Raw genomic sequence first — 72,089 nt, 5'->3', positions numbered from 1 at the left:
TTAATTAAAAGAATGCAATATACATAGACACTCCTATACATCTGCAACAGTACGCAGTATGGACTAATGTGCAAAAATCCGTATTAAGCAACTCTAAAAATCTTCTATTAAGTAGAACTGTTCCTTCTGTTAAATAGTATCAGTTCAGAATAGTCCTATTTAGACTCCTAGTTGATTATATAATCCATGATCCAGAGTATTGGACGTAAATTCTTTCAGTGAGTCCACTCTCCGGTACAGAACTTTTTAAAAACACTGCTTAAGCTGTAAGATGGCATCCGCTCTATCCCTCAATCAGCATAAGTTTTTATTATTTAAATGCGGTCCACCTGCAATCTTTAGACAGACCGCTCTCCAGTGCAAGATTTTAAATGCTACTTGTGCTATAAACTGACATTCACTTTGGTCAGCATAGATTTTAATTGTAGGTAAGGTGAATACAAATGTCCCACACGAGTACTCCAAAACGTATGGAGATTTGAACAGGGCAGACGCCGATATTCTCTCACCCAATGTAGATCGTGCACGGTGACAGGTCCCCACACTCCACTGGTAGCCACTCGTTCCTGGGATCACACTATGCTGCAAATAACAAACCTCCAGAAGAACCTCTTAACGCGTTTCTCCGCTTAGCAAGTACTCAGCGGCTTCATCAGAAGAATGATGAAGCCGCTGAGTACTTGCTAAGCGGAGAAATGCGTTAAGAGGTACTTCCAGAGGTTTGGTATCTGCAGCATAGTGTGATCCCAGGAACGAGTGGCCACCAGTGGAGTGTGGGGACCCGTCACCGTGCACGATCTACATTGGGTGAGAGAATATCAGCATCTGCCCTGTTCAAATCTCCATACGTTTTGGAGTACTCGTGTGGGACATTCGTATGCACCTTACCGACAATTAAATTCTATGCTGACCAAAGTGAGTGTCAGTTTTCAACACAAGTAGCATTTAAAATCTTGCACTGGAGAGTAGTCTGTCTAAAGATTGCAGGTGGACCGCATTGAAATAATAAAAACCTATGCTGATTGAGGGATAGAACGGATGCCAGTTTACAGCTTAAGCAGTGTTTTTAAAAAGTTCTGTACCTGAGAGTGGACTCACTGAAAGAATTTACGTCCAATACTCTGGATCATGGATTATATAATCAACTAGGAGTCTAAATGGGACTATTCTGAACTGATACTATTTAACAGAAGGAACAGTTCTACTTAATAGAAGATTTTTAGAGTTGCTTAATACATATTTTTGCACATTAGTCCATACTGCGTACTGTTGCAGATGTATAGGAGTGTCTATGTATATTGCATTCTTTTAATTAATTGAAACACCGGCCATGTGTAATATGTATGTTTAATAAATGTTTTTTAAGAAAGGACATTCTTAGTGTTGTGATAAATACTTTCACCTTGATACAGCAGCGCCATATATTTGTTTCTTTTTTGCTCCTTGGTTTTGGGGATTAAGTGGTCTCCTCATATGGCAGCAGCTGTTACAGGGTGAAAATTGTATGATTACGGTGTCTCTTGTTAATTAGCGGCCAGCGCCTGGTGGCTTGTCCATCTGGATCAGTCACGAATATATTGTTGTTTTTTGCTTGCAATTTGTTAAGTTTGCACACTCAAAAGAGACTGAAGGGACTCCTTAGCTATTTAGAGTAGCTACGAAATGAGTACTCACTTTATTTTCAAAGTAGAGACTGAGAAAGAGCAGAGAAAAGAGGATATTTCAGGTGACCAGTGCAGTTACCGAGTATAAGGAAGTAATATACTGTACCAATAGAAAACAGTAAATGGAGGAAAGATCAAAGGCGCTACTTTACAAAAGCTTGTATATAAAGAAAAAAGTATACATCACTTGAATTCTTCGCAGTCCTTTGTTAGTTTCTTTATATTGTTCCAGTAATTGCCGGGTATTTACATGCAAAAACAAGAAATGAATACAGAATGTGTAGTACTGTTTGTTATATAACCAATTTCTGTGAATTCTCTGGCGAAAGGAGCCCTATATTGTGTGGGTTTCTTGATAGTAGATAGGGATAGTTCCTCACCACCACTTCATAAGCACAAGTAAACGTACCAAAACTCACTTAGAATTTTATATCACCATACATGTAAAGGTATCCATTACACTTCTGATCATGACACGTGAGACAAGCTCTGTTCAATAAAACGTACCACACTCACTTTTCAGCAGATGGTATTCCACATATAGCGGTTTCTTTAGACAGATGAAGCACTCTTCTCTCCAAAAAAATGATTTATTTTCACATGATAAAATTGTAAACAATTTAAATAAAATCTCCACATTCAATTCCAAAAATGGTTTAAATAGAAAAAATGTGTGTCAGATGGAATAAGACAATCACAAGTAAATTCCGGACTTATACTCGTGAACACAAGTGCTATTTTACCTTGGAATGATGCGAGTGGAGAAGAATAAAAAAACACTGGCTGGTAGCACCATTTTTGGAATTGAATGTGGAGATTTTATTTGATTGTTTACAATTTTATCATGTGAAAATAAATCATTTTTTGGAGAGAAGAGTGCTTCATCTGTCTAAAGAAACCGCTATATGTGGAATACCATCTGCTGAAAAGTGAGTGTGGTACGTTTTATTGAACAGAGCTTGTCTCACGTGTCATGATCACAAGTGTAAAAGATACCGTTACATGTATGGTGATATAAAATTCTAAGTGAGTTTTGGTACGTTTACTTGTGCTTATGAAGTGGTGGTGAGGAACTATCCCTATCTACTATCAAGAAACCCACACAATATAGGGCTCCTTTCGCCGGAGAATTCACAGAAATTGGTTATATAACAAACAGTACTACACATTCTGTGTTCATTTCTTGTTTTTGCATGTAAATACCCGGCAATTACTGGAACGATATAAAGAAACTAACAAAGGACTGCGAAGAATTAAAGTGATGTATACTTTTTTCTTTATATACAAGTTTTTGTAAAGTAGCGCCTTTGATCTTTCCTCCATTTACTGTTTTCTATTTGTTCTTTGTGTGATCTGGATTTGGGCAGATCATAGGAGGGTTAGGATTGGGCTGATAACTGTATTGCGCCAGAATCCACACATTCTTTATTTTTATTGCAATATACTGTACCAATATATTGTGATTGTACATTTAGGTTTTGCCATTTTATTATACATTCTTGTTTGCACTGTTTTTGCATGGGTGAAATTGTGTTTGTCTTTTAACTCATTGACTCCATATCGGTGACCTGCTGTTCTTAGATAATAAATCTTTCTGTCACCATCCTAACGTGTGATGGTAATTGTGTTGCTCACCATTCTCTCTCCAGAATAGATTACATCCTATTATCTCAGTCTCTATTACCGCAGATATCAGATGCCCAAATTGAAGCAATAACACTCTTTAAACATGCTTTAGTCTCAGTGACCCTTCACTTTCCAGACACCTCCTCCTCCACTATGTTGTGGAGATTCCCCTCATATCTTGCAAAATCATTGAAATTCCAACAACGATTGGAGTCTTCTTGGGAGACTTTTAAGATTAATAATGCATCCCACCTGGAGGATAATCCAATTTTATGCTGGATGACTGCAAAGTTGGTTCTCCGAGGTGACATTATTTCCTATGTTTCTGCTGCTAATAAGAAATATACCTCCCAGTACCTGGAATCCCAGAGATCCTTATATGAAACCTATCAGCAGTAAAAAGCCCATCCAAATCCCCATAACAGTCTTTTATATACTGACGCAAAAACACACTTTGATGAATTTATGTCCTCAATGGGCACTAGATATTTTTTCTCAGTGAATTACAGATACTATAAATTTGGTAATAGAACTGGGAAATTGTTGAAAAACCTGCTTTATGGTTCACTCCCTCCCATGGTCACTCGTCCACTGCGCACCCCTTTAGACTCATTAACTACCAGTAATTTAGAGATTTCCAATTTAATTAAGTCATTTTACTAAGATCTGTATTCAGCTGCTCCGCACTCATCTTCTACCTCTAGACCCAGTGACTCAATTTGGCTCGCATCTTTCTGGGATAACCGTCCCACTCCTCAGCTCCAGCCCTCTATAGTCCAGGTGCTCCTTAGCCCTGTCTCACAGGAAGAAGTTCAACATGTTATCAGTCAATTGGGTAGAGATAAAGTGCCTGGTCCGGATGGCTTTAGTGCTGATTTTTATAAGATTCCTCTCCCTCGCCTGGGTGACACTCTTGTACAAGTCTTGAACACAATATTAACTCCCGATGCTCTCCCTCTCCAATTTAACACAGCTATACTTAAAGTCCTCCCCAAGCCCGGTATAGATCTCTCCCTCCCGGGATCTTACCGCCCGATTTCCCTTTTAAAGCTTGACTATAAATTTCTCAAATTATTGTTTCCCCATATTATACACAAATATCAGACTGGCTTCATATGGGGGTGACACCCTGAAATTAATGTGTGACAGGTACTGTTTGCTACAGTATATATACTTTCAACTCCCTGCCCTCCTCCGACCTCCTTGTCATCCTTTCTCTAGATGCTAAAAAAGCATTCAACATGGTTGAACGGGATCATCTGTTTCATTCCCTTTCACAATTCAGTTTCCCTTATACCTTCATTATTTCTTGAAGCTCCTATACTCCGGCCCACAGACTCAAATATCCTGTGACGGGATTCTTTCGGCTCCCTTCACGATTCATTGAGGCTGCCCATTATCGCCTTTGCTCTTCACAATTGCCTTAGAGCACTTAGCAATAGCATTGAGAAAGTCAGAAAAATTTAAGGGGATCAGGGTCGGTGGTGTTGATCTGCATCTTACCCTCTTCGCTGATGATATGTTATTATTTGTTTCTGACCCAGATTCCTCCATCCCTGAAACTCTTAGTTTGATTGGAGCATTTGGAGATAGGGCAGGATACAAGATCATCATCACCAAGTCAGAACTTCTCCCTTTAGGGTCCTCTTCTAGCACTCTCCCCCAACTCCTCTCGTCTCTCTGATTCAAAATTGCCCACACAAAAATTACCTACTTAGCGATTCAGATTCCCGCTAATCTCACTAGATTATATGAGGAAAATTTAACTCCAATGCTGGCACACATAACCACGTTACTGGATACTTGGAAATTATTACCCCTATCTCTTTTAGGAAGAGAGGCAGTCATACAAAGTATTGTGTTTCCAAAATTATTCTATTTAATGCAGATGCTCCCCATTAGTCTTACTAAATGTGATATTAACTATTTATGTAACATCATGTCCAAGTTTTTGTGGAAGGGGAAGAAATCGTTCATAGCTGTAGACAAACTTATGGCCCCTATATCGGTGGGGGATAGGTGTTCCGGACTATGCATCCTATTTACTGGCCACTTTATTCAGGTGTGTTGCTGACTGGTTGTTTGATAGGGAACTTTTTACTGACTCTGCATTGGTTGAGGCCCTCTTTTATCCTTGTTCTCCGGGGGCATTCTTATTATCCAAACCTTCCTCTATTCCAGCTCACATACTACATAACCCCCTTTCTCATGATATTCATTATGCCTGGCTTTCCTTAAACAAAAACATTTAAATGCAGCTCTATGGTTTCCCCATGTTTTCCACTGTGGGGTAAACCCTGCTTTTCCACCATCACTCATTAACTCCAATTACCTGGTCTGGAAAGAGAAGGGCCTGACGAATTCCTCCAAAGTGTTTGACGCGGGGGGTTCGTTGCTTCTATTTTCAGTTTTACAAGAGAAATTTGGCCTTTCACACTCTCATTTTTTCATGTACTTGCAGGCCCGACATTAAGTAGAATCAGCCAATCGATCTCAAAGTACATCACAAGTAGCCTCACTCTCCCCTAATCCATTGATGGGGTCACTCAATGTTCATAGGTCTGGTCTGACATGCATTAGACAGATTTATTCAATCCTGACGTCTGCATTGACGGATGTCAGATGGGATAGACTTCTCACTCAATGGCACAAAGATTTATCCCATTTCGTAAGGCACCAACAACTTAGTGATCACTATGTCTCCACAATGAAACTCTTGGCCTCCCCATACCTGCAGGAGGTCCACCTCCATACCCTACAGAGAGCTTACGTCTCCCGAACACAACATGCTAGATTTAAAACCGCAGAATCTGGGGAATGCCCCAAATGTCATGTATGTATAGCTTCTTTTTATCATATGTTTTGGGAGTGTGGTCTCATCCGGCGATTCTGGCATAAAGTTGATAATGTCGATTATCTTACAGGAAAGAAAGCTATACCTTAAACACACCTTAAATACACTTTAAACCTTTAGCCGTTGCGGCCGCTATACTTAATACACACGCTACGTACTTTATACACTGTTTGCGTACGGAGTCCCGTATCACTGTACGGACTTAGCGTACAAACGCCGCGCTGGGGGTACAAAGTACACACAGCGCGCACACACCCAGAGATACACTTTAAACCTTATAAAGCAATGCGATGCGTTACTAATACACTCTTAAACCTTAGCAGGAAAAGGAAGACACCACACCGATTTGTAGTTAAACCACTGGGTTCCGACACCACAGTGTAATATTTGCTGAAAGGGGGTTTACAATACAAATCATACACTACAATACAAGACAATATAACAGAATAATGGCTACAGTCAATGTACATACGTGATTGGAATCACTTGCGCAACCCGGCCGGTCCCCGGTCATCTGATAGATAACTTTGTGAGTCTTGTGCCAGGCCAGGCTGCAGCAGGCTTTATTTATACAATTCTTCCAAAAGCAATACAATGGATACTGTAATCCCTTTGTCCATTGGACACAGGAATGCACTTTTACAGTACAGGAGAGGTCATAGGTCGATTTGAAAAGGTAGGCGATGTCTTTCCCAAATGCTCTTGTGGGTGGTCTCCTCTGGATTCCCGCCGCATACATAATATACAGTAAATACAGTTTATATCTATATTCTGCTTCTGTACATAACTATCCGCAGGAACATGCGATCTTCCGCAGACCAACACCGGAATGTTACCCTTAAAATACCCTACAGCTGGATACCAAACACCACCTTATAACCTTAGTCTGTCCCCTCTTATCCTGTAAAGGTGAATCCCTTTGTTCTGGAATCATTTAAACTGTTGTTACTTTCTGATGTGGTGCAGGGGGACTATGTGTACAATGTGCACTATTTGGATTAAATATGTAATGTGTTTTGATAGCTCTCCATGCGATCACAAACTCTACCATAAATACCCATACCATGCGCTTATGTGCACGACCGCGGGAGCGACCATACGCAAATTGCGAATATGTGCACGCACAGCAGAACAAGTACATGCGCGGAGGCCATCTGTGTGTTGTTTGTACGTGATGTGTGTACTGCAATATTTTTCGACTTTGACAGTCCACCCTTTGGCAGTCACCAATAACTGCCACTATCTAATCACTAAACAGAAAAATATCAATACAATATCTACAGACGATTGGATGGTCGGAGGAGAGGTGTAGGTAGGAAAGGTATGACCTAGTGGGATAGTAAAAAGCATGTATGTATGAATCCATGTCTGAGGGGCATTTATCATCGTGCCGTTTATGTTCTAAATAAGCTTCGAGGTATTGCGAAGTATACATTAAATCCTTCTCATCCCGTATTAAGGGTCTGTAAGTGGGCCAACAAACACTACCGAGCTCTTTTCGGCTTCTTGTTCCAACAAATGGGGTGCACATTTAGTTGATGATACATGGAGGGGGAACATATGTGAGTGCTAGTATATGTGGATATCACCTGCCGTCTATGTGTGTCATTAACTGAAGGTTGTAGAGATGAAGATAAGACACATATCTAAAATACATTCACATAACATTTTCATAAACATTCTTGGGTAGGGCTGATGTCTTTTATGGATGGGTGTATCTGGGCAGAGGGGGAGACAAAGGAAAAACGGGTGAAATAAATAGGCCATGGAATTCATTTGCAATCCTTATCATAACACTGTCTCTATGGATGGTTCGTAAATTAAATCTGCTGCTATAACAATGCCCTCGCTCCTTAGACTCATCAAATTTGTGCCGTGCTTGCGCCTCGTCAGAATTCAAACACACCTAAATATCAGGCCAATAATTATGACAACTCCCAGGATACAAAGGAGAAACTTCCCTACACTCATAATAACATTTTGAGCCCACTCTCCTAATCCTGAGAACCAATTTCGTGGGTTCAACCATGAGACCCAGCCGGTCAGCTCATTACCCACAGCCGTCAGGGTAAGGTTGTGTCTCCTTCGGAACTCCCACTTCAACTGCAAGATATCGTCCATCTTTTGATTGATGATCTCCGTGGGGTCGTCAGTGCTGTTCGTGATATATGTACAGCACTTCACACCATATTGAGTTGCCAGAGTAACACAGTACCCACCCATCACGGCTGTGATATAATTTAGGACCATCCTGTGCTGAATTAGTTCCTTCTTGTAAGCTTGTAACTCCCTTCCCGTATATCTGAAGGTGTCGTCATACATCTCAGTGATATTATCTATCAAGTGCGCTAGCGCATGGATATACCTATAATTTATAATTCCTCTGGCAGTACGGGAGATGTCTACTGCGAGAAGGAATTGAATCCCAGTGGATTCGTGGATCAAATCAGAGGCTACGTGCTCTGTCCTCTCTATGAGGTGTCTCTTGACGATGTGTTCATAGTGAGTATGAGTGTAAGGAGCCTGAGCACTGCAGTGAACATCTTTCATCTTATCATGGGTTATGGTCATGACCTCTGGCAACACTCTTCCAATATAACACAATCCCTCTGAGCTCGGGGCAAGCCACTTTTACGCCTTCCTCCCACATATGAAATAGGCATCATCGGGGAGAACATAGGGGACAGAATATGACATTACCATATTACAAACTTTCCAAGTGAAAAACCCAATCCTTTGTTCTCCCATCTGCTCAGTACAAGTATCGGGCTGGATGATATGAGCACAGTACCCTGGTGATACTTTTCCAACCCACACGGTCTTGCTTCCTCGAGTATACCTATACCGGAAATACCTCCCACTGTTGGCTATTTGGCGTACAAGTTCAGAGTCTATGGGTATCCTATCAGCTCTGTGCAAAAAGGTCATTGTCTGGTTATTCCACATCACTTCCCAATTTCCCGGTTTTCGGTAATTGGAAATATTGAAACATAATAAGGATCTATCTACATGATACTGGTGGAGCTTCAAGCTAGTGGGCCTAGAAATATTGAATTTCTTGTCCACCGGTCTCCCACCCCGTAATTCGAGTACCTCATCTATTGCTAAAGGGTACGGTACTAATCCTGACTTGCTCTGACCTTGAGGTACTTGTGAGCACACCCAGCATTCTGTCTGGTTTAAGACCTTACTCACTAGTGAGTGGTAATCACTCAATGGATGACGGCCCATGTCGATATTAAGGCTGGACTGACATCTCTGGATGCACCCATCCTCGACTATGTTCTCACAATTCCTACAAATGCAATTTTCCTCAGACAATAACCCTTCACAGTGCCTCCGAGCTCCCTGACTACCAGAGCGCTTTCTGATACTCGCCTTTGCTCGAGTGATGTGTTGCTCTTGAGATTCTACAAATCCATCCTCGCCATCAGAACCCATTCCAGATCCTTTCTCGACCTCTCTGGGACCCTCACTGAAACAGACTTTCCTGGTCAACAACAGGATTAACAGGAAAACCCGGAACGCAGTCTCTTGGGGTAAGTCCATCTTGTTAAGGGAAGAGAAGGGAAACAAGAAGGGGGAGAAAGAGAAGGAGAGGAGGGTAGTGGGAGATGGAGAAAATAAAAAAAACTAGTGCGACAACCGCCTCTGGTCTTGTTGTTCTCCGCGCTCAGGTGCCGTCTCAACAGTCCTGCCTCTCAACCTTCCCGGAACAGACACTCCAGTGATACGATGTTCTCTGCACTCTGATCTTTGTCACGGGTTCTCTCCGGGTCAGCGACTTTCTTACAGTGGGATGAGTGGACCCAAGTCTCTCTTTCGGCATCCTTTAATGCTGTCGTGCTGGTTAGCAAGACTTGGTATGGTCCTTCCCACCTGTCAATGAGGCAACCTGAGCGTAGAAAATTTCGAATCATTACATAATCCCCAGGTTCAATGTCATGACAATTACTGTTCGGTAGGTCAGGAATCACCAGCTTTAGATTTCTATTTTGATTCCTCAGCTGCTGGCTCATCCTAATCAAATATTTTACAGTCACTTCGTTATTGCATTTCAAATCATCCTGGGGGTCTATCATTACATGAGGTTGTCGGCCAAAAAGAATCTCAAAGGGTGATAGGTTAAGGGGGGACCTGGGAGTGGTTCTGATGCTGTACAATACTAGTGGCAAAGCTTCTGGCCACAACAATCCAGTCTCAGCCATCACTTTGCTCAGCTTGTTCTTAATAGTGCTGTTCATTCTCTCCACCTTCGCACTCGCCTGTGGTCGGTACGGAGTATGCAGCTTGCTATTAATTCCCATCAGTTTGCACATTACCTGAAAGACTTCACCTGTAAAATGGGTACCCCTATCGCTTTCAATTATTCTAGGGATACCATATCTACACACAAATTCCTGCACAATTTTCTTTGCAGTGAACGTAGCAGTATTTGTGGCAGCAGGGAACGCTTCTACCCAATTGGAAAATACATCAATACAGACTAACACATTTTAAATTCCTACAGGGTGGTAACTGTATGAAATCAATTTGTATTACCTGAAAAGGGTCGTCTGTCAGAGGGATATGGGATGGCTCTGTTGGTATTGACTTTCCAATATTCTTCCTCAAGCAAGTAAAATATGTCACTGCTCTCTTACCTGCATGAGAAGAGAATCCTGGTGCACACCAGTAGGCTCTCACCAGCTTACACATACCCTCTTTACCCAGATGAGTCAGACCGTGTGCCGCCTCAGCTAAGCTTGGAAGATATGCTCTGGGGGACTCCTTGAAAAAGACCCAAGAACAGGGGTAGAAACGCGTCGGTGGATCAGCTAAAACTGCCCAGGACGGACGTATGACTGTGACACCGGGAGATTTATTACAGCCTATTTGACATCAAGGGTGCCCGGGACTCACCTGTATTGTGCTGTCTTTGAACTGTTCACGCAGTTTATAGAATTCCGGTAATTGCATTCATTAGATCTGTGCTGGACGTTTTGCTGTTTTTATGTTCCATGTGGAGCTAAACATTTCATGTATATTTCATGTGTACTATGTAATTAAAGGTGTTCTTACTGTACTTCACCATATGAACCCTTTCTTTTATATGCATATATTACCTGGGTGCAACTGCCAATTGCCCTAAGAGGGAGCCAGATCAGAATTATCTCTGTAGACCATCCTGTAAACAACAGCGCCGGATAAGTGATACCTATTTTCTTCTTTTGCACACTGGCTTACCGTGTCCACCTGTCCAGAGTCCTGAGGACTCCTGGTCATACCCCTTTGACCTCCAGACCTCCTTTTCCTGTGGAGAACACAAATTTTGCATTTCAATTAATTTTTGTGTGTTGATTGTGTTGAATGTCATCAGTGATGTGATGTTCGTTTGTATGGGGGTGCTGGCTGCTGATTTAGCAGCTTCGTCTGCCCGGCTGTTACCAAGTGAAATTGGGTCTTGGTTGTAAGTGTGTGCTTTGCACTTGATAACAGCAACTCTGTCTGGTTCTTGTATCGCTGTTAGAAGCCTTTTTATGTGGGACGCATGTGCTACAGGTGTGCCAGCTGCCGTCATGAAATTTCTGAGGTGCCATAGGGTCCCGAAATCATGCACCACTCCAAAGGCATACCTAGAATCTGTGTATATATTAGCTGACTTACCCTTGGCCAATTCACACGCTCTGTTAGGGCGACCAGCTCAGCAACTTGTGCTGAGTGTGGTGGGCCCAGGGGTTCAGCTTCTATGATACCTCTGTCATCTACAACTGCGTATCCAGTACACAAGTCTCCCGAGTCCGTCTGTCTGTGGCAACTACCGTCAGTGTAAAAGGTAAAGTCTACGCCTTCCAGTGGGTTGTCACTGATGTCAGGTCTCGCAGTGAAAGTCTGATACAGGTATTCCTTACAATCATGCGTATCAGTATCTACACTAAATCCTCCATTTACCAACATTCTCATCTTCCACCCTTTGTGCCTGTCCAGGCACACTTGGCAGATAAGTTGCAGGATTTAGTGCGCTGCATCTCTTTATGGTGATGTTTACAGGGGCCATTAGTGCTAATTCCCACTTTGTAAACTGAGCAGATGAGACATGTCTGGTTTGGGCAGAGTTTAGTAAGGCTGATACAGCATGAGGTGTATGGATGGTCAGGTTGTGTCCTAACACTACATCTTCACTTTTACTTACTAGCAAAGCTATCGCAACACTTCGCAAGCATGTGGGGAGAGACCACGCTACAGTGTCCAACTGTGCACTGTAGTAAGCTACCGGCCTGCTGGCATCACCATGTCTCTGGGTTAAAACTCCTGCTGCGCATCCTGCACTTTCTGTACCGTATAATTCAAAGGGCTTCCCATAATCTGGCATAACTAATGCAGGTGCCTGTGATAGGCACTGTTTGAGTCTCTCAAAGGCCTGTTCGGTCTCATCTGTGTGCGAGATCCGATCTGGTTTGTTCGAGGAGACCATTTCTTGCAAAGGTAAAGCCAGTATGGAGAATGCTGGGATCCAGTTTCAGCAGTACCCACACATTCCAAGGAAAGTGCGGATCTGTTGCTGGATTTGTGGCAGAGTCATGTCGCGAATCGCCTGTATTCTATCAGCGGTGAGATGTCTAAGTCCTTGAGTCAAGCAATGTCCCAAATATTTTACCCTGGTCTGGCACAGCTGTAACTTATCCTTTGAAACCTTGTGTCCCGTATGGGAAAGATGAAACAGAAGCTGTTTCGCGTCTTTCAAGGACGATTCGAGTGAATCAGAACACAGCAATAAGTCATCGACATACTGTATTAATACTGATCCGCTCTCAGGTTGAAAGGATTGTAAACAGTCATGCAAAGCCTGGGAAAAAATACTTGGGCTGTCAATGAAACCTTGGGGGAGACGAGCCCAGGTGTACTGTACTCCCCTGTATGTAAATGCAAAGAGGTATTGGCTGTCAGGGTGCAGAGGGACAGAAAAGAAGGCAGAACAGAGGTCAATGACAGTAAAAGATTTTGCTGTAGGGGGAATTTGCATGAGGATGACAGCTGGATTGGGCACTACGGGGAATTGGCTCTCAACTATATTGTTTATCCCCCTTAGATCCTGCACTAGTCTGTAACCCCTCCCCCCACTCTTTTTCACAGGGAAGATGGGACTATTGGCAGTGCTGGACGTCCTCACTAGTATGCCCTGTTGTAGCAACCGCTCTATGACGGGGTACACTCCTAATTCTACCTCTGGCTTCAGAGGATACTGAGGGATTTTTGGAGCTATCCTACCGTCTTTTACTTGCACTACTACTGGAGCTACATTCGCCATCAATCCAGTGTCTTGTCCATCTTTGGTCCAAAGGGAACCTGGTATTTGTGAGATCATTTCCTCTACCTTTGCTGGACACTTGTCTATAACAGCAGAATGCGACATTAGCCTTTGAGGGGTGTCTAATATATCTTGTACTTCCTGAACGTGATTCTCAGGTATATCCAAGAAGGCACCCTCAGGAGAACAGTATATGACACACCACATTTTACACAATAAATCTCTTCCAAGCAGGTTAGTCGGAGCCGCTGCAGCCAGTAAAAAAGAATGCTTGGTTTGCAAGGGCCCTATCGTAATCTCTGCAGGTCTACTCAAAGGGTAGTGTTGCACTGTTCCTCTTAGTCCCATTGCTGCAATTGTTTTACCCGTGGTTTTTATACCTACAGTCGAATTTAACACTGACCTGGCCGCCCCTGTGTCTTCAAGAAAAGGTAATGGTATACCAGCTACATCAACCGTGACCTCAGGTTCACTACCAAGGCTAGCAATCAACTTCACTGGCTGCAGACTACAGGTGTGGCCCAACCCCTATAGTGTGGTGAGACCATCCCGCAGCGCGCTGGCAGCTACAATATGTGAGGGGGGTAGCTGAGAATTTTCAGAGGTCTGCCAGTCGCTCCTAGGTGGGTACCTCCTTGTTTCCCCTGCGTGTGGCTCGTAGCTTCTCCTATGCAGTCCCTGATCCCAATTATGTGTATTGTAGTGTGGTTCATATCCTGATCTAGGGGGTCGGTATACATTATGTGAACCTTTATTTCTACATTCCCTTGCGTAATGTCCTACCTTGTGACAATTATAGCATGTTGCTTCACGTGACTTACCATCAGGGGTCTGGGGTTTCGGCTGATGTCGCTTTGTGGTAAGGGCACCTATACTTTCAGTCATCAGTTTCTCCCACTGTGACTCCCTGTGATTAACGATGTTCCTATCATGCTCGATAGTGGACTCTCTAAATGCAGCCACTGAGATACCTCTCCAGTTTGGTAGAGAGGTCTGTACCCTTGTCCTCAGTGTGTCCTTCAACCCGTCCATTAATACAGAAATGGCTACCTGCCTGTGGTGTGCGTTTTCCCTAATGTCCTCGATCCCAGTATATCTATCCATTTCCTGCAGTGCTCGATGGAAATATTCAGATGCCGTTTCACCTTCATTTTGTCTTATGGAAAAGATTTTATTCCATTTGACAACAGTAGGGAAATATACTCCTAATTGCAGATTTATTTGCCGCACATTCTCCTGAGTGTACTCCTCAGTGAGAGGTACCTCTGCGTCTAACTTACAATCAGTTATGAACTTTGTGGGGTCAATATTGGAGGGTAAACATACTCGTAGCACTGTTCGCCAATCTTTGTTGGTGGGTTCAGTGGCGTTACCTAACTCTTTAATGAACCTCTGGCATGCGACTAGATCTTTCCTGGGATCAGGAAATTCTGACATAATTGACCTTAATTCTGTCCGGGACCAGGGACAATGCATGGCAATGTTCCTGATGGGAGTGACTCCCTGGGCATCAGTCTTCCCATTGGGGACTGCAATCACCCTGACAGGATTTAATTCAATTACATCATTCTGGTTTGATTCTACAATGTGAGGTGCTATGGTTTCTGCATAATGTACGATACCATACTTTCCTGTGGACATGACCTCACTTATCCCTCCGCTAGGGGGCCTGACTACTGCTCTTGTTGGTTGGGCCGTGCCCACCTGAGTGTCTTGTATGGTGGCTGCTAGAGAGAGTGCCGATATCGTACTGGGCTCATCTTCCTGCTCGCAGTCCTGGGGAAAATTTTAAATGGGATACAACTGGCAAGGGTTAGCATTAGTACATTTATCAATTACACTCTTATCTTGTACCAATGTGCCATTGTCTGTAGCCACTTTCTCCCCCACAATATACGGTGGTGGTGGTGCTGTCGCCATTATTTTCCCGCTAGGTTTGGAACCTGCTGCGCGAGCTAATTCTCTTTGTATATCCCCCTCTTGTTGCCATAAATGTAAACAATCTGTATGTCTAATCCTTTGTTTTCTGGATTTTATTAAACATATCCTTATCCTTAAATTCTGCAATACCCCTTGTTCAAAACTGCCCACTTTAGGGAATGGTACCCTATCTTTGTCAGTCATACGTACCCATTCACACAAAAAGTCTTCAGTGTGTGATCCATATTAACCACACATAACAAACCTCGCTGACCCCTTGGGCTGCGGCACCTCAACCTGAACCCTGGCTAAACGTCCACCGCTTGTGCAATTGGATCCCATTGCGGACTTTTTCCTTATTACGCAATCCCCAATGCACACCGAATAGACGGTGAAAGTTCTTAGAGCGCTTTCACCCACTCCTTCTCTGCCGGGTACCACGACTCACTCCAAGAATGACCACCGCGTACCCAGTGAGATCCCTATCTGATTTCTATTCACTGGAAGTGTTTAGGAGTGACTTACCTATTCCAGTGAATATACACCGCTGGAGATTTTCCTGAGAGAGACCAGTGAAAACACCCTATAACCTTATACACAAATCACAATTGCTTATGCTCTATACAGTGCTAATGGTACCGCGATTTTACGCAATGCACGTAAAGGGGTATCCAGTTGCGCTATATATATCGCATCCACAAATGCGCGGTCCAATCGCACAGCGTATAGGTACTTGTTACCTATCTGCCGTACGATCACGGGTCATTGTACAAACTGGGACCCTCAGTCCGGAGCGTAATACCAAAAAAACCTTTTTATTTCAAATACTTCGCAATACAATGCACTATCACGCTGCGCTACAAATCACCTCACGATTTGCGTTTTAAACCTTATACTAACGTGAGTCAGCCGCCTCACGCCACCAAGTCTCCACTCACATGATGTACCACACGACAAGATTCTGAATTCCGGGGTTCAAATTTCCACTCGCTCCTACGTTCGCTCACTCAAATACACTTCGGTTTTTCTGTACAGAAAATTATCATTCATTCAGACAAGCAGTTTTACTCCCAGAGTTAATACAGTAAATAAGAGTTTTATACTAAACTTTGGAAACTGGGCAAACTTGTGCTATTGTAGCGTGGCTACTGTCCCACCTTTAAACTAAACAAACTATCGTGTGGTTTTATTATGCGCACACAACGCTACGCAAGCTTGCGTAATTACGCAACCGTGCGTACCTCTATGCCACGTGTGCAGCCTTGCCCCACGTGCATGTTTTGTGTACGCTGTCCTCACGTTCCGTACCACTTGTACTTATGTGCGGACGCAATAAAACAACTCACACAATTTCTATAAATGTGAGCAATATTAACTATAATCGCTCACTTAACACGCCACACAGTTTCTTTTCTGTATAAACCCTTATAACTAGGCCAGACTGTGTTTGTGTTTTACACTTACTTCCTTAATATTTATATTATGAATCTAGCAATCAATCCTATGGCAACAATGTGAGCGGGTGTACAAAGAGTATGGGTGTACGCTTTTGTTGTGTACGCATTTGGTGCCAAAAAATAAATTCACAGATTTTAAATAGCTTTTTTTTCTGTTTATCTTACGAGTTCTACCAGCATCCCTACAAACCATACAGAGCAGATGTCGTCTAATCAGCAAATAAATAGGTTTTCTCAGTGCATCCTCCGACCAAGAAAAGGATACGTAGGATACCTGTCTACCCTTTTGCTGATAGGTTAAGTCTGCTGTGACCTGTTAGGCTGTGGATATGTGGAAAACCGGACGATGCCCCCAATTGATAATGTCGATTATCTTACAGGAAAGAAAGCTATACCTTAAACACACCTTAAATACACTTTAAACCTTTAGCCGCTGCGGCGCTATACTTAATACACACACTACATACTTTATACACTGTTTGCGTACGGAGTCCCGTATCACTGTACGGACTTAGCGTACAAACGCCGCGCTGGGGGTACAAAGTACACACAGCGCGCACACACCCAGAGATACACTTTAAACCTTATACAGCAATGTGATGCGTTACTAATACACTCTTAAACCTTAGCAGGAAAAGGAAGACACAACACCGATTTGTAGTTAAACCACTGGGTTCCGACACCACAGCGTAATATTTGCTGAAAGGGGGTTTACAATACAAATCATACACTACAATACAAGACAATATAATAGAATAATGGCTACAGTCAATGTACATACGTGATTGGAATCGCTTGCGCAACCCGGCCGGTCCCCGGTCATCTGATAGATAACTTTGTGAGTCTTGTGCCAGGCCAGGCTGCAGCAGGCTTTATTTATACAATTCTTCCAAAAGCAATACAATGGATACTGTAATCCCTTTGTCCATTGGACACAGGAATGCACTTTTACAGTACAGGAGAGGTCATAGGTCGATTTGAAAAGGTAGGCGATGTCTTTCCCAACTGCTCTTGTGGGTGGTCTCCTCTGGATTCCTGCCGCATACATAATATACAGTAAATACAGTTTATATCTATATTCTGCTTCTGCACATAACTATCCGCAGGAACATGCGATCTTCCGCAGACCAACACCGGAATGTTACCCTTAAAATACCCTACAGCTGGATACCAAACACCACCTTATAACCTTAGTCTGTCCCCTCTTATCCTGTAAAGGTGAATCCCTTTGTTCTGGAATCATTTAAACTGTTGTTACTTTCTGATGTGGTGCAGGGGGACTATGTGTACAATGTGCACTATTTGGATTAAATATGTAATGTGTTTTGATAGCTCTCCATGCGTTCACAAACTCTATCGTAAATACCCATACCATGCGCTGATGGGCACGACCGCGGGAGCGACCATACGCAAATTGCGAATATGTGCACGCACAGCAGAACAAGTACACGCGCGGAGGCCATCTGTGTGTTGTTTGTACATGATGTGTGTACTGCAATATTTTTTGACTTTGACAAAGTGGTGGCATATATTAACCAATTATTACATATTCAGGTCATAGCGACACCCTTGTCTTGTCTCTGTGCTAATTTTTCTGAATGGGACTTTGGTCCTGAAAGAAAATGATACCTAACATTTCTAACAGTTCTAGGGTGTTGCCTTATAGGTAATTGTCTGCACTTCGTCTAATATTAGGGCAATAGATGTTGTCTGAATCAAAATATAATTCATTATAAATAGGCGATGTTACCATAGTGGACAGTATAGTGGATATATATAGTAAGGAATAGATATGAAATAAGTTTGAATGTATGAGGTAATGTTTAGCTGATTTAAGAAATTAGGTTTGTGTATGTGTTTATATAGATATACTGTATATTTGTGTTTTACAGCAAGATGGTAAAAAATAGTGTAGGGAACAGGTTTATTCTGCTCTAGTCATAAATAAGGCCAGAGAGGTTACAGTAAGATCAAGAGTCATTGTAGAGAAAAGGTATTAGGCCATAAATGATAATAGGTATGTGACAGAGCTCTGTTGGTCATTGGAATTCACAGGTGTGCTTACAGTAGATCAGAATCTACTGGTTTGTCTATTGTCCAGTGAAGGTTAAAAGCTAGGGAGTATAAATTAACTACTATGAAAAGAGATCACATCCATTGATAAAACATTGTGTAACCGACCCCAGGAAAACTTGTCAATACAACAGAACTTTGGATGAAAAGACATTCCAGATTTTACAATACTATACTTGCTTAAGGCAGTGTGGACACCACACTTTTATGACACCATGCCTCCGTGAACAGGACACGACAGCCCAGTTCAATGTTTGTTTTATTACACCTTGGAATCTGACAAACCTATAATTACCTATTCCATTGGAAACTATGAGAATATGATAGTTTGAATTGGTAAAATATGAGATAAAAGGACCAGACTTGTAGTTAGGAGTTAGAAGGAAGAGGGAGAGGGAGAAGAAGAAGGAGAAGGAAGGAAGTCAGTCAGGAGGAGAAGTCATGGAGAACATGCAGAAGGAATGATTCTTGGGATGGCAATCTTTAACTTGCAAGTATAAATATGATAATAATTGAAACTGTTTGTGAAACTTATGTCATGTTGTTTTATGTTATGTAACGAAGGAAACATAGCATAGCTTAATATAATTATAATTAGTATATATATCACTACTGTGTATATCTTATTCTGTACGATTTGATCTGCCTGTAAATAAAGAATCATATAAAAAGAGCGGTAATATTCAAGCTTGAACTCTCTTTAAGGAATCTTAACTTCATAATTTCATAAGTCATATATATATAAGGACTGCATATATTTATCAGCCAATTAATTTGTAAGCCTGACATAATATATTTGCAGATATACATGATAACGCATATTAATTTAAATATATCCATATATTAATAACCATATATGTTATATTAAATATTAATATTCATAAATATGATTCCATAAAGCAATATTGGCGACCACGAAGGGACTTGTTATTACTGAATCTGATTATCTGATCTATAATATTTATGAGGAGTAGCAGATGCTATAAGCTGGCTACCAAATCTGCAGAATCACGGTGGGGATGTATCTATGAAAATTTATTACCATTGTGTAATGTCAATTTTGTATTCTGTATAACCTAGGATAAATGTGTTAGTGCAATATACGTTATTTTAACTAACATAATATCTATTAGGAAGCAGCACCAAAGGCTATAAGCCTGCTGGCAAAATACAAGATCACAGTGGAATAGGTTACAAATGAGAATAAAGAATTTAAAGGCCTAGAATAGAAAATGTGCACAGTGGAAAAGAGTATTTCCAAATAAATGTATAAATGTACCAGGTATTAGAGTTTAACCTTAAGACACCGGTCAATCTTAAGGAGAGGATACCTTCAGTACTAAAAACAAAGAATATATAAATTTAGCATTGAAATGTTAAAAATGCAAAAGTTTTCTGTAGCATTTAGAAAAATGCGCAGAACTGCGGCTCTAGAAGCCAAACAGAAATGTAAAGAAGAATCAGGTTCACGTCTTCGTAAGGCGTGCCTGACCATTAATGCAAAAATGCATTCGTTATTTAAGTCCCTTAAACAGAAAAATAAACAGAAAAAGTTTGGGGCAGAAGCGAAAAGCCTGACAGTTTGTAATCAAATTGTCAAGATCTCTGATGAAGAGATAACATCCAGCAAGCAAGCTGAGATAGAAACACCAAACAGGAATAGTGTTGAGGTATGTGAAACTCTGTACACAGAGTCTACAGGAGTCAGAAATGACTTAATCAGTCAAGATCCTAAAATTAAGGAAAGTTACATGTTGCAGGACTGCATCAATGTGCAGCGCATGGAGTCTGCTATGGTCACACAGACCACCAGCAGAACAGCCTCTGTGGTAAAGGAAGAAAGTAGCAATGTGCCGGATGTGTCTATCATCAGACAGCACATTAATGTAAAGGAGGTAGCAGCAATAGGAGATGTCCCCTATACTGTGTCTAGTAAGGGGGAAGATCATTGTAACTCAGATTATGAGTATTCTGCTGAATACACTCTCAGAGTTCCCAATGTAAATGAAGAATTTGTTATGCCCTTAGGCAAAGGTGAATTGTCAGCAGATTTAAACACTGATAGCAGCAGTACAGTGCACACAGGGGTGGGGAAGTTCCCCATGGTGAAAACTCCCATGGCAACCAGAGTTGCAAACCTTGAAATGTATTCACCTGGAAACATGTTTAAAGGGAAAATCCATGAAATTAATTCAGGAATGCATGTTTACAAACAAAGTTCCCAAACTTATGTAACCCCCACAGAGCACTCAGAGACTTCTAGTGATGGTGCAAATGTTTGCATGCTCTCAGAGAGACCACATGCAGAGTGTCATTCTGCAAACCACACACCAATTAACAATGACAAAAAGGATCACCAGGATGAAAATGTTTTTATGCCCTGGTGCCATAACCATTTTATTACAGGTGTGGAAAGACAGAAAGCCCTGGGACCTGCAATACATATTTGGCAAAGTTTAACAAGTTTCTCTCCCCACAAAAGTAGGTTTTTTCAGAAGCTCCAAGATTCTTCCAAACTAAGGAGCCACACCAAGCAGCAAACGCTATGGTTAAAGACAGTCTGGGACCAGGCTGCATCACAAGGGAGTATGGTCACAAGTGAATACGGTAGTATCATTCCTTTACTTGTTAGATCCAATGAAGCCATTGTTTGCTTTGATGTTCAAACAGCCACAGTTTCCAAATTAAACCTGCATCATATCTGCAGCGACAATTGTGCTGTCATTGACACACAATGTGACAGGAAAGATTGGCACAGGCCAGAAACAATTGTTTGTTTGTTATTCAATCGTTAAAAGACACATTTGTAAATTCTGTACCTGATAACATGCAGCAGATAGGACAGAATGCATAGCAAGCTATGTTAAATCACTGTATAAATATCTGTGATAGTCATTGTATGTATTTTTGTTTGATTCATAGTAATCCTGGCAACCTGTATACAGAATGGTGCAAGACTCCAAAAAGACTCCAATTTACAAGGGAAAAGGTCTTCATTAACCCTTTCATCGCTGCTATCCAGCAAAATCTACATAGCATCCCTAAAGACTGATATATGGACAAATCCTCAAGGAGTTTTCCAGTTTCACAAGAAAGGGGAAGGTTTTCATTAACCCTTTCATCACAAGTAATCATTACTTGTCTTTCAAACTACATGTACACTCCCACAACAGTGTACAGCACATCTCATCACTGTGATTATACAGAACTGTCTCATCCCTTCATATACCTTAATCACATATATGTAAACATTTGTCTGAGATATATTTTATATCATTGCATATATACCTTGTAAATATTTTATGTTTTTTTTATATATTACACAATAGATACTACCTATGCTTCCTTCGTAAAAGCTTCAAAAGTAATTAAATATCTAATACAGGATGGTATACCACGTTATAACAAATTGGGCCGAGATTATTAAGTGGGATGAATAATTCTCTTAATAAAGACTGTCACAAGTCTAAGATAATTATTTGTAGCATAACAGGGTCACTGTATATGCACATGGCTGCATATAAAATAATACTGGATGGAATTAGATTTAGTCAAAACCATTCCTAAATGATATTTAATATCTGTTTGAAGCAAAATTGTATTCATTTATTGTATTGATAGGATGTTACTATATACACATCAAAAGCATTTTAAATAATTATTAGTCAAAATATAGGTAGGATAGAAAACGCCTTTATATGGGTTAAACTGGTATAGGGTTATGTAAGATTGAGATGTATAAATAGGTACAAGGTAGAATAAGGAGATTTAAGACTGCATGGTAATTTATTCAGTGAGGAAATACAGAACAGAGTAGGTGTACTACTCACAGCCATTTGTGGTACTATTGCCCGAAGACAATTAAGACCTACTATTAACAAGCAAGGAAAGAAAGAAAGAAAAAAAAAAAAAAAAAAGACTGTTTCATATATGCCTGTTCTATTCAAAATCACAACCTGTTTGTGCAAAAGCAATATGGACACTGGTCACAACTGCGGCATTGGATAAACGCAAAGGAAACAGAACTGCTAAAGACTGTATAAAGACTATTACTATTACTGAGGGTCGTCACAAGTACTGAATGTTCAAGACACAGCACTCGACGTACACAGCCCTCTGCCTCAAACAGCGAAATGGCAAGCAAAGGAGCAGCTGCTACGAAGAATTCTACTTCTAGTAATGGTGCAAATGTTGCAAACGCAAGGCCATAATGCAAACGCAAGGCATCTCCAATTGCAAGCAAACCACGCAGATGACAGTCTTATCCCAGTAAATTGCTACATACAAGAACAGCAAAAATGTCCAAACGTACTGATCCAGATACAGAAAAAAAGGTCTACAATTGGGCTATGGTATTCCAAATGTCTGTAGAAATTAGTTTTCCTCATGAATACTGAATAAAAACCTCAGTCTTGTCTGCTTTAGTTAAAAAGTAGAATAAGGTTAGGTAAGCTAAGAATTTTTATAGATTTTTAAAATCACAATGGTTATTATTATTACACTTATGGTATATATTAGGGTTACAACAAAAGTTATGTTTTGAAGAAATATTTTGAAATGTATTTGGAAGCAATTACGCTAGTTTAATGTGTGGCCAATCAAAATAATTTCTCATGGCCACAAGGGGGCGACTGTTGCCTTATAGGTAATTGTCTGCACTTCGTCTAATATTAGGGCAATAGATGTTGTCTGAATCAAAATATAATTCATTATAAATAGGCGATGTTACCATAGTGGACAGTATAGTGGATATATATAGTAAGGAATAGATATGAAATAAGTTTGAATGTATGAGGTAATGTTTAGCTGATTTAAGAAATTAGGTTTGTGTATGTGTTTATATAGATATACTGTATATTTGTGTTTTACAGCAAGATGGTAAAAAATAGTGTAGGGAACAGGTTTATTCTGCTCTAGTCATAAATAAGGCCAGAGAGGTTACAGTAAGATCAAGAGTCATTGTAGAGAAAAGGTATTAGGCCATAAATGATAATAGGTATGTGACAGAGCTCTGTTGGTCATTGGAATTCACAGGTGTGCTTACAGTAGATCAGAATCTACTGGTTTGTCTATTGTCCAGTGAAGGTTAAAAGCTAGGGAGTATAAATTAACTACTATGAAAAGAGATCACATCCATTGATAAAACATTGTGTAACCGACCCCAGGAAAACTTGTCAATACAACAGAACTTTGGATGAAAAGACATTCCAGATTTTACAATACTATACTTGCTTAAGGCAGTGTGGACACCACACTTTTATGACACCATGCCTCCGTGAACAGGACACGACAGCCCAGTTCAATGTTTGTTTTATTACACCTTGGAATCTGACAAACCTATAATTACCTATTCCATTGGAAACTATGAGAATATGATAGTTTGAATTGGTAAAATATGAGATAAAAGGACCAGACTTGTAGTTAGGAGTTAGAAGGAAGAGGGAGAGGGAGAAGAAGAAGGAGAAGGAAGGAAGTCAGTCAGGAGGAGAAGTCATGGAGAACATGCAGAAGGAATGATTCTTGGGATGGCAATCTTTAACTTGCAAGTATAAATATGATAATAATTGAAACTGTTTGTGAAACTTATGTCATGTTGTTTTATGTTATGTAACGAAGGAAACATAGCATAGCTTAATATAATTATAATTAGTATATATATCACTACTGTGTATATCTTATTCTGTACGATTTGATCTGCCTGTAAATAAAGAATCATATAAAAAGAGCGGTAATATTCAAGCTTGAACTCTCTTTAAGGAATCTTAACTTCATAATTTCATAAGTCATATATATATAAGGACTGCATATATTTATCAGCCAATTAATTTGTAAGCCTGACATAATATATTTGCAGATATATATGATAACGCATATTAATTTAAATATATCCATATATTAATAACCATATATGTTATATTAAATATTAATATTCATAAATATGATTCCATAAAGCAATAAGGGACAGTCTGCAAAAAAAATATTCTGTCACACTGGCTTTCTGCCTCCTCTCCTATACTTGTGGAAGTTCATGGCAAACTTTTACAGATATTGTATTTTGACAGAAAATCCGCCCAGGTTAATATAGAAACCGGTGTCAAATCTTTTTATAAAAAGTGGGGCCTCTGCATTAATTCTCGAGCTCAGACCACACAGACCCACATTTTTAAGGTGTTTGAACATACTGAATAGTTTCTTGATAGAAGACTTCTTAAATACTCCACATTCTGACCCCCCCACCCCCACCCCCATTCTTCTATTATATGACATTCTTTGATAATTGGTAATTTTATGATAAGGTACTACTTGGAATTCCTGGAAGACATAGAATCCCCCTCACCCCTTCCCTTTCTTCCTCATGTGTGCCCCTATGTCCCATTCCTCTACAATCACTGTCCTGTCTATTCTCTTTCTTTTTTTCTTTCTTCTTTCTTTCCTTTTCTTTTAATACTATGTTATTGGTTGTAACATTTTAATGCTTTGTGTTTTATAGTCATAGAATGTTCTTTATTGGCTATATAAACTATTTTTCAATGCCATATGTGTTTTAGTCTGGTGCGCATCTCCTGTTGTATCGACTTACCAGGAGGGTTGGACTGGCCCACAGGGGAACAGGGGAAACCACCGGTGGGACCCACCACCTGGGACCACACCTCTTCCTCTAGGGGCCAGATTCCAGTCTGTGCACTTGAATTACTCATTATATATGTCACCTTATACTGCACAGGACTATGGTGTATTTTCTACAGTGCATTTCTGTTATTAATTATCATGCATGTACTAGCAGTATTTACTACAGTATATATATTTACCAAGGGGCCCAGACCATGCACTCTCTAATGGTTAGCCAAGCCTCTGTGGCAGCTGGCCACACCCCTAAACATGGCCCCCTACCAATGCATTTCCCCTGGTGGGCCCTTCATGCCCCAGTACAACACTGCTTACCAGTTTCTGGTTGCTTACTCGACTACCCTGTATGTTTGCATATTTCTGATATTTCATGGCACTGGTATACAATATTGTATATTTGTATAGCTCCTCTGCTTCTGGGTAACTAGACTGGTGACTTTGAATTTTATTGTGTTACTGTGTGTAAATTTCTATTCTGATCTTCTCTTACGTTCATTCACTAATTGTGTTTATTTGCATTATGTCTAATATTCTGTGAAAAGGAATAAACCAATTTAACAACAAAAAAACAGGAAATGCACAGTTTAACAAACAAATTCAGCAACAGAGACTGTCACTTGTGGCTGAAATGATTGGTTTGTTTGGGCCCTTACAAAACTATTTTTTAGAAGGACTACCTCTGTTAAGTAATTACTCTGAGGATATTGATGATGAGGAGTTAATTATATTATAATCTTGTACAATAAATTTCATGTCTTCTCCGCAAATAATGTAACATGGAGTAGGTGCCTAGATGGCTAATGTTCCTACCCCTAGACATTTGGCTGCACAAATGGAGCTGATGCTTTCATAAACATTCTCAGGATTGGGGTAAAAACAATCCCACACCCAAGAGGTGGTTTTTTTGGTTTTATGCACCGGCATCGCAATGGCTTTCTTTTTATCACTGTCAACAACTGCAGCCACTGGTGGATGACTTACACAAACAACATAATCATCAACATCATCCTCACTGTCAGATAGTACACACATATTCCCCTCATCCTGTCCCACTTCCACACATGAATCCTCAATTTGTATTATGTCCTCCTTATAGGATTCATCACCATTTTTACTTGTACTGCTCTACTTGTGCAGATGGTTCACAAATGGTGGACACCCCTAAACGTTCCTGAAGAATGTCTTATGGTTCTGATTCTGAATGTGCAGTTTGTCTTACTGCCTCTGCAGCTAACTTTCCTTTCAATTTTTTTTTCAATACCACTCTAAAATGAAATGATTTTACATGCCTTAACTTAAGCCCTCTATGTCTCTGGGCATCTGCCTTAGCAGATAACATTGACAAACTTGCATTGTCAATGTCATGACTAGTGGCAGCAGCTTCAGCACTAGTAGTAGTCTCCATTTCTATCAACACAAAGTGGGGTTGACCTTCACCGACAGCATCACACAAATGAGTCAGAAATATATATAATAATAACACACTGCGATTGACTTCACCAACAGCATCGCACAAATGAGTCAGAAATATATATATTATAATTACACACTGTTGTTGACTTCACTGACAGCGTTGCACAAATGAGTCAGAAAAATATATAATAAATACACACTGCGGTTAACTTCACCGACTGTCACACAATATGTTTATGAGTAGGAAATAATATATTGCGGTCTAACCGGCAGTGTCACAGTACTTATGAAAATAAAATAAAAATTGTATAGTAGACTGGGGTACAGCAAAAACAAATGGGCCCACCAGTGGTCAAAACCGTGTAGGACTGCAGGTGTGGCAAATGTAACATGTGCAGAGATATTTAGATTTGGGTGGGTTATAATGTTTCTGTGCAGGGTAAATACTGGCTGCTTTAATTTTACACTGCAATTTAAATTTCAGTTTGAACACACCCCACCAAAATCTACATCTCTGCCCGTGTTACATCTGCCCCACCTACAGTGCATCATGGTACTGCCCATTAGTGTCCTTTTTTTAGTTTGCTAACAAACTAAAACCCAATGTTTGATATTTTTGATACATGGGACATTTTTATTGCAATTTTACCAGTTTCAGCACAATCCCAAATCTATCACAGCATGCGTCTGACCCAGTGGTACAAAACTCGAATCCTTCTGGGTGGCTGCTGCCATTGCTATCTTTTGCTGAACACAATTGCAATTATATGCTAGTATGGGCAGAAGCCAGTACGTTGCCTGGCTGTTGAGTGCCAGACACTCTTTACTTTTATCTTAGTTGATTTTATTGTGTCTCACTTACATATATATATATCCAAGCATTGTGTAAATGTTTGTATTTTACTTAAGCCTTGAGCTACAGTTTAGGAATGCCTATGTATTGTAAAGGATGTCCCTGGAAGTGTGCTAGGAGATGCTTTGTTATATGTTGCTTATCACTACGCGTAATGTCTCTTATGCATCAATCCAGGAATGTGCAGTGAGGTATAAAGGCTCAGGAGGCACTGGCTAGCACAAGAGCCAGATTTACACACAATATATAAGGGTTCATGCGGGAATTATACACCGATGCAGCAGTAATAATATTCTTTGTATTTTTCATATATTTTATACATTCATAACTGTGGTGCAAACGTTAGTGACAGGAAAGACTCTGCCTCACATGCCTTACCTCACCGCATGTCACTGCTTCAATCATATGCCTTTGTCTTGCACAATTGTACACAGTGTTTTTTGCTACAATAAAAATATGCTAAATATGTATTGACTTAGACACAATATATATTTTGTGCTTTAAAAGCTTTTACTTTGCTGCAAAACCATCCGTCAAGATAACAACCATAGAACGTTTGATATTTTTGATACATGGGAAAGTTTTATTGCAACTTTACCAATCTCAGCACAATCCCAAATCTATCACAGCATGCGTCTGACCCAGTGGTATGAAACTCAAATCCTTCTGGGTGGCTGCTGCCGTTTCTATCTTTTGCCGTACGCAATTGCAATTATATACTAATACGGGCAGAAGCCAATACATTGCATGGCCGGTGAGTGCCAGACACTCATTTTTTTTATCTTAGTTTATTTCATTGTGTCTCACTTACATATATATATATATATATCCAAGCATTATGTACATGTTTGTATTTCGATGACTGCTTCTCTAGTCTTCATTTATATGAGGACACGTTATCCTCTGCCCGAAGCCATCTAACAGAAATGCACTGGTACATTGTGAATAATGGCCTTGGATTATTAGGAGGGCTTTTTATGAACATTACATTAGTTTTGTCCTAATAAAATTCAAGCTCGTTGATAAATATTAAGCAGAAGTTGACAGATTGTGTCAGCGTGTTTTAGATGAATCATTATACATAATGGTTTAGCAGCATTTGTGCTGAGTCAGTACTGAGCAAAATGACCCTTTATAGGTGAGCCAATGAAATTAGTTTATTAGAATGTTTACAGTGTAATTGCTTAATGAAGGTTTTACAGCATTAGTATGGCCAGCTACATTTATCAATTTGTGCTAAATGTCATTCTATATGCAGAGTGCTTATTTACACAGCATATTAAGAATATTTTTTATTTAAAATTGTAAAGCTTTCAAGCTAAATATTTGCCCATTTTCTAAAATCAGTACCATTTAACAAGTGTTCTGCGTTAACTTTGTAAAAAAAAGTGATAATGTACTAAATAAAACACTGTACCTTATTTATGATACGCACTCGAGGGCTCATTTAGGGCAGATTCCATTACCTATTTGGTTTAATGCCTAGAGTAATTCAATTATTACTCAAACTCCTCATGCAGTGAATTCATGGATAACATGTATTAACACATACTGTAGATTCTGCATTAAGGGCCTTATTCAGAGGCAGACACAGTGTCTGCGAAAATCCAGTCCAGCCTATTTGCACATGCATGAACTATCATAATGTGATCGCACCCCAAAAGGATGCGATCGCATTATGATTGACAGATAGCAAGCATTCGGGGATGGCGACGCAGCGTTGGGGAGAAATGGAGCAGGAAACACAGGAGTTTCATGCCCATTTTTGATGCCGCCCAATGACTGCATTTCCTGTGATTGGAAACATGGCGGTGGTGCACCTGTCTTCGCAGACAGACTGAATAGGCAGGGGTCATCCTCTAAATCTGGATTCTGCAATGTGATCGCAATTGAATTGTGATTGCATCACATGGCAGTGCCATACATGCTGGCTGGCCGGCCTTGCTCTTTGCTGGGCAGCCACAAGTAGTGGTTTTATCCTTAGCCGTTTTTGCTAATTTAGCAAAAACTGCTGAGGACTCTGAATAACCCCCCAAGTACTGGAATCTGTATGTTACACCACACGTAAAATCTCAGAGGGCACATTTAACAGAGAATTCTCATGAGCTACTGTATAATCTGTTCCAATTTATCAGCTACGAGGAAAAATCTGTGTTAAGTCTACCCTCTAGGGTAAGTGTAGGCCATTAGCCCAGCTTATTAGCTGCTGCTCAGAGCATCTTACAGATGGTCCAAGCGGGTAAATGTACTGCACCAAGGCTGTCCCACCTAGCATAGCCACACCGGCTGCACGCCTCTCGTTACAACCCTTGATATTGGGGTAAATGTATTAGCATTCAACTTGCAGGCATTAGCGAGTCTGAAAAGTACTTTAAAGTGGCAAATATTTAAAAGGCAAAATCAAGCTGATTTTGTCTTTTAAATGATCGCCACTTTAAAACAGCATGCAGACTTGCTGGGAACTAACCAATGCCTGCAAGTTGCAGGCTATTACCCCTTGGAGATGGGAGGTATGTATCTCTGCTCAACTTTAAATTGCAGTGTAAACAAAAGCTCTTCAATATTTGTGTTCTACCTATAAATACACTGCACAGAAATAGCAATGTATGAGATGTTATGACTAAAATTTAGACTTAACAGGAATGGCATAAAACATTAATTTCTACTAAAAACATATGCACTGTAGCCACCATAGTCATGTCAATCAAAATTAAAAGACTACATTCATTCAGAAAAACAACTAGGGCTTATTGCAGATTAAGCAGGCATACTTTGCGGTATCCGGTCTTTAGGTAGACAGTAAAAAGGTCTACAGTCAATAGGTCAACCATTAAAGGTCAACATACATTAGGTCAATGTGGTCAAAAGAACGACATGGCAATGGTCGTCACAGCATAATGGTCGACAATTTATTTATTTTTTTGCATACTTTACCATCCATGTGGACTACGATTGGGAATAGTAACCTGTGATGCATGTAGCGAGGCACCTTGTCTGAAATATGGTGATCGAAGTGAGCCTTGCAAAGAAAAGTTTTACACCACTTCCCGGTGATTAGATGGAATAAACAACACCTAAAAACATGAAAAAACCCATGTCGGCCTTTCTCTGTGTTGACCATCTCCATGTCGACCTTTTGACCATGTCGTCATTGTTCCTGTCGGCCTTCTGTGATTGATCTAGATGCTGTCAACCTTTTCACTGTTGACTTAATTATCTACACACGTACTTTGCTGCAAAGAAGCGTGCAAAAATGCATACATTTGGCCATACTGTATGCAGAGGTGTACACACCTTGGGGAATGGGGGGGGGGGGTATTTACAGTATAAGGTGCCAGATTGTGAAAACCAGCACATTTAATCATGTTTATGCTAAAGATGAGCGGGATCGGTTCCTAGGGATCCGAACCCCCCCGAACTTCACCCATTTTACACGGTTCTGAGGCAGCCTCGGATCTTCCCACCTTGCTCGGTTAACACGAGCGCGCCCGAACGTCATCATCCCGTTGTCGGATTCTCGCGAGATTCGTATTGCATTTAAAGAGACGCGCGTCGCCACCATTTTCACACGTTCATTGGAGATGATAGCGAGAGGACGTGGCTGCGTTCTCTCAGATTCTGTGTTCAGTGTGCTGCAAATATCTGTGCTCAGTGTGCTGTAAATATCTGTGCTCAGTGTGCTGCAAATATCTACGTTCTCTGCCTGAAAACGCTGCATATCTGTGCTGCATTGTAGTATATAGTAGGAGGACAGTGCGGAATTTTGCTGACCACCAGTATATATATAGCAGTACGGTACAGTAGTCCATTGCTCTACCTCTGTGTCGTCAAGTACACTATCCATCCATACCTGTGCTGCATTGTAGTTGTGCGCAGTATATAGTAGGAGAACAGTGCAGAATTTTGCTGACCACCAGTATATATATAGCAGTACGGTTCAGTAGTCCATTGCTCTACTTCTGTGTCATCAAGTATACTATCCATCCATATCTGTGCTGCAATGTAGTATATAGTAGGAGGACAGTGCAGAATTTTGCTGACCACCAGTATATATATATATATATATATATAGCAGTACGGTACAGTAGTCCATTGCTCTACCTCTGTGTCGTCAAGTATACTATCCATCCATACCTGTGCTGCATTGTAGTTGTGCGCAGTATGTAGTAGGAGGACAGTGCAGAATTTTGCTGACCACCAGTATATATATAGCAGTACGGTACAGTATACCATTGCTCTACCTCTGTGTCGTCAAGTATACTATCCATCCATATCTGTGCTGCATTGTAGTATATAGTAGGAGGACAGTGCAGAATTTTGCTGACCACCAGTATATATATAGAAGTACGGTACAGTAGTCCATTGCTCTACCTCTGTGTAGTAAAGTATACTATACATCCATACCTGTGCTGCAGTGTAGTTTTGTGCAGTATATAGTAGGAGGACAGTGCGGAATTTTGCTGACCACCAGTATATATAAAGCAGTATGGTACAGTAGTCCATTGCTCTACCTCTGTGTCGTCAAGCATACTATCCATCCATACCTGTGCTGCATTGTAGTTGTGCGCAGTATATAGTAGGAGGACAGTGCAGAATTTTGCTGACCACCAGTATATATATAGCAGTACAGTACAGTAGTCCATTGCTCTACCTCTGTGTCGTCAAGTACACTATCCATCCATACCTGTGCTGCATTGTAGTTGTGAGCAGTCTATAGTAGGAGGACAGTGCAGAATTTTGATGACCACCAGTATATATAAAGCAGTACAGTACAGTAGTCCATTGCTCTACCTCTGTGTCATCAAGTATACTATCCATCCATACCTGTGCTGCATTGTAGTTGTGCGCAGTATATAGTAGGAGGACAGTGCAGAATCTTGCTGACCACCAGTATATATATAGCAGTACGGTACAGTATACCATTGCTCTACCTCTGTTTCGTCAAGTATACTATCCATCCATATCTGTGCTGCATTGTAGTATATTGTAGGAGGACAGTGCAGAATTTTGCTGACCACCAGTATATATATAGCAGTACGGTACAGTAGTCCATTGCTCTACCTCTGTGTTGTCAAGTATACTGTCCATCAATAACTGTGCTGCATTGTAGTTGTGCGCAGTACATAGTAGGAGGACAGTGAGGAATTTTGCTGACCACCAGTATATATATAGCAGTACGGTACAGTAGTCCATTGCTCTACCTCTTTGTCGTCAAGTATACTATCCAACCATACCTGTTCTGCATTGTAGTTGTGCGCAGTATATAGTAGGAGGACAGTGCAGAATGTTGCTGACCACCAGTATATATATATAGCAGTACGGTACAGTAGTCCATTGCGCTACCTTTGTGTCGTCAAGTGTACTATCCATCCATACCTGTGCTGCAATGTAGTTGTGCGCAGTATATAGTAGGAGGACAGTGCAGAATTTTGCTGATCACCAGTATATATATAGCAGTACGGTACAGTATACCATTGCTCTACCTCTGTGTCGTCAAGTATACTTTCCATATCTGTGCTGCATTGTAGTATATAGTAGGAGGACAGTGCAGAATTTTGCTGACCACCAGTATATATATAGCAGTACGGTACAGTAGTCCATTGCTCTACCTCTGTGTCGTCAAGTATACTATCCATCCATACCTTTGCTGCATTGTAGTTGTGCGCAGTATATAGTAGGAGGACAGTGCAGAATTTTGCTGACCACCAGTGTATAAATAGCAGTACGGTACAGAAGTCCATTGCTCTACCTCTGTGTCGTCAAGTATACTATCCATCCATATCTGTGCTGCATTGTATTATATAGTAGGAGGACAGTGCCGAATTTTGCTGACCACCAGTATATATATAGCAGTACGGTACAGTAGTCCATTTCTCTACCTCTGTGTCGTCAAGTTCACTATCCATCCATACCTGTGCTGCATTGTAGTTGTGCGCAGTATATAGTAGGAGGACAGTGGAGAATTTTGCTGACCACCAGTCTATATATAGCAGTACGGTTCAGCAGTCCATTGCTCTACTCTGTGTCGTCAAGTATACTATCCATCCATATCTGTGCTGCAATGTAGTATATAGTAGGAGGACAGTGCAGAATTTTGCTAACCACCAGTATATATATATAGCAGTACGGTACAGTAGTCCATTGCTCTACCTCTGTGTCGTCAAGTATACTATCCATCCATATCTGTGCTGCATTGTAGTATATAGTAGGAGGACAGTGCAGAATTTTGCTGACCACCAGTATATATATAGCAGTACGGTACAGTAGTCCATTGCTCTACCTCTGTGTCGTCAAGTATACTATACATCCATACCTGTGCTGCAGTGTAGTTGTGTGCAGTATATAGTAGGAGGACAGTGCAGAATTTTGCTGACCACCAGTATATATAAAGCAGTATGGTACAGTAGTCCATTGCTCTACCTCTGTGTCGTCAAGTATACTATCCATCCATACCTGTGCTGCATTGTAGTTGTGTGCAGTATATAGTAGGAGGACAGTGCAGAATTTTGCTGACCACCAGTATATATATAGCAGTACGGTACAGTAGTCCATTGCTCTACCTCTGTGTCGTCAAGTACACTATCCATCCATACCTGTGCTGCATTGTAGTTGTGAGCAGTATATAGTAGGAGGACAGTGCAGAATTTTGCTGACCACCAGTATATATAAAGCAGTACGGTACAGTAGTCCATTGCTCTACCTCTGTGTCATCAAGTATACTATCCATCCATACCTGTGCTGCATTGTAGTTGTGCGCAGTATATAGTAGGACAGTGCAGAATCTTGCTGACCACCAGTATATATATAGCAGTACGGTACAGTATACCATTGCTCTACCTCTGTTTCGTCAAGTATACTATCCATCCATATCTGTGCTGCATTGTAGTATATAGTAGGAGGACAGTGCAGAATTTTGCTGACCACCAGTATATATATAGCAGTACGGTACAGTAGTCCATTGCTCTACCTCTGTGTTGTCAAGTATACTATCCATCAATACCTGTGCTGCATTGTAGTTGTGCGCAGTACATAGTAGGAGGACAGTGCAGTATTTTGCTGACCACCAGTATATATATAGCAGTACGGTACAGTAGTCCATTGCTCTACCTCTTTGTCATCAAGTATACTATCCATCCATACCTGTTCTGCATTGTAGTTGTGCGCAGTATATAGTAGGAGGACATTGCAGAATGTTGCTGACCACCAGTATATATATAGCAGTACGGTACAGTAGTCCATTGCTCTACCTTTGTGTCGTCAAGTATACTATCCATCCATACCCGTGCTGCAATGTAGTTGTGCGCAGTATATAGTAGGAGGACTGTGCAGAATTTTGCTGATCACCAGTTTATATATAGCAGTACGGTACAGTATACCATTGCTCTACCTCTGTGTTGTCAAGTATACTATCCATCCATATCTGTGCTGCATTGTAGTATATATTAGGAGGACAGTGCAGAATTTTGCTGACCACTAGTATATATATAGCAGTACGGTACAGTAGTCCATTGCTCTACCTCTGTGTCGTCAAGTATATTATCCATCCATACCTTTGCTGCATTGTAGTTGTGCGCAGTATATAGTAGGAGGACAGTGCAGAATTTTGCTGACCACCAGTCTATATATAGCAGTATGGTTCAGTAGTCCATTGCTCTACTTCTGTGTCGTCAAGTATACTATTCATCTATATCTGTGCTGCAATGTAGTATATAGTAGGAGGACAGTGCAGAATTTTGCTGACCACCAGTATATATATCTAGCAGTACGGTACAGTAGTCCATTGCTCTACCTCTGTGTCGTCAAGTATACTATCCATCCATACCTGTGCTGCATTGTAGTTGTGCGCAGTATATAGTAGGAGGACAGTGCAGAATTTTGCTGACCACCAGTATATATATAGCAGTACGGTACAGTATACCATTGCTCTACCTCTGTGTCGTCAAGTATACTATCCATCCATATCTGTGCTGCATTGTAGTATATAGTAGGACAGTGCAGAATTTTGCTGACCACCAGTATATATATATAGCAGTACGGTACAGTAGTCCATTGCTCTACCTCAGTGTCGTCAAGTATACTATACATCCATACCTGTGCTGCATTGTAGTTGTGTGCAGTATATAGTAGGAGGACAGTGCAGAATTTTGCTGACCACCAGTATTTATATAGCAGTACGGTACAGTAGTCCATTGCTCTACCTCTGTGTCGTCAAGTACACTATCCATCCATACCTGTGGTGCATTGTAGTTGTGAGCAGTTTATAGTAGGAGGACAGTGCAGAATTTTGCTGACCACCAGTATATATATAGCAGTACGGTACAGTAGTCCATTGCTCTACCTCTGTGTGGTCAAGTATACTATCCATCCATACCTTTGCTGCATTGTAGTTGTGCGCAGTATATAGTAGGAGGACAGTGCAGAATTGTGCTGACCACCAGTATATAAATAGCAGTACGGTACAGTAGTCCATTGCTCTACCTCTGTGTCGTCAAGTATACTATCCATCCATATCTGTGCTGCATTGTATTATATAGTAGGAGGACAGTGCCGAATTTTGCTGACCACCAGTATATATATAGCAGTACGGTACAGTAGTCCATTTCTCTACCTCTGTGTCGTCAATTACACTATCCATCCATACCTGTGCTGCATTGTAGTTGTGCACAGTATATAGTAGGAGGACAGTGCAGAATTTTGCTGACAACCAGTCTATATATAGCAGTACGGTTCAGTAGTCCATTGCTCTACTTCTGTGTCGTCAAGTATACTATCCATCCATATCTGTGCTGCAATGAAGTATATAGTAGGAGGACAGTGCAGAATTTTGCTGACCACCAGTATATATATATAGCAGTACGGTACAGTAGTCCATTGCTCTACCTCTGTGTCGTCAAGTATACTATCCATCCATACCTGTGCTGCATTGTAGTTGTGCGCAGTATATAGTAGGAGGACAGTGCAGAATTTTGCTGACCACCAGTATATATATAGCAGTACGGTACAGTAGTCCATTGCTCTACCTCTATGTCGTCAAGTACACTATCCATCCATACCTGTGATGCATTGTAGTTGTGAGCAGTATATAGTAGGAGGACAGTGCAGAATTTTGCTGACCACCAGTATATATATAGCAGTACGGTACAGTAGTCCATTGCTCTACCTCTGTGTGGTCAAGTATACTATCCATCCATACCTTTGCTGCATTGTAGTTGTGCGCAGTATATAGTAGGAGGACAGTGCAGAATTTTGCTGACCACCAGTATATAAATAGCAGTACGGTACAGTAGTCCATTGCTCTACTTCTGTGTCGTCAAGTATACTATCCATCCATATCTGTGCTGCATTGTATTATATAGTAGGAGGACAGAGCCGAATTTTGCTGACCACCAGTATATATATAGCAGTACGGTACAGTAGTCCATTTCTCTACCTCTGTGTCGTCAATTACACTATCCATCCATACCTGAGCTGCATTGTAGTTGTGCACAGTATATAGTAGGAGGACAGTGCAGAATTTTGCTGACCACCAGTCTATATATAGCAGTACGGTTCAGTAGTCCATTGCTCTACTTCTGTGTCGTCAAGTATACTATCCATCCATATCTGTGCTGCAATGAAGTATATAGTAGGAGGACAGTGCAGAATTTTGCTGACCACCAGTATATATATATAGCAGTACGGTACAGTAGTCCATTGCTCTACCTCTGTGTCGTCAAGTATACTATCCATCCATACCTGTGCTGCATTGTAGTTGTGCGCAGTATATTGTAGGAGGACAGTGCAGAATTTTGCTGACCACTAGTATATATATAGCAGTACGGTACAGTAGTCCATTGCTCTACCTCTGTGTTGTCAAGTATACTGTCCATCAATATCTGTGCTGCATTGTAGTTGTGCGCAGTACATAGTAAGAGGACAGTGCAGTATTTTGCTGACCACCAGTATATATATAGCAGTACGGTACAGTAGTCCATTGCTCTACCTCTGTGTCATCAAGTATACTATCCATCCATACTTGTGCTGCATTGTATTTGTGCGCAGTATATAGTAGGAGGACAGTGCGGAATTTTGCTGACCACCAGTATATATATAGCAGTACGGTACAGTAGTCCATTGCTCTACCTCTTTGTCGTCAAGTATACTATCCAACCATACCTGTTCTGCATTGTATTATATAGTAGGAGGACAGTGCCGAATTTTGCTGACCACCAGTATATATATAGCAGTACGGTACAGTAGTCCATTTCTCTACCTCTGTGTCGTCAATTACACTATCCATCCATACCTGTGCTGCATTGTAGTTGTGCGCAGTATATAGTAGGAGGACAGTGCAGAATTTTGCTGACCACCAGTCTATATATAGCAGTACGGTTCTGTAGTCCATTGCTCTACTTCTGTGTCATCAAGTATACTATCCATCCATATCTGTGCTGCAATGAAGTATATAGTAGGAGGACAGTGCAGAATTTTGCTGACCACCAGTATATATATATAGCAGTACGGTACAGTAGTCCATTGCTCTACCTCTGTGTCGTCAAGTATACTATCCATCCATACCTGTGCTGCATTGTAGTTGTGCGCAGTATATAGTAGGAGGACAGTGCAGAATTTTGCTGACCACCAGTATATATATAGCAGTACGGTACAGTAGTCCATTGCTCTACCTCTGTGTTGTCAAGTATACTGTCCATCAATACCTGTGCTGCATTGTAGTTGTGCGCAGTACATAGTAGGAGGACAGTGCAGTATTTTGCTGACCACCAGTATATATATAGCAGTACGGTACAGTAGTCCATTGCTCTACCTCTGTGTCATCAAGTATACTATCCATCCATACTTGTGCTGCATTGTAGTTGTGCGCAGTATATAGTAGGAGGACAGTGCAGAATGTTGCTGACCACCAGTATATATATAGCAGTACGGTACAGTAGTCCATTGCTCTACCTTTGTGTCGTCAAGTGTACTATCCATCCATACCTGTGCTGCAATGTAGTTGTGCGCAGTATATAGTAGGAGGACAGTGCAGAATTTTGCTGATCACCAGTATATATATAGCAGTACGGTACAGTAGTCCATTGCTCTACCTCTTTGTCGTCAAGTATACTATCCAACCATACCTGTTCTGCATTGTAGTTGTGCGCAGTATATAGTAGGAGGACAGTGCAGAATGTTGCTGACCACCAGTATATATATAGCAGTACGGTACAGTAGTCCATTGCTCTACCTTTGTGTCGTCAAGTGTACTATCCATCCATACCTGTGCTGCAATGTAGTTGTGCGCAGTATATAGTAGGAGGACAGTGCAGAATTTTGCTGATCACCAGTATATATATAGCAGTACGGTACAGTATACCATTGCTCTACCTCTGTGTCGTCAAGTATACTATCCATATCTGTGCTGCATTGTAGTATATAGTAGGAGGACAGTGCAGAATTTTGCTGATCACCAGTATATATATAGCAGTACGGTACAGTAGTCCATTGCTCTACCTCTGTGTCGTCAAGTATACTATCCATCCATACCTTTGCTGCATTGTAGTTGTGCGCAGTATATAGTAGGAGGACAGTGCAGAATTTTGCTGACCACCAGTCTATATATAGCAGTACGGTTCAGCAGTCCATTGCTCTACTCTGTGTCGTCAAGTATACTATCCATCCATATCTGTGCTGCAATGTAGTATATAGTAGGAGGACAGTGCAGAATTTTGCTGACCACCAGTATATATATATAGCAGTACGGTACAGTAGTCCATTGCTCTACCTCTGTGTCGTCAAGTATACTATCCATCCATACCTGTGCTGCATTGTAGTTGTGCGCAGTATATAGTAAGAGGACAGTGCAGAATTTTGCTGACCACCAGTATATATATATAGCAGTACGGTACAGTAGTCCATTGCTCTACCTCTGTGTCATCAAGTACACTATCCATCCATACCTGTGCTGCATTGTAGTTGTGAGCAGTATATAGTAGGAGGACAGTGCAGAATTTTGCTGACCACCAGTATATATATAGCAGTACGGTACAGTAGTCCATTGCTCTACCTCTGTGTCATCAAGTACACTATCCATCCATACCTGTGCTGCATTGTAGTTGTGAGCAGTATATAGTAGGAGGACAGTGCAGAATTTTGCTGACCACCAGTATATATAAAGCAGTACGGTACAGTAGTCCATTGCTCTACCTCTGTGTCATCAAGTATACTATCCATCCATACCTGTGCTGCATTGTAGTTGTGCGCAGTATATAGTAGGACAGTGCAGAATCTTGCTGACCACCAGTATATATATAGCAGTACGGTACAGTATACCATTGCTCTACCTCTGTTTCGTCAAGTATACTATCCATCCATATCTGTGCTGCATTGTAGTATATAGTAGGAGGACAGTGCAGAATTTTGCTGACCACCAGTATATATATAGCAGTACGGTACAGTAGTCCATTGCTCTACCTCTGTGTTGTCAAGTATACTATCCATCAATACCTGTGCTGCATTGTAGTTGTGCGCAGTACATAGTAGGAGGACAGTGCAGTATTTTGCTGACCACCAGTATATATATAGCAGTACGGTACAGTAGTCCATTGCTCTACCTCTTTGTCATCAAGTATGCTATCCATCCATACCTGTTCTGCATTGTAGTTGTGCGCAGTATATAGTAGGAGGACATTGCAGAATGTTGCTGACCACCAGTATATATATAGCAGTACGGTACAGTAGTCCATTGCTCTACCTTTGTGTCGTCAAGTATACTATCCATCCATACCCGTGCTGCAATGTAGTTGTGCGCAGTACATAGTAGGAGGACAGTGCAGTATTTTGCTGACCACCAGTATATATATAGCAGTACGGTACAGTAGTCCATTGCTCTACCTCTTTGTCATCAAGTATGCTATCCATCCATACCTGTTCTGCATTGTAGTTGTGCGCAGTATATAGTAGGAGGACAGTGCAGAATTTTGCTGATCACCAGTATATATATAGCAGTACGGTACAGTATACCATTGCTCTACCTCTGTGTCGTCAAGTATGCTATCCATCCATATCTGTGCTGCATTGTAGTATATATTAGGAGGACAGTGCAGAATTTTGCTGACCACCAGTATATATATAGCAGTACGGTACAGTAGTCCATTGCTCTACCTCTGTGTCATCAAGTATACTATCCATCCATACCTTTGCTGCATTGTAGTTGTGCGCAGTATATAGTAGGAGGACAGTGCAGAATTTTGCTGACCACCAGTATATATATCTAGCAGTACGGTACAGTAGTCCATTGCTCTACCTCTGTGTCGTCAAGTATACTATCCATCCATACCTGTGCTGCAATTTAGTTGTGCGCAGTATATAGTAGGAGGACAGTGCAGAATTTTGCTGACCACCAGTATATATATAGCAGTACGGTACAGTATACCATTGCTCTACCTCTGTGTCGTCAAGTATACTATCCATCCATATCTGTGCTGCATTGTAGTATATAGTAGGAGGACAGTGCAGAATTTTGCTGACCACCAGTATATATATATAGCAGTACGGTACAGTAGTCCATTGCTCTGCCTCTGTGTCGTCAAGTATACTATACATCCATACCTGTGCTGCATTATAGTTGTGTGCAGTATATAGTAGGAGGACAGTGCAGAATTTTGCTGACCACCAGTATATATATAGCAGTACGGTACAGTAGTCCATTGCTCTACCTCTGTGTCGTCAAGTACACTATCCATCCATACCTGTGGTGCATTGTAGTTGTGAGCAGTATATTGTAGGAGGACAGTGCAGAATTTTGCTGACCACCAGTATATATATAGCAGTACGGTACAGTAGTCCATTGCTCTACCTCTGTGTGGTCAAGTATACTATCCATCCATACCTTTGCTGCATTGTAGTTGTGCGCAGTATATAGTAGGAGGACAGTGCAGAATTTTGCTGACCACCAGTATATAAATAGCAGTACGGTACAGTAGTCCATTGCTCTACCTCTGTGTCGTCAAGTATACTATCCATCCATATCTGTGCTGCATTGTATTATATAGTAGGAGGACAGTGCCGAATTTTTCTGACCACCAGTATATATATAGCAGTACGGTACAGTAGTCCATTTCTCTACCTCTGTGTCGTCAATTACACTATCCATCCATACCTGTGCTGCATTGTAGTTGTGCGCAGTATATAGTAGGAGGACAGTGCAGAATTTTGCTGACCACCAGTCTATATATAGCAGTATGGTTCAGTAGTCTATTGCTCTACTTCTGTGTCGTCAAGTATACTATCCATCCATATCTGTGCTGCAATGAAGTATATAGTAGGAGGACAGTGCAGAATTTTGATGACCACCAGTATATATAAAGCAGTACGGTACAGTAGTCCATTGCTCTACCTCTGTGTCATCAAGTATACTATCCATCCATACCTGTGCTGCATTGTAGGTGTGCGCAGTATATAGTAGGAGGACAGTGCAGAATCTTGCTGACCACCAGTATATATATAGCAGTACGGTACAGTATACCATTGCTCTACCTTCGTTTCGTCAAGTATACTATCCATCCATATCTGTGCTGCTTTGTAGTATATAGTAGGAGGACAGTGCAGAATTTTGCTGACCACCAGTATATATATAGCAGTACGGTACAGTAGTCCATTGCTCTACCTCTGTGTCGTCAAGTATACTATCCATCCATACTTGTGCTGCATTGTAGTTGTGCGCAGTATATAGTAGGAGGACAGTGCAGAATTTTGCTGACCACCAGTATATATATAGCAGTATGGTACAGTAGTCCATTGCTCTACCTCTTTGTCGTCAAGTATACTATCCATCCATACCTGTTCTGCATTGTAGTTGTGCGCAGTATATAGTAGGAGGACAGTGCAGAATGTTGCTGACCACCAGTGTATATATATATAGCAGTACGGTACAGTATACGATTGTTCTACCTCTGTGTCGTCAAGTATACTATCCATCCATATCTGTGCTGCAATGTAGTATATAGTAGGAGGACAGTGCAGAATTTTGCTGACCACCAGTATATATATATAGCAGTACGGTACAGTAGTCCATTGCTCTACCTCTGTGTCGTCAAGTATACTATCCATCCATACCTGTGCTGCATTGTTGTTGTGCGCAGTATATAGTAGGAGGACAGTGCAGAATTTTGCTGACCACCAGTATATATATAGCAGTACGGTACAGTAGTCCATTGCTCTACCTCTGTGTGGTCAAGTATACTATCCATCCATACCTTTGCTGCATTGTAGTTGTGCGCAGTATATAGTAGGAGGACAGTGCAGAATTTTGCTGACCACCAGTATATAAATAGCAGTACGGTACGGTAGTCCATTGCTCTACCTCTGTGTCGTCAAGTATACTATCCATCCATATCTGTGCTGCATTGTATTATATAGTAGGAGGACAGAGCCGAATTTTGCTGACCACCAGTATATATATAGCAGTACGGTACAGTAGTCCATTTCTCTACCTCTGTGTCGTCAATTACACTATCCATCCATACCTGAGCTGCATTGTAGTTGTGCACAGTATATAGTAGGAGGACAGTGCAGAATTTTGCTGACCACCAGTCTATATATAGCAGTACGGTTCAGTAGTCCATTGCTCTACTTCTGTGTCGTCAAGTATACTATCCATCCATATCTGTGCTGCAATGAAGTATATAGTAGGAGGACAGTGCAGAATTTTGCTGACCACCAGTATATATATATAGCAGTACGGTACAGTAGTCCATTGCTCTACCTCTGTGTCGTCAAGTATACTATCCATCCATACCTGTGCTGCATTGTAGTTGTGCGCAGTATATTGTAGGAGGACAGTGCAGAATTTTGCTGACCACTAGTATATATATAGCAGTACGGTACAGTAGTCCATTGCTCTACCTCTGTGTTGTCAAGTATACTGTCCATCAATATCTGTGCTGCATTGTAGTTGTGCGCAGTACATAGTAAGAGGACAGTGCAGTATTTTGCTGACCACCAGTATATATATAGCAGTACGGTACAGTAGTCCATTGCTCTACCTCTGTGTCATCAAGTATACTATCCATCCATACTTGTGCTGCATTGTAGTTGTGCGCAGTATATAGTAGGAGGACAGTGCGGAATTTTGCTGACCACCAGTATATATATAGCAGTACGGTACAGTAGTCCATTGCTCTACCTCTTTGTCGTCAAGTATACTATCCAACCATACCTGTTCTGCATTGTATTATATAGTAGGAGGACAGTGCCGAATTTTGCTGACCACCAGTATATATATAGCAGTACGGTACAGTAGTCCATTTCTCTACCTCTGTGTCGTCAATTACACTATCCATCCATACCTGTGCTGCATTGTAGTTGTGCGCAGTATATAGTAGGAGGACAGTGCAGAATTTTGCTGACCACCAGTCTATATATAGCAGTACGGTTCTGTAGTCCATTGCTCTACTTCTGTGTCATCAAGTATACTATCCATCCATATCTGTGCTGCAATGAAGTATATAGTAGGAGGACAGTGCAGAATTTTGCTGACCACCAGTATATATATATAGCAGTACGGTACAGTAGTCCATTGCTCTACCTCTGTGTCGTCAAGTATACTATCCATCCATACCTGTGCTGCATTGTAGTTGTGCGCAGTATATAGTAGGAGGACAGTGCAGAATTTTGCTGACCACCAGTATATATATAGCAGTACGGTACAGTAGTCCATTGCTCTACCTCTGTGTTGTCAAGTATACTGTCCATCAATACCTGTGCTGCATTGTAGTTGTGCGCAGTACATAGTAGGAGGACAGTGCAGTATTTTGCTGACCACCAGTATATATATAGCAGTACGGTACAGTAGTCCATTGCTCTACCTCTGTGTCATCAAGTATACTATCCATCCATACTTGTGCTGCATTGTAGTTGTGCGCAGTATATAGTAGGAGGACAGTGCAGAATGTTGCTGACCACCAGTATATATATAGCAGTACGGTACAGTAGTCCATTGCTCTACCTTTGTGTCGTCAAGTGTACTATCCATCCATACCTGTGCTGCAATGTAGTTGTGCGCAGTATATAGTAGGAGGACAGTGCAGAATTTTGCTGATCACCAGTATATATATAGCAGTACGGTACAGTAGTCCATTGCTCTACCTCTTTGTCGTCAAGTATACTATCCAACCATACCTGTTCTGCATTGTAGTTGTGCGCAGTATATAGTAGGAGGACAGTGCAGAATGTTGCTGACCACCAGTATATATATAGCAGTACGGTACAGTAGTCCATTGCTCTACCTTTGTGTCGTCAAGTGTACTATCCATCCATACCTGTGCTGCAATGTAGTTGTGCGCAGTATATAGTAGGAGGACAGTGCAGAATTTTGCTGATCACCAGTATATATATAGCAGTACGGTACAGTATACCATTGCTCTACCTCTGTGTCGTCAAGTATACTATCCATATCTGTGCTGCATTGTAGTATATAGTAGGAGGACAGTGCAGAATTTTGCTGATCACCAGTATATATATAGCAGTACGGTACAGTAGTCCATTGCTCTACCTCTGTGTCGTCAAGTATACTATCCATCCATACCTTTGCTGCATTGTAGTTGTGCGCAGTATATAGTAGGAGGACAGTGCAGAATTTTGCTGACCACCAGTCTATATATAGCAGTACGGTTCAGCAGTCCATTGCTCTACTCTGTGTCGTCAAGTATACTATCCATCCATATCTGTGCTGCAATGTAGTATATAGTAGGAGGACAGTGCAGAATTTTGCTGACCACCAGTATATATATATAGCAGTACGGTACAGTAGTCCATTGCTCTACCTCTGTGTCGTCAAGTATACTATCCATCCATACCTGTGCTGCATTGTAGTTGTGCGCAGTATATAGTAAGAGGACAGTGCAGAATTTTGCTGACCACCAGTATATATATATAGCAGTACGGTACAGTAGTCCATTGCTCTACCTCTGTGTCATCAAGTACACTATCCATCCATACCTGTGCTGCATTGTAGTTGTGAGCAGTATATAGTAGGAGGACAGTGCAGAATTTTGCTGACCACCAGTATATATATAGCAGTACGGTACAGTAGTCCATTGCTCTACCTCTGTGTCATCAAGTACACTATCCATCCATACCTGTGCTGCATTGTAGTTGTGAGCAGTATATAGTAGGAGGACAGTGCAGAATTTTGCTGACCACCAGTATATATAAAGCAGTACGGTACAGTAGTCCATTGCTCTACCTCTGTGTCATCAAGTATACTATCCATCCATACCTGTGCTGCATTGTAGTTGTGCGCAGTATATAGTAGGACAGTGCAGAATCTTGCTGACCACCAGTATATATATAGCAGTACGGTACAGTATACCATTGCTCTACCTCTGTTTCGTCAAGTATACTATCCATCCATATCTGTGCTGCATTGTAGTATATAGTAGGAGGACAGTGCAGAATTTTGCTGACCACCAGTATATATATAGCAGTACGGTACAGTAGTCCATTGCTCTACCTCTGTGTTGTCAAGTATACTATCCATCAATACCTGTGCTGCATTGTAGTTGTGCGCAGTACATAGTAGGAGGACAGTGCAGTATTTTGCTGACCACCAGTATATATATAGCAGTACGGTACAGTAGTCCATTGCTCTACCTCTTTGTCATCAAGTATGCTATCCATCCATACCTGTTCTGCATTGTAGTTGTGCGCAGTATATAGTAGGAGGACATTGCAGAATGTTGCTGACCACCAGTATATATATAGCAGTACGGTACAGTAGTCCATTGCTCTACCTTTGTGTCGTCAAGTATACTATCCATCCATACCCGTGCTGCAATGTAGTTGTGCGCAGTACATAGTAGGAGGACAGTGCAGTATTTTGCTGACCACCAGTATATATATAGCAGTACGGTACAGTAGTCCATTGCTCTACCTCTTTGTCATCAAGTATGCTATCCATCCATACCTGTTCTGCATTGTAGTTGTGCGCAGTATATAGTAGGAGGACAGTGCAGAATTTTGCTGATCACCAGTATATATATAGCAGTACGGTACAGTATACCATTGCTCTACCTCTGTGTCGTCAAGTATGCTATCCATCCATATCTGTGCTGCATTGTAGTATATATTAGGAGGACAGTGCAGAATTTTGCTGACCACCAGTATATATATAGCAGTACGGTACAGTAGTCCATTGCTCTACCTCTGTGTCATCAAGTATACTATCCATCCATACCTTTGCTGCATTGTAGTTGTGCGCAGTATATAGTAGGAGGACAGTGCAGAATTTTGCTGACCACCAGTATATATATCTAGCAGTACGGTACAGTAGTCCATTGCTCTACCTCTGTGTCGTCAAGTATACTATCCATCCATACCTGTGCTGCAATTTAGTTGTGCGCAGTATATAGTAGGAGGACAGTGCAGAATTTTGCTGACCACCAGTATATATATAGCAGTACGGTACAGTATACCATTGCTCTACCTCTGTGTCGTCAAGTATACTATCCATCCATATCTGTGCTGCATTGTAGTATATAGTAGGAGGACAGTGCAGAATTTTGCTGACCACCAGTATATATATATAGCAGTACGGTACAGTAGTCCATTGCTCTGCCTCTGTGTCGTCAAGTATACTATACATCCATACCTGTGCTGCATTATAGTTGTGTGCAGTATATAGTAGGAGGACAGTGCAGAATTTTGCTGACCACCAGTATATATATAGCAGTACGGTACAGTAGTCCATTGCTCTACCTCTGTGTCGTCAAGTACACTATCCATCCATACCTGTGGTGCATTGTAGTTGTGAGCAGTATATTGTAGGAGGACAGTGCAGAATTTTGCTGACCACCAGTATATATATAGCAGTACGGTACAGTAGTCCATTGCTCTACCTCTGTGTGGTCAAGTATACTATCCATCCATACCTTTGCTGCATTGTAGTTGTGCGCAGTATATAGTAGGAGGACAGTGCAGAATTTTGCTGACCACCAGTATATAAATAGCAGTACGGTACAGTAGTCCATTGCTCTACCTCTGTGTCGTCAAGTATACTATCCATCCATATCTGTGCTGCATTGTATTATATAGTAGGAGGACAGTGCCGAATTTTTCTGACCACCAGTATATATATAGCAGTACGGTACAGTAGTCCATTTCTCTACCTCTGTGTCGTCAATTACACTATCCATCCATACCTGTGCTGCATTGTAGTTGTGCGCAGTATATAGTAGGAGGACAGTGCAGAATTTTGCTGACCACCAGTCTATATATAGCAGTATGGTTCAGTAGTCTATTGCTCTACTTCTGTGTCGTCAAGTATACTATCCATCCATATCTGTGCTGCAATGAAGTATATAGTAGGAGGACAGTGCAGAATTTTGATGACCACCAGTATATATAAAGCAGTACGGTACAGTAGTCCATTGCTCTACCTCTGTGTCATCAAGTATACTATCCATCCATACCTGTGCTGCATTGTAGGTGTGCGCAGTATATAGTAGGAGGACAGTGCAGAATCTTGCTGACCACCAGTATATATATAGCAGTACGGTACAGTATACCATTGCTCTACCTTCGTTTCGTCAAGTATACTATCCATCCATATCTGTGCTGCTTTGTAGTATATAGTAGGAGGACAGTGCAGAATTTTGCTGACCACCAGTATATATATAGCAGTACGGTACAGTAGTCCATTGCTCTACCTCTGTGTCGTCAAGTATACTATCCATCCATACCTGTTCTGCATTGTAGTTGTGCGCAGTATATAGTAGGAGGACAGTGCAGAATGTTGCTGACCACCAGTGTATATATATATAGCAGTACGGTACAGTATACCATTGTTCTACCTCTGTGTCGTCAAGTATACTATCCATCCATATCTGTGCTGCAATGTAGTATATAGTAGGAGGACAGTGCAGAATTTTGCTGACCACCAGTATATATATATAGCAGTACGGTACAGTAGTCCATTGCTCTACCTCTGTGTCGTCAAGTATACTATCCATCCATACCTGTGCTGCATTGTTGTTGTGCGCAGTATATAGTAGGAGGACAGTGCAGAATTTTGCTGACCACCAGTATATATATAGCAGTATGGTACAGTATACCATTGCTCTACCTCTGTGTCGTCAAGTATACTATCCATCCATATCTGTGCTGCATTGTAGTATATAGTAGGAGGACAGTGCAGAATTTTGCTGACCACCAGTATATATATAGCAGTACGGTACAGTAGTCCATTGCTCTACCTCTGTGTCGTCAAGTATACTATACATCCATACCTGTACTGCATTGTAGTTGTGTGCAGTATATAGTAGGAGGACAGTGCAGAATTTTGATGACCACCAGTATATATAAATCAGTTTGGTACAGTAGTTCATTGCTCTACCTCTGTGTCGTCAAGTATACTATCCATCCATACCGGTGCTGCATTGTAGTTGTGCGCAGTATATAGTAGGAGGACAGTGCAGAATTTTGCTGACCACCAGTATATATACAGCAGTATGGTACAGTAGTCCATTGCTCTACCTCTGTGTCGTCAAGTACACTATCCATGCATACCTGTGGTGCATTGTAGTTGTGAGCAGTATATAGTAGGAGGACAGTGCAGAATTTTGCTGACCACCAGTATATATATAGCAGTACGGTACAGTAGTCCATTGCTCTACCTCTGTGTGGTCAAGTGTACTATCCATCCATACCTTTGCTGCATTGTAGTTGTGCGCAGTATATAGTAGGAGGACAGTGCAGAATTTTGCTGACCACCAGTATATAAATAGCAGTACGGTACAGTAGTCCATTGCTCTATCTCTGTGTCGTCAAGTATACTATCCATCCATATCTGTGCTGCATTGTATTATATAGTAGGAGGACAGTGCCGAATTTTGCTGACCACCAGTATATATATAGCAGTACGGTACAGAAGTCCATTTCTCTACCTCTGTGTCGTCAAGTACACTATCCATCCATACCTGTGCTGCATTGTAGTTGTGCGCAGTATATAGTAGGAGGACAGTGCAGAATTTTGCTGACCACCAGTCTATATATAGCAGTACGGTTCAGCAGTCCATTGCTCTACTTCTGTGTCGTCAAGTATACTATCCATCCATATCTGTGCTGCAATGTAGTATATAGTTGGAGGACAGTGCAGAATTTTGCTGATCACCAGTATATATATATAGCAGTACGGTATAGTAGTCCATTGCTCTACATATGTGTCGTCAAGTATACTATCCATCCATATCTGTGCTGCATTGTAGTATATAGTAGGAGGACAGTGCAGAATTTTGCTGACCACCAGTATATAAATAGCAGTACGGTACAGTAGTCCATTGCTCTACCTCTGTGTCGTCAAGTATACTATACATCCATACCTGTGCTGCAGTGTAGTTGTGTGCAGTATATAGTAGGAGGACAGTGCAGAATTTTGCTGACCACCAGTATATATAAAGCAGTATGGTACAGTAGTCCATTGCTCTACCTCTGTGTCGTCAAGTATACTATCCATCCATACCTGTGCTGCATTGTAGTTGTGCGCAGTATATAGTAGGAGGACAGTGCAGAATTTTGCTGACCACCAGTATATATATAGCAGTACGGTACAGTAGTCCATTGCTCTACCTCTGTGTCGTCAAGTACACTATCCATCCATACCTGTGCTGCATTGTAGCTGTGAGCAGTATATAGTAGGAGGACAGTGCAGAATTTTGCTGACCACCAGTATATATATAGCAGTACGGTACAGTAGTCCATTGCTCTACCTCTGTGTCGTCAAGTATACTATCCATCCATACCTGTGCTGCATTGTACTTGTGTGCAGTCTATAGTAGGAGGACAGTGCAGAATTTTGATGACCACCAGTATATATAAAGCAGTACGGTACAATAGTCCATTGCTCTACCTCTGTGTCATCAAGTATACTATCCATCCATACCTGTGCTGCATTGTAGTTGTGCGCAGTATATAGTAGGAGGACAGTGCAGAATCTTGCTGACCACCAGTATATATATAGCAGTACGGTACAGTATACCATTGCTCTACCTCTGTTTCGTCAAGTATACTATCCATCCATATCTGTGCTGCATTGTAGTATATAGTAGGAGGACAGTGCAGAATTTTGCTGACCACCAGTATATATATAGCAGTACGGTACAGTAGTCCATTGCTCTACCTCTGTGTTGTCAAGTATACTATCCATCCATACCTGTGCTGCATTGTAGTTGTGCGCAGTACATAGTAGGAGGACAGTGCAGAATTTTGCTGACCACCAGTCTATATATAGCAGTACGCTTCAGCAGTCCATTGCTCTACTTCTGTGTCGTCAAGTATACTATCCATCCATATCTGTGCTGCAATGTAGTATATAGTAGGAGGACAGTGCAGAATTTTGCTGACCACCAGTATATATATAGCAGTACGGTACAGTAGTCCATTGCTCTACCTCTGTGTTGTCAAGTATACTATCCATCCATACCTGTGCTGCATTGTAGTTGTGCGCAGTATATAGTAGGAGGACAGTGCAGAATTTTGCTGACCACCAGTATATATATATAGCAGTACGGTACAGTAGTCCATTGCTCTACCTCTGTGTCGTCAAGTATACTATCCATCCATACTTGAGCTGCATTGTAGTTGTGCGCAGTATATAGTAGGAGGACAGTGCAGAATTTTGCTGACGACCAGTATATATATAGCAGTACGGTACAGTATACCATTGCTCTACCTCTGTGTCGTCAAGTATACTATCCATCCATATCTGTGCTGCATTGTAGTATATAGTAGGAGGACAGTGCAGAATTTTGCTGACCACCAGTATATATATAGCAGTACGGTACAGTAGTCCATTGCTCTACCTCTGTGTCGTCAAGTATACTATACATCCATACCTGTGCTGCATTGTAGTTGTGTGCAGTATATAGTAGGAGGACAGTGCAGAATTTTGATGACCACCAGTATATATAAAGCAGTTTGGTACAGTAGTTCATTGCTCTACCTCTGTGTCGTCAAGTATACTATCCATCCATACCGGTGCTGCATTGTAGTTGTGCGCAGTATATAGTAGGAGGACAGTGCAGAATTTTGCTGACCACCAGTATATATATAGCAGTATGGTACAGTAGTACATTGCTCTACCTCTGTGTCGTCAAGTACACTATCCATCCATACCTGTGGTGCATTGTAGTTGTGAGCAGTATATAGTAGGAGGACAGTGCAGAATTTTGCTGACCACCAGTATATATATAGCAGTACGGTACAGTAGTCCATTGCTCTACCTCTGTGTGGTCAAGTATACTATCCATCCATACCTTTGCTGCATTGTAGTTGTGCGCAGTATATAGTAGGAGGACAGTGCAGAATTTTGCTGACCACCAGTCTATATATAGCAGTACGGTTCAGCAGTCCATTGCTCTACTTCTGTGTCGTCAAGTATACTATCCATCCATATCTGTGCTGCAATGTAGTATATAGTTGGAGGACAGTGCAGAATTTTGCTGATCACCAGTATATATATATAGCAGTACGGTACAGTAGTCCATTGCTCTACCTATGTGTCGTCGAGTATACTATCCATCCATATCTGTGCTGCATTGTAGTATATAGTAGGAGGACAGTGCATAATTTTGCTGACGACCAGTATATATATAGCAGTACGGTACAGTATACCATTGCTCTACCTCTGTGTCGTCAAGTATACTATCCATCCATATCTGTGCTGCATTGTAGTATATAGTAGGAGGACAGTGCAGAATTTTGCTGACCACCAGTATATATATAGCAGTACGGTACAGTAGTCCATTGCTCTACCTCTGTGTCGTCAAGTATACTATACATCCATACCTGTGCTGCATTGTAGTTGTGTGCAGTATATAGTAGGAGGACAGTGCAGAATTTTGATGACCACCAGTATATATAAAGCAGTTTGGTACAGTAGTTCATTGCTCTACCTCTGTGTCGTCAAGTATACTATCCATCCATACCGGTGCTGCATTGTAGTTGTGCGCAGTATATAGTAGGAGGACAGTGCAGAATTTTGCTGACCACCAGTATATATATAGCAGTATGGTACAGTAGTACATTGCTCTACCTCTGTGTCGTCAAGTACACTATCCATCCATACCTGTGGTGCATTGTAGTTGTGAGCAGTATATAGTAGGAGGACAGTGCAGAATTTTGCTGACCACCAGTATATATATAGCAGTACGGTACAGTAGTCCATTGCTCTACCTCTGTGTGGTCAAGTATACTATCCATCCATACCTTTGCTGCATTGTAGTTGTGCGCAGTATATAGTAGGAGGACAGTGCAGAATTTTGCTGACCACCAGTCTATATATAGCAGTACGGTTCAGCAGTCCATTGCTCTACTTCTGTGTCGTCAAGTATACTATCCATCCATATCTGTGCTGCAATGTAGTATATAGTTGGAGGACAGTGCAGAATTTTGCTGATCACCAGTATATATATATAGCAGTACGGTACAGTAGTCCATTGCTCTACCTATGTGTCGTCGAGTATACTATCCATCCATATCTGTGCTGCATTGTAGTATATAGTAGGAGGACAGTGCATAATTTTGCTGACCACCAGTATATAAATAGCAGTACGGTACAGTAGTCCATTGCTCTACCTCTGTGTCGTCAAGTATACTATCCATCCATATCTGTGCTGCATTGTATTATATAGTAGGAGGACAGTGCCGAATATTGCTGACCACCAGTATATATATAGCAGTACGGTACAGTAGTCCATTTCTCTACCTCTGTGTCGTCAAGTACACTATCCTTCCATACCTGTGCTGCATTGTAGTTGTGCGCAGTATATAGTAGGAGGACAGTGCAGAATTTTGCTGACCACCAGTCTATATATAGCAGTACGGTTCAGCAGTCCATTGCTCTACTTCTGTGTCGTCAAGTATACTATCCATCCATATCTGTGCTGCAATGTAGTATATAGTAGGAGGACAGTGCAGAATTTTGCTGACCACCAGTATATATATATAGCAGTACGGTACAGTAGTCCATTGCTCTACCTATGTGTCGTCAAGTATACTATCCATCCATATCTGTGCTGCATTGTAGTATATAGTAGGGGGACAGTGCAGAATTTTGCTGACTACCAGTATATATATAGCAGTACGATACAGTAGTCCATTGCTCTACCTCTGTGTCGTCAAGTATACTATACATCCATACCTGTGCTGCAGTGTAGTTGTGTGCAGTATATAGTAGGAGGACAGTGCAGAATTTTGCTGACCACCAGTATATATAAAGCAGTATGGTACAGTAGTCCATTGCTCTACCTCTGTGTCGTCAAGTATACTATCCATCCATACCTGTGCTGTATTGTAGTTGTGCGCAGTATATAGTAGGAGGACAGTGCAGAATTTTGCTGACCACCAGTATATATATAGCAGTACGTTACAGTAGTCCATTGCTCTACCTCTGTGTCGTCAAGTATACTATCCATCCATACCTGTGCTGCATTGTACTTGTGTGCAGTCTATAGTAGGAGGACAGTGCAGAATTTTGATGACCACCAGTATATATAAAGCAGTACGGTACAGTAGTCCATTGCTCTACCTCTGTGTCATCAAGTATACTATCCATCCATACCTGTGCTGCATTGTAGTTGTGCGCAGTATATAGTAGGAGGACAGTGAAGAATCTTGATGACCACCAGTATATATATAGCAGTACGGTACAGTATACCATTGCTCTACCTCTGTTTCGTCAAGTATACTATCCATCCATATCTGTGCTGCATTGTAGTATATAGTAGGAGGACAGTGCAGAATTTTGCTGACCACCAGTATATATATAGCAGTACGGTACAGTAGTCCATTGCTCTACCTCTGTGTTGTCAAGTATACTATCCATCAATACCTGTGCTGCATTGTAGTTGTGCGCAGTACATAGTAGGAGGACAGTGCAGTATTTTGCTGACCACCAGTATATATATAGCAGTACGGTACAGTAGTCCATTGCTCTACCTCTTTGTCGTCAAGTATACTATCCATCCATACCTGTTCTGCATTGTAGTTGTGCGCAGTATATAGTAGGAGGACAGTGCAGAATGTTGCTGACCACCAGTATATATATAGCAGTACGGTACAGTATACCATTGCTCTACCTCTGTGTCGTCAAGTATACTATCCATCCATATCTGTGCTGCAATGTAGTATATAGTAGGAGGACAGTGCAGAATTTTGCTGACCACCAGTATATATATATAGCAGTACGGTACAGTAGTCCATTGCTCTACCTCTGTGTCGTCAAGTATACTATCCATCCATACCTGTGCTGCATTGTAGTTGTGCGCAGTATATAGTAGGAGGACAGTGCAGAATTTTGCTGACCACCAGTATATATATAGCAGTAACATAGTAACATAGTAACATAGTATTTGAGGTTGAAAAAAGACAATTGTCCATCGAGTTCAACCTATTTGTGGTGTCCTATGCATGATGATTTGACTAAAATTTCTGACTGATGCTGCTGTCAGCCATTGCATTTTATCCCTATTTATAGTAACTATAATGCATGACTATGCACCATACCCCTGGATATCCTTATCCAATAGGAATTTATCTAACCCATTCTTAAAGATGTTGACAGATTCCGCCATTACAACTCCCTCGGGCAGGGAATTCCAAACACGTATTGTCCTTACCGTGAAAAAGCCTTTACGCCGTATTGTGCGGAATCTCCTCTCCTCTAACCTGAGCGAGTGTCCACGAGTCCTCTGTGTTGATCTAACCAAAAACAGGTCCCGCGCAAGCTCTGTGTATTGTCCCCTTATATATTTGTAGATGTTGATCATATCCCCTCTTTGTCTTCGCTTTTCCAATGTAAACATGCCTAGTCTTTCAAGCCTTTCCTTGTATTCCATCGTCTCCATGCCCTTAATTAGTTTGGTCGCCCTCCTCTGTACCTTTTCAAGCTCCAGGATATCCTTTTTGTAGTATGGTGCCCAGAACTGTACACAGTATTCAAGGTGTGGCCTCACTAGTGATTTATATAACGGGAGTATAATACTCTCGTCCCTAGCATCAATACCCCGTTTTATGCATGCTAATATCTTATTAGCCTTCTTTGCTGCAGTCCTACTTTGGGTACTACTGCTTAGCTTGCTATCTATGAGGACACCTAAGTCCTTTTCCAGTACAGAATCCCCTAATTTTACCCCATTTAGTAGGTAGGTGTAATTTTTGTTTTTGTTACCACAGTGCATTACCTTACACTTGTCTGTGTTGAAGCCCATTCTCCATTTGGCTGCCCATGCTTCTAATTTAACTAAGTCGTTCTGAAGAGACTCGGCATCCTCCTCTGTATTTATAGCCTTACACAATTTGGTATCATCTGCAAAAATTGACACCATGCTCTCTAGACCTTCTGTTAGGTCGTTAATGAAAATATTGAACAATAGCGGTCCTAATACTGAGCCTTGCGGCACACCACTTAGCACTTCAGTCCAAGTTGAAAAAGATCCATTAACCACAACGCGCTGCTTCCAATTATCTAACCAGTTTTTCACCCAAGTGCATATTGTGCTTCCTAGCCCTGATTCTTGTAGCTTGTATATAAGTCTCATGTGTGGTACAGTATCGAACGCTTTGGCAAAGTCTAAAAAGATTACATCCACGTCTTTACCCTGATCTAGGTTTGCGCTTACTGTTTCATAAAAGCCAAGTAAGTTGGTTTGACAGGATCTGTCCTTCATAAACCCATGTTGATTCCTTTTAATGACCTTATTGGTTTCAAGGAACTTCTGAATACTATCTCTTAGAATACCTTCCAATACTTTCCCCACTATAGATGTAAGACTAACTGGTCTATAATTACCTGGTTCAGCTTTACTTCCCTTTTTGAATATAGGCACTACTTCCGCTATACGCCAGTCTTTGGGAACCATACCTGATATAACTGAATCCTCAAAGATCAAAGATAGCGGTTTTGCCAGTTCAGAGTGAAGCTCCATTAGAACCCTTGGATGAATACCATCGGGCCCTGGTGATTTATTAATCTTTAAATGTTTTAATCGGTCACAGACTACTTCCTCGCTTAAATAAGTACCTATCAGTGTGATATTGTCATTATTGAGATTGTGTGTCAGTCCCTGAATTGGGTCCTCTCTAGTGAATACTGTTGAAAAATACTCATTTAGTGTGTCCGCTATGTCATTATCATTTTTGCTTAAGACTCCCAACTTGTCTTTCAAAGGGCCTATACTCTCCTTTTTTAATCTCTTGCTATTAATGTATTTAAAGAATTTTTTGGGATTCGCTTTGCTTTCCTTTGCTACTAGTTTTTCAGTTTCTACTTTAGCTGCTCTTATTTCCTTTTTGCAATTTATGTTACATTCCTTATAGTGCTGAAATGACTCTGCTTCCCCGTCAGATTTGGATTTTTTAAATGCTCGCCTTTTCTTGCCCATAAGTTCCTTAATCTTTTTGTTAAGTCACATCGGTTTATGATTTTTATTCCCTTTTTTGCTACTCATAGGAATATATTTGAGTGTATTTTTAGCTAGCAGTACGGTACAGTATACCATTGCTCTACCTCTGTGTCGTCAAGTATACTATCCATCCATATCTGTGCTGCATTGTAGTATATAGTAGGAGGACAGTGCAGAATTTTGCTGACCACCAGTATATATATAGCAGTACGGTACAGTAGTCCATTGCTCTACCTCTGTGTTGTCAAGTATACTATCCATCAATACCTGTGCTGCATTGTAGTTGTGCGCAGTACATAGTAGGAGGACAGTGCAGTATTTTGCTGACCACCAGTCTATATATAGCAGTACGGTACAGTAGTCCATTGCTCTACCTCTGTGTCGTCAAGTATACTATCCATCCATACTTGTGCTGCATTGTAGTTGTGCGCAGTATATAGTAGGAGGACAGTGCAGAATTTTGCTGACCACCAGTCTATATATAGCAGTACGGTTCAGCAGTCCATTGCTCTACTTCTGTGTCGTCAAGTATACTATCCATCCATATCTGTGCTGCAATTTAGTATATAGTAGGAGGACAGTGCAGAATTTTGCTGACCACCAGTATATATATATAGCAGTACGGTACAGTAGTCCATTGCTCTACCTATGTGTCGTCAAGTATACTATCCATCCATATCTGTGCTGCATTGTAGTATATAGTAGGAGGACAGTGCAGAATTTTGCTGACCACCAGTATATATATAGCAGTACGGTACAGTAGTCCATTGCTCTACCTCTGTGTTGTCAAGTATACTATCCATCAATACCTGTGCTGCATTGTAGTTGTGCGCAGTACATAGTAGGAGGACAGTGCAGTATTTTGCTGACCACCAGTCTATATATAGCAGTACGGTACAGTAGTCCATTGCTCTACCTCTGTGTCGTCAAGTATACTATCCATCCATACTTGTGCTGCATTGTAGTTGTGCGCAGTATATAGTAGGAGGACAGTGCAGAATTTTGCTGACCACCAGTCTATATATAGCAGTACGGTTCAGCAGTCCATTGCTCTACTTCTGTGTCGTCAAGTATACTATCCATCCATATCTGTGCTGCAATTTAGTATATAGTAGGAGGACAGTGCAGAATTTTGCTGACCACCAGTATATATATATAGCAGTACGGTACAGTAGTCCATTGCTCTACCTATGTGTCGTCAAGTATACTATCCATCCATATCTGTGCTGCATTGTAGTATATAGTAGGAGGACAGTGCAGAATTTTGCTGACCACCAGTATATATATAGCAGTACGGTACAGTAGTCCATTGCTCTACCTCTGTGTCGTCCGGTATACTATCCATCCATACTTGTGCTGCATTGTAGTTGTGTGCAGTATATAGTAGGAGGACAGTGCAGAATTTTGCTGACCACCAGTATATATATAGCAGTACGGTACAGTAGTCAATTGCTCTACCTCTTTGTCGTCAAGTATACTATCCATCAATACCTGTTCTGCATTGTAGTTGTGCGCAGTATATAGTAGGAGGACAGTGCAGAATGTTGCTGACCACCAGTATATATATAGCAGTACGGTACAGTAGTCCATTGCTCTACCTTTGTGTCGTCAAGTATACTATCCATCCATACCCGTGCTGCAATGTAGTTGTGCGCAGTATATAGTAGGAGGACAGTGCAGAATTTTGCTGATCACCAGTAAATATATAGCAGTACGGTACAGTATACCATTGCTCTACCTCTGTGTCGTCAAGTATACTATCCATCCATATCTGTGCTGCATTGTAGTATATAGTAGGAGGACAGTGCAGAATTTTGCTGACCACCAGTATATAAATAGCAGTACGGTACAGTAGTCCATTGCTCTACCTCTGTGTCGTCAAGTATACTATACATCCATATCTGTGCTGCATTGTATTATATAGTAGGAGGACAGTGCCGAATTTTGCTGACCACCAGTATATATATATAGCAGTACGGTACAGTAGTCCATTTCTCTACCTCTGTGTCGTCAATTACACTATCCATCTCAACCTGTGCTGCATTGTAGTTGTGCGCAGTATATAGTAGGAGGACAGTGCAGAATTTTGCTGACCACCAGTCTATATATAGCAGTATGGTTCAGTAGTCCATTGCTCTACTTCTGTGTCGTCAAGTATACTATCCATCCATATCTGTGCTGCAATGTAGTATATAGTAGGAGGACAGTGCAGAATTTTGCTGACCGCCAGTATATATATAGCAGTACGGTACAGTATACCATTGCTCTACCTCTGTGTCGTCAAGTATACTATCCATCCATATCTATGCTGCATTGTAGTATATAGTAGGAGGACAGTGCAAAATTTTGCTGACCACCAGTATATATATAGCAGTACGGTACAGTAGTCCATTGCTCTACCTCTGTGTCGTCAAGTATACTATACATCCATATCTGTGCTGCATTGTAGTTGTGCGCAGTATATAGTAGGAGGACAGTGCAGAATTTTGCTGACCACCGGTATATATATAGCAGTATGGTACAGTAGTCCATTGCTCTACCTCTGTGTCGTCAAGTACACTATCCATCCATACCTGTGGTGCATTGTAGTTGAGAGCAGTATATAGTAGGAGGACAGTGCAGAATTTTGCTGACCACCAGTATATATATAGCAGTACGGTACAGTAGTCCACTGCTCTACATCTGTGTCGTCAAGATTACTATCCATCCATACCTGTGCTGCATTGTAGTTGTGTGCAGTATATAGTAGGAGGACAGTGCAGTATTTTGATGACCACCAGTATATATAAAGCAGTATGGTACAGTAGTCCATTGCTCTACCTCTGTGTCATCAAGTATACTATCCATCCATACCAGTGCTGCATTGTAGTTGTGCGCAGTGTATAGTAGGAGGACAGTGCAGAATTTTGCTGACCACCAGTATATATATAGCAGTACGGTACAGTAGTCCATTGCTCTACCTCTGTTTCGTCAAGTATACTATCCATCCATATCTGTGCTGCATTGTAGTATATAGTAGGAGGACAGTGCAGAATTTTGCTGACCACCAGTATATATATAGCAGTACGGTACAGTAGTCCATTGCTCTACCTCTGTGTTGTCAAGTATACTATCCATCAATACCTGTGCTGCATTGTAGTTGTGCGCAGTACATAGTAGGAGGACAGTGCAATATTTTGCTGACCACCAGTATATATATAGCAGTACGGTACAGTATACCATTGCTCTACCTCTGTTTCGTCAAGTATACTATCCATCCATATCTGTGCTGCATTGTAGTTGTGCGCAGTATATAGTAGGAGGACAGTGCAGAATTTTGCTGACCACCGGTATATATATAGCAGTATGGTACAGTAGTCCATTGCTCTACCTCTGTGTCGTCAAGTACACTATCCATCCATACCTGTGGTGCATTGTAGTTGAGAGCAGTATATAGTAGGAGGACAGTGCAGAATTTTGCTGACCACCAGTATATATATAGCAGTACGGTACAGTAGTCTACTGCTCTACATCTGTGTCGTCAAGATTACTATCCATCCATACCTGTGCTGCATTGTAGTTGTGTGCAGTATATAGTAGGAGGACAGTGCAGTATTTTGATGACCACCAGTATATATAAAGCAGTATGGTACAGTAGTCCATTGCTCTACCTCTGTGTCATCAAGTATACTATCCATCCATACCAGTGCTGCATTGTAGTTGTGCGCAGTGTATAGTAGGAGGACAGTGCAGAATTTTGCTGACCACCAGTATATATATAGCAGTACGGTACAGTAGTCCATTGCTCTACCTCTGTTTCGTCAAGTATACTATCCATCCATATCTGTGCTGCATTGTAGTATATAGTAGGAGGACAGTGCAGAATTTTGCTGACCACCAGTATATATATAGCAGTACGGTACAGTAGTCCATTGCTCTACCTCTGTGTTGTCAAGTATACTATCCATCAATACCTGTGCTGCATTGTAGTTGTGCGCAGTACATAGTAGGAGGACAGTGCAATATTTTGCTGACCACCAGTATATATATAGCAGTACGGTACAGTATACCATTGCTCTACCTCTGTTTCGTCAAGTATACTATCCATCCATATCTGTGCTGCATTGTAGTTGTGCGCAGTATATAGTAGGAGGACAGTGCAGAATTTTGCTGACCACCAGTATATAAATAGCAGTACGGTACATTAGTCCATTGCTCTACCTCTGTGTCATCAAGTATACTATCCATCCATATCTGTGCTGCATTGTATTATATAGTAGGAGGACAGTGCAGAATTTTGCTGACCACCAGTATATATATATAGCAGTACGGTACAGTAGTCCATTGCTCTACCTTTGTGTCGTCAAGTATACTCTCCATCCATACTTGTGCTGCATTGTAGTTGTGCGCAGTATATAGTAGGAGGACAGTGCAGAATTTTGCTTACCACCAGTATATATATATAGCAGTACAGTACATTATACCATTGCTCTACCTTTGTGTCGTCAAGTATACTATCCATCCATATCTGTGCTGCATTGTAGTATATAGTAGGAGGACAGTGCAGAATTTTGCTGACCACCAGTATATATATAGCAGTACGGTACAGTAGTCCATTGCTCTACCTCTGTGTTGTTAAGTATACTATCCATCAATACCTGTGCTGCATTGTAGTTGTGCGCAGTACATAGTAGGAGGACAGTGCAGTATTTTGCTGACCACCAGTATATATATAGCAGTACGGTACAGTAGTCCATTGCTCTACCTCTGTGTCGTCAAGTATACTATCCATCCATACTTGTGCTGCATTGTAGTTGTGCGCAGTATATAGTAGGAGGACAGTGCAGAATTTTGCTGACCACCAGTATATATATAGCAGTACGGTTCAGCAGTCCATTGCTCTACTTCTGTGTCGTCAAGTATACTATCCATCCATATCTGTGCTGCAATTTAGTATATAGTAGGAGGACAGTGCAGAATTTTGCTGAAAACCAGTATATATATAGAGCAGTACGGTACAGTAGTCCATTGCTCTACCTATGTGTCGTCAAGTATACTATCCATCCATATCTGTGCTGCATTGTAGTATATAGTAGGAGGACAGTGCAGAATTTTGCTGACCACCAGTATATATATAGCAGTACGGTACAGTAGTCCATTGCTCTACCTCTGTGTCGTCCGGTATACTATCCATCCATACTTGTGCTGCATTGTAGTTGTGTGCAGTATATAGTAGGAGGACAGTGCAGAATTTTGCTGACCACCAGTATATATATAGCAGTACGGTACAGTAGTCCATTGCTCTACCTCTTTGTCGTCAAGTATACTATCCATCAATACCTTTTCTGCATTGTAGTTGTGCGCAGTATATAGTAGGAGGACAGTGCAGAATGTTGCTGACCACCAGTATATATATAGCAGTACGGTACAGTAGTCCATTGCTCTACCTTTGTGTCGTCAAGTATACTATCCATCCATACCCGTGCTGCAATGTAGTTGTGCGCAGTATATAGTAGGAGGACAGTGCAGAATTTTGCTGACCACCAGTATATATATAGCAGTACGGTACAGTAGTCCATTGCTCTACCTCTGTGTTGTCAAGTATACTATCCATCAATACCTGTGCTGCATTGTAGTTGTGCGCAGTACATAGTAGGAGGACAGTGCAATATTTTGCTGACCACCAGTATATATATAGCAGTACGGTACAGTATACCATTGCTCTACCTCTGTTTCGTCAAGTATACTATCCATCCATATCTGTGCTGCATTGTAGTTGTGCGCAGTATATAGTAGGAGGACAGTGCAGAATTTTGCTGACCACCAGTATATAAATAGCAGTACGGTACATTAGTCCATTGCTCTACCTCTGTGTCATCAAGTATACTATCCATCCATATCTGTGCTGCATTGTATTATATAGTAGGAGGACAGTGCAGAATTTTGCTGACCACCAGTATATATATATAGCAGTACGGTACAGTAGTCCATTGCTCTACCTTTGTGTCGTCAAGTATACTCTCCATCCATACTTGTGCTGCATTGTAGTTGTGCGCAGTATATAGTAGGAGGACAGTGCAGAATTTTGCTTACCACCAGTATATATATATAGCAGTACAGTACATTATACCATTGCTCTACCTTTGTGTCGTCAAGTATACTATCCATCCATATCTGTGCTGCATTGTAGTATATAGTAGGAGGACAGTGCAGAATTTTGCTGACCACCAGTATATATATAGCAGTACGGTACAGTAGTCCATTGCTCTACCTCTGTGTTGTTAAGTATACTATCCATCAATACCTGTGCTGCATTGTAGTTGTGCGCAGTACATAGTAGGAGGACAGTGCAGTATTTTGCTGACCACCAGTATATATATAGCAGTACGGTACAGTAGTCCATTGCTCTACCTCTGTGTCGTCAAGTATACTATCCATCCATACTTGTGCTGCATTGTAGTTGTGCGCAGTATATAGTAGGAGGACAGTGCAGAATTTTGCTGACCACCAGTCTATATATAGCAGTACGGTTCAGCAGTCCATTGCTCTACTTCTGTGTCGTCAAGTATACTATCCATCCATATCTGTGCTGCAATTTAGTATATAGTAGGAGGACAGTGCAGAATTTTGCTGAAAACCAGTATATATATAGAGCAGTACGGTACAGTAGTCCATTGCTCTACCTATGTGTCGTCAAGTATACTATCCATCCATATCTGTGCTGCATTGTAGTTTATAGTAGGAGGACAGTGCAGAATTTTGCTGACCACCAGTATATATATAGCAGTACGGTACAGTAGTCCATTGCTCTACCTCTGTGTCGTCCGGTATACTATCCATCCATACTTGTGCTGCATTGTAGTTGTGTGCAGTATATAGTAGGAGGACAGTGCAGAATTTTGCTGACCACCAGTATATATATAGCAGTACGGTACAGTAGTCCATTGCTCTACCTCTTTGTCGTCAAGTATACTATCCATCAATACCTGTTCTGCATTGTAGTTGTGCGCAGTATATAGTAGGAGGACAGTGCAGAATGTTGCTGACCACCAGTATATATATAGCAGTACGGTACAGTAGTCCATTGCTCTACCTTTGTGTCGTCAAGTATACTATCCATCCATACCCGTGCTGCAATGTAGTTGTGCGCAGTATATAGTAGGAGGACAGTGCAGAATTTTGCTGATCACCAGTAAATATATAGCAGTACGGTACAGTATACCATTGCTCTACCTCTGTGTCGTCAAGTATACTATCCATCCATATCTGTGCTGCATTGTAGTATATAGTAGGAGGACAGTGCAGAATTTTGCTGACCACCAGTATATAAATAGCAGTACGGTACAGTAGTCCATTGCTCTACCTCTGTGTCGTCAAGTATACTATACATCCATATCTGTGCTGCATTGTATTATATAGTAGGAGGACAGTGCCGAATTTTGCTGACCACCAGTATATATATATAGCAGTACGGTACAGTAGTCCATTTCTCTACCTCTGTGTCGTCAATTACACTATCCATCTCAACCTGTGCTGCATTGTAGTTGTGCGCAGTATATAGTAGGAGGACAGTGCAGAATTTTGCTGACCACCAGTCTATATATAGCAGTATGGTTCAGTAGTCCATTGCTCTACTTCTGTGTCGTCAAGTATACTATCCATCCATATCTGTGCTGCAATGTAGTATATAGTAGGAGGACAGTGCAGAATTTTGCTGACCGCCAGTATATATATAGCAGTACGGTACAGTATACCATTGCTCTACCTCTGTGTCGTCAAGTATACTATCCATCCATATCTATGCTGCATTGTAGTATATAGTAGGAGGACAGTGCAAAATTTTGCTGACCACCAGTATATATATAGCAGTACGGTACAGTAGTCCATTGCTCTACCTCTGTGTCGTCAAGTATACTATACATCCATATCTGTGCTGCATTGTAGTTGTGTGCAGTATATAGTAGGAGGACAGTGCAGAATTTTGATGACCACCAGTATATATAAAGCAGTTTGGTACAGTAGTTCATTGCTCTACCTCTGTGTCGTCAAGTATACTATCCATCCATACCTGTGCTGCATTGTAGTTGTGCGCAGTATATAGTAGGAGGACAGTGCAGAATTTTGCTGACCACCGGTATATATATAGCAGTATGGTACAGTAGTCCATTGCTCTACCTCTGTGTCGTCAAGTACACTATCCATCCATACCTGTGGTGCATTGTAGTTGAGAGCAGTATATAGTAGGAGGACAGTGCAGAATTTTGCTGACCACCAGTATATATATAGCAGTACGGTACAGTAGTCCACTGCTCTACATCTGTGTCGTCAAGATTACTATCCATCCATACCTGTGCTGCATTGTAGTTGTGTGCAGTATATAGTAGGAGGACAGTGCAGTATTTTGATGACCACCAGTATATATAAAGCAGTATGGTACAGTAGTCCATTGCTCTACCTCTGTGTCATCAAGTATACTATCCATCCATACCAGTGCTGCATTGTAGTTGTGCGCAGTGTATAGTAGGAGGACAGTGCAGAATTTTGCTGACCACCAGTATATATATAGCAGTACGGTACAGTAGTCCATTGCTCTACCTCTGTTTCGTCAAGTATACTATCCATCCATATCTGTGCTTCATTGTAGTATATAGTAGGAGGACAGTGCAGAATTTTGCTGACCACCAGTATATATATAGCAGTACGGTACAGTAGTCCATTGCTCTACCTCTGTGTTGTCAAGTATACTATCCATCAATACCTGTGCTGCATTGTAGTTGTGCGCAGTACATAGTAGGAGGACAGTGCAATATTTTGCTGACCACCAGTATATATATAGCAGTACGGTACAGTATACCATTGCTCTACCTCTGTTTCGTCAAGTATACTATCCATCCATATCTGTGCTGCATTGTAGTTGTGCGCAGTATATAGTAGGAGGACAGTGCAGAATTTTGCTGACCACCAGTATATAAATAGCAGTACGGTACATTAGTCCATTGCTCTACCTCTGTGTCATCAAGTATACTATCCATCCATATCTGTGCTGCATTGTATTATATAGTAGGAGGACAGTGCAGAATTTTGCTGACCACCAGTATATATATATATAGCAGTACGGTACAGTAGTCCATTGCTCTACCTTTGTGTCGTCAAGTATACTCTCCATCCATACTTGTGCTGCATTGTAGTTGTGCGCAGTATATAGTAGGAGGACAGTGCAGAATTTTGCTTACCACCAGTATATATATATAGCAGTACAGTACATTATACCATTGCTCTACCTTTGTGTCGTCAAGTATACTATCCATCCATATCTGTGCTGCATTGTAGTATATAGTAGGAGGACAGTGCAGAATTTTGCTGACCACCAGTATATATATAGCAGTACGGTACAGTAGTCCATTGCTCTACCTCTGTGTTGTTAAGTATACTATCCATCAATACCTGTGCTGCATTGTAGTTGTGCGCAGTACATAGTAGGAGGACAGTGCAGTATTTTGCTGACCACCAGTATATATATAGCAGTACGGTACAGTAGTCCATTGCTCTACCTCTTTGTCGTCAAGTATACTATCCATCCATACTTGTGCTGCATTGTAGTTGTGCGCAGTATATAGTAGGAGGACAGTGCAGAATTTTGCTGACCACCAGTCTATATATAGCAGTACGGTTCAGCAGTCCATTGCTCTACTTCTGTGTCGTCAAGTATACTATCCATCCATATCTGTGCTGCAATTTAGTATATAGTAGGAGGACAGTGCAGAATTTTGCTGAAAACCAGTATATATATAGAGCAGTACGGTACAGTAGTCCATTGCTCTACCTATGTGTCGTCAAGTATACTATCCATCCATATCTGTGCTGCATTGTAGTATATAGTAGGAGGACAGTGCAGAATTTTGCTGACCACCAGTATATATATAGCAATACGGTACAGTAGTCCATTGCTCTACCTCTGTGTCGTCAAGTACACTATCCATCCATACCTGTGCTGCATTGTAGCTGTGAGCAGAATATAGTAGGAGGACAGTGCAGAATTTTGCTGACCACCAGTATATATATAGCAGTACGGTACAGTAGTCCATTGCTCTACCTCTGTGTCGTCAAGTATACTATCCATTCATACCTGTGCTGCATTGTACTTGTGTGCAGTCTATAGTAGGAGGACAGTGCAGAATTTTGATGACCACCAGTATATATAAAGCAGTACGGTACAGTAGTCCATTGCTCTACCTCTGTGTCATCAAGTATACTATCCATCCATACCTGTGCTGCATTGTAGTTGTGCGCAGTATATAGTAGGAGGACAGTGCAGAATCTTGCTGACCACCAGTATATATATAGCAGTACGGTACAGTATACCATTGATCTACCTCTGTTTCATCAAGTATACTATCCATCCATATCTGTGCTGCATTGTAGTATATAGTAGGAGGACAGTGCAGAATTTTGCTGACCACCAGTATATAAATAGCAGTACGGTACAGTAGTCCATTGCTCTACCTCTGTGTTGTCAAGTATACTATCCATCAATACCTGTGCTGCATTGTAGTTGTGCGCAGTACATAGTAGGAGGACAGTGCAGTATTTTGCTGACCACCAGTATATATATAGCAGTAGGGTAAAGTAGTCCATTGCTCTACCTCTGTGTCGTCCGGTATACTATCCATCCATACTTGTGCTGCATTGTAGTTGTGTGCAGTATATAGTAGGAGGACAGTGCAGAATTTTGATGACCACCAGTATATATAAAGCAGTTTGGTACAGTAGTACATTGCTCTACCTCTGTGTCGTCAAGTATACTATCCATCCATACCTGTGCTGCATTTTAGTTGTACGCAGTATATAGTAGGAGGACAGTACAGAGTTTTGCTGACCACCAGTATATATATAGCAGTACGGGACAGTAGTCCACTGCTCTACCTCTGTGTCATCAAGTATACTATCCATCCATACCTGTGCTGCATTTTAGTTGTGCGCAGTATATAGTAGGAGGACAGTGCAGAATTTTGTTGACCACCAGTATATATATAGCAGTATGGTACAGTAGTCCACTGCTCTACCTCTGTGTCATCAAGTATACTATCCATCAATACCTGTGCTGCATTTTAGTTGTGCGCAGTATATAGTAGGAGGACAGTGCAGAATTTTGCTGACCACCAGTATATATATAGCATTATGGTACTGTAGTCCACTGCTCTACCTCTGTGTCGTCAAGTATATTATCCATCCATACCTGTGCTGCATTTTAGTTGTGCGCAGTATATAGTAGGAGGACAGAGCAGAATTTTGCTGACCACCAGTATATATATAGCAGTACGGGACAGTAGTCCACTGCTCTACCTCTGTGTCGTCAAGTATACTATCCATCCATATCTGTGCTGCATTGTAGTATATAGTAGGAGGACAGTGCAGAATTTTGCTGACCACCAGTATATATATAGCAGTACGGTACAGTAGTCCATTGCTCTACCTCTGTGTCGTCAAGTATACTATACATCCATACCTGTGCTGCATTGTAGTTGTGTGCAGTATATAGTAGGAGGACAGTGCAGAATTTTGATGACCACCAGTATATATAAAGCAGTTTGGTACAGTTATTCATTGCTCTACCTCTGTGTCGTCAAGTATACTATCCATCCACACCGGTGCTGCATTGTAGTTGTGCGCAGTATATAGTAGGAGGACAGTGCAGAATTTTGCTGACCACCAGTATATATATAGCAGTATGGTACACTAGTCCATTGCTCTACCTCTGTGTCGTCAAGTACACTTTCCATCCATACCTGTGGTGCATTGTAGTTGTGAGCAGTATATAGTAGGAGGACAGTGCAGTATTTTGCTGACCACCAGTATATATAGCAGTACGGTACAGTAGTCCATTGCTCTACCTCTGTGTGGTCAAGTATACTATCCATCCATACCTTTGCTGAATTGTTGTTGTGCGCAGTATATAGTAGGAGGACAGTGCAGAATTTTTCTGACCACCAGTATATAAATAGCAGTACAGTACAGTAGTCCATTGCTCTACCTCTGTGTCGTCAAGTATACTATCCATCCATATCTGTGCTGCATTGTATTATATAGTAGGAGGACAGTGCCGAATTTTGCTGACCACCAGTATATATATAGCAGTACGGTACAGTAGTCCATTTCTCTACCTCTGTGTCGTCAAGTACACTATCCATCCATACCTGTGCTGCATTGTAGTTGTGCGCAGTATATAGTAGGAGGACAGTGCAGAATTTTGCTGACCACCAGTCTATATATAGCAGTACGGTTCAGCAGTCCATTGCTCTACTTCTGTGTCGTCAAGTATACTATCCATCCATATCTGTGCTGCAATGTAGTATATAGTAGGAGGACAGTGCAGAATTTTGCTGACCACCAGTATATATATATAGCAGTACGGTACAGTAGTCCATTGCTCTACCTATGTGTCGTCAAGTATACTATCCATCCATATCTGTGCTGAATTGTAGTATATAGTAGGAGGACAGTGCAGAATTTTGCTGACCACCAGTATATATATAGCAGTACGGTACAGTAGTCCATTGCTCTACCTCTGTGTCGTCAAGTAAACTATACATCCATACCTGTGCTGCAGTGTAGTTGTGTGCAGTATATAGTAGGAGGACAGTGCAGAATTTTGCTGACCACCAGTATATATAAAGCAGTATGGTACAGTAGTCCATTGCTCTACCTCTGTGTCGTCAAGTATACTATCCATCCATACCTGTGCTGCATTGTAGTTGTGCGCAGTATATAGTAGGAGGACAGTGCAGAATTTTGCTGACCACCAGTATATATACAGCAGTACGGTACAGTAGTCCATTGCTCTACCTCTGTGTCGTCAAGTATACTATCCATCCATACCTGTGCTGCATTGTAGCTGTGAGCAGTATATAGTATGAGGACAGTGCAGAATTTTGCTGACCACCAGTATATATATAGCAGTACGGTACAGTAGTCCATTGCTCTACCTCTGTGTCGTCAATTATACTATCCATCCATACCTGTGCTGCATTGTAGTTGTGCGCAGTATATAGTAGGAGGACAGTGCAGAATCTTGCTGACCACCAGTATATATATAGCAGTACGGTACAGTATACCATTGCTCTACCTCTGTTTCGTCAAGTATACTCTCCATCCATATCTGTGCTGCATTGTAGTATATAGTAGGAGGACAGTGCAGAATTTTGCTGACCACCAGTATATATATAGCAGTACGGTACAGTAGTCCATTGCTCTACCTCTGTGTTGTCAAGTATACTATCCATCAATACCTGTGCTGCATTGTAGTTGTGCGCAGTACATAGTAGGAGGACAGTGCAGTATTTTGCTGACCACCAGTATATATATAGCAGTACGGTACAGTAGTCCATTGCTCTACCTCTGTGTCGTCAAGTATACTATCCATCTATACTTGTGCTGCATTGTAGATGTGCGCAGTGTATAGTAGGAGGACAGTGCAGAATTTAGATGACCACCAGTATATATACAGCAGTACGGTACAGTAGTCCATTGCTCTACCTCTGTGTCGTCAAGTATACTATCCATCCATACCTGTGCTGCATTATACTTGTGTGCAGTCTATAGTAGGAGGACAGTGCAGAATTTTGATGACCACCAGTATATATAAAGCAGTACGGTACAGTAGTCCATTGCTCTACCTCTGTGTCATCAAGTATAATATCCATCCATACCTGTGCTGCATTGTAGTTGTGCGCAGTATATAGTAGGAGGACAGTGCAGAATTTTGATGACCACCAGTATATATAAAGCAGTACGGTACAGTAGTCCATTGCTCTACCTCTGTGTCATCAAGTATAATATCCATCCATACCTGTGCTGCATTGTAGTTGTGCGCAGTATATAGTAGGAGGACAGTGCAGAATCTTGCTGACCACCAGTATATATATAGCAGTACGGTACAGTATACCATTGCTCTACCTCTGTTTCATCAAGTATACTATCCATCCATATCTGTGCTGCATTGTAGTATATAGTAGGAGGACAGTGCAGAATTTTGCTGACCACCAGTATATATATAGCAGTACGGTACAGTAGTCCATTGCTCTACCTCTGTGTTGTCAAGTATACTATCCATCAATACCTGTGCTGCATTGTAGTTGTGCGCAGTACATAGTAGGAGGACAGTGCAGTATTTTGCTGACCACCAGTATATATATAGCAGTACGGTACAGTAGTCCATTGCTCTACCTCTGTGTCGTCCGGTATACTATCCATCCATACTTGTGCTGCATTGTAGTTGTGTGCAGTATATAGTAGGAGGACAGTGCAGAATTTTGCTGACCACCAGTATATATATAGCAGTACGGTACAGTAGTCCATTGCTCTACCTCTTTGTCGTCAAGTATACTATCCATCAATACCTGTTCTGCATTGTAGTTGTGCGCAGTATATAGTAGGAGGACAGTGCAGAATGTTGCTGACCACCAGTATATATATAGCAGTACGGTACAGTAGTCCATTGCTCTACCTTTGTGTCGTCAAGTATACTATCCATCCATACCCGTGCTGCAATGTAGTTGTGCGCAGTATATAGTAGGAGGACAGTGCAGAATTTTGCTGATCACCAGTATATATATAGCAGTACGGTACAGTATACCATTGCTCTACCTCTGTGTCGTCAAGTATACTATCCATCCATATCTGTGCTGCATTGTAGTATATAGTAGGAGGACAGTGCAGAATGTTGCTGACCACCAGTATATAAATAGCAGTACGGTACAGTAGTTCATTGCTCTACCTCTGTGTCGTCAAGTATACTATACATCCATATCTGTGCTGCATTGTATTATATAGTAGGAGGACAGTGCCGAATTTTGCTGACCACCAGTATATATATAGCAGTACGGTACAGTAGTCCATTTCTC

Source organism: Pseudophryne corroboree, chromosome 8 (assembly GCF_028390025.1).
Source record: "Pseudophryne corroboree isolate aPseCor3 chromosome 8, aPseCor3.hap2, whole genome shotgun sequence".
NCBI lineage: Eukaryota > Metazoa > Chordata > Amphibia > Anura > Myobatrachidae > Pseudophryne > Pseudophryne corroboree.
Note: the sequence above shows the minus strand (reverse complement) of the source record.